Consider the following 72089-nt stretch of genomic DNA (forward strand, 5'->3'; position numbering starts at 1 on the left):
TCCTTATCCACTTTTTGCATTCGCTCTTGATTTTTTCAAATTTGGTTGGGACGATATTGTTGATCTCTCGCCATGCTTTTATTGCTTTCCTGTAAAATAACTCGATGGCTATGCCACATGTAATGTTTATGCTTATAACTGCATGCTCTTAATGATGCCTGAATGTGATGCGTCTTGCGACTCTAATTCCAGTGAGAACTTTCACAAATGAACTTTTGAGCAAATTAGAGCTTTCAGTGCAGAAAGGATATCATGATGTTTAACAACCTTTATTGAAAACACCATGGAAGATGTTATGTATTTTTAAGAATGGCTTTCATGTCTGTTTGGCTCATTTAAAATGCATAATCCAAAAGAGATCATCGCTACTCCTTGGGATTTTGGCTTCATCTGGTTAAGGCCTCGATTGCTTCAGGTTTTCTTTGACTTATTCTCGAGTTTGTTCCTCTGACTCCTTGTTGTCTTCGACGATGCTCTGGATCTATATGCTTTTGAAGATTATGGTTCCTTATAACATATGTGTATCAAACCATTTTATCTTTTTGTTCGTATCACGGGAAGGTATCCTGCCCCCAATGCTGTTTTTCAATTTAGGCACTACTGGTACCTTTGTGTGATGGATCTGTGTTGAGCGATTTCTGCAAGTGCACGGTATACGCTTGTAGTAATAAAAGATATCGATCCCACAGGGAACGTTTTTTTAACAAAACTTATTTACAATCGGTTAAATTTACTTTTAAGGTTTATAATATGGAAAATCGTTTAATCGGTTTTGGTTTTGAAATTGCTAGAATAAGAGTTAGATTAGAGTATGAAGATGTTAGAAAATATCTGATTTAAGAATGAATTTGCAAAACAGGAACGTTTTAGTACTTTAGAAAAGTAAACAAGTATATTTGTTTGCATTAAGCAAAGAAAACAACTTTAAACTTTGTACGAATTATAAAGATGAAATAAATGACGGAACCTCTAATTAATTGGCTTTGAACGCGACAAAACCCTTATCCGGGATAATTGCCCTTAATCAAATTAAAACTCTACCGAGATAATAATTTGCCTAAGTGTTCAACAAAGTTTCCTTGTAAAGATTTTGAATTAAACTACGTTTTAATGAAAACACCAGCAGTCACTTTAGTGGATTGGTTACCATAAGTGCTGCATAAAAATCTATCGAATAGAATGGACTTTATTAGATGAAATATAAATTGATACAAGTTTACAGAGAACATGGAGCATGGAAACATTCGACGACTTGCAAGTGAACGGGTTGTCAATCCTTTCCTTGGGTTTCGTTAGAGTTTGTCAGGCTCAGGGGCAGATCCTCTACTCAATCTTCTCGTTGAATCTTCGTAATAGAGACTGGGTCGGTCTACTACCAAAATGAAAACTAAACTGGAACAATGTCTAAATGCTACTGAATTTGTTATTATTTAGTAAACAATGTGTGTACATCATATTGCTTTTTACAGAATCGAAATCTAACTTCTGAATCACTTGACTCGGAATTTCTGCATAAATTCTATACTAATCTCTTTCTTCTACACATATCACACTATATGTTTTAACTCTCAAATCAATACTTTATTTATAGATGTTGAAGAGTCTTGATTAAAGTGTCGTGTCCGTTGTGAAGAGTCGTATCTGTTGCGAAAGGACGTCTTTATCCACCCGAACGATCGCGTTTCGTCAAAAACGAAAGTGTGTAACTAGGCTTCTAAAATCTTCTGCTCGTACCGAGAATCTTAAATTCTCTACCGAGAATGGGGGAGTAACAATTTGGTCTTCGGACGAAGGGAAAGAGGGTTGAGGAACGCGTGTCGCGACAGAGAATGTGGGGGCCGCGGTCGCGGCATGGAGCGTTTTTCACCTCTTCGGCTTCCGTTCGTGTCCTCGATTTGGCGTTATTAATTTCTGTCGTCTTCGACTCCTTTTGTAGGGTTTTTCTTCTGTTTTCGAGCTCTTTTCGTTCCTATTTGGATTTTACCAAATATTTATGTACCTTACAAGAAAGAAACATATTCGAGAGTAAAAGCTTCCTAACAGTTATAAATAGCATAAATTCGTAGCAATATTGATGTAATTAACGATGATATTTTAGGTATATTTTGGGCTTAACAAATCTCCACACTTAATCTTTTGCTAGTCCCGAGCAAAATTTCTCTGATTTTATTCTTTAACTAATCTCTTTATGAAAATAAAACATATATCTCTGTATTACTTTTTTGAATTAGTTAAGCCGAAAAGACTAACTTCGCATGACAAATTTATACGCAAAATATCAAACTAACTTAGTATAAATACAATATATCATTCGTCTTGTATTTCCAAATTTTTGTATTGAAGCATTCGGGACGATATAAGCACGCATGTTATTGAGTCTTTCGTCTCAAGGCATTTCAAAGCACAAAATTTCCTTTCCCGAACCTAAACTAATATATGAGATATATTAAATTAAAATAAGTACTTGGGTTAATTTATTTGCTTAGTTACGCCCGAGATAAAAGTGGTCTTGATCGTAACTTTATACGTATTTAATTGCTTTGTGTTTGCTTAAGAGGTACCGACCATGCCATGGGTGGACGCAATCGTTACTTTAAACTTATACACGCTTATTATTATTTTTTTAAAACGTTCCTTCCATACCTCGATTGTGATAAGGGTGGTCGCAACCGTGGCCAAAAGTAAACGGTACTTAATTTTCTTCCCTTTCATACCTCGATTGTGATAAGGTTGGTCTCAATCGTGGCCAAAAGTTAAGAATTCAACTAATCGATTAATTAACATGAATTATAAAATTGTAATTTGGGAAAAAGAAAGATAGCACATTCATCCTATATTGACTTAAAATTCAACATGTATTATGGCTAAAGTTTCCTTAAAAACTTCAATTGGTGTTAATATAAGACGAAATCAAACCGAGCTAAAATTGTTAGTTCAATTTAATGCCTATAAATCTAATTGAAATATAAAATAAGATTTATTATATCATGAATTTCATGATATAAAATAGAGATAGAATATAAAGAATTTTTGTTACTTAAATACATTCACTCGAGACAATTTTACTTAAAATCGTATCGGAGATTTGTGAAAAATTTGAAAAATATTACCCGTATACGTATAGAAATATTTTTTCTAACGATAATGATAACCTAAACAAATAATCATATTAACTTATGGTTAGTTTATGAACATATGAAAAATGTGTTGCAATATATTAGTGTTGCATTTGCATAAAAAAATTTATTCGTTGCACATGTTTTTTTCCGTTTTGCAAAATAATATCTTCGTTGCATTTATTCGTATTCGTATAGAAATTGGTATATGTATGTCTCCTCCCACACTTAAATTGGACCATGTCCTCAGTGGTGCAAAAATAAGGGAGAAAACATAAAAAAAATACGAAATAAGGCATACGAAACAAAGATTGAAATAGTAGGAAATTAAACATTCAACATAAAATTAAAAAGAGAAAATGTACCAAACATATGAAAAATAAAATTGTACTAAATTATAACAAGATAAAAATAAAATGAAAGAAAACAACCTATGCTTGAGGTGGGGAATCGGGAGGTGTTGGGGAAGTCTCCACATTGCGGCGTCGGAAAAAGGAAAGCATCCGATGCCGAGTCGATCTATGCTCACGCCTCAAAAGGTTGAGGTTGTCATTCATCACCATATTGTTTTCGACCAAATCATCAATTCTTAAGTTCATTTGACGATTGTTGGAATTGATTTGGTTCAAAATTCACCGCAAATCCACCGGATCATCCTCTGCGTGAGGTGCTTGGGGTTGTGCTTGAGCCGGTGGTTCATCCTCCTCGCCTTCCGCCTCGCCGCCGCCTTCGGTACCTACAAATTGAGAACTTGAAGCGCCACCACCCATAGTGCCACGAAGGTGGGCAATACGGGTAGCATAGGAAATACAGACGGGAGGTCCTTGTGGAAGCAATAAATGAGCTCGCTCAAGAGCCGAGATGTCCAATAGTGGAACATACCCACGGTAGGTGGACATGTCATAATCGGCCAACTCACCCCGAGCTCCCAACACAATAGCGGTGATAAAATTACAAAGAGGGATTTGAATGGTACTAGCTCTCGAAGCACGGAACAAATTATCAAACAAAATACCAATGCTATCAATCCGCAAGCCTTTAAGCAAACTATCCAAAACATACAAATCCCGAACCTGAATCTTGGAACTCTCAACATGACCAAACAAGGAGAAACTCAAAAATTTGTGAAAGAAGAACACACAATTGTCCTTAATCAACTTGCTTAAAGTGTTTTTCGAATTAAAATAATCTTGATCCGAGAGAGTTTGCCAAACAACATCATTATCAAAATCCCTAGGCTTATCATAAAAATCAGAGGTATGGAAACCAAACATATTTCCCATTGCTTCATAATCAATGGTGTATGTGATACCATTATTCCTAAAAGAGATGGAAGTTTTCTTCTTGTTCATGGTCAAAGTGACCAAAAATTCCACTACATATTCATTAATACGCGGGAAACACATACTAACGAATTCTTGCCAACCCAAAGCTTCAATAAAGGCATCAATTCGAGTAGAGAAATTTAATGCTCTTACCGAATGGAAGTCTAAGAAGTGCATATCTACAAATTGGTGGTCGGCTTGTGAAAAATGTTTGAAACGAGCGGCTTCTTCCTCCGAAGCGATGTCAAAATAAGCTCCACATTGAACCCGAAGGCGATTAGCTTCCGTAACAGCGGGCTTGTTACCAACACGCTTAGTCCTAACCATGGTGATGGTGTTTAGTGTTTTTAGGGTTTGAGAAGAAGAAGAAGAAGAAAAAGGAATTGAGAGAAAGAGTAAAGCTTGAAGATGAGTTTGGGGTTTGGAATATGGAAGTGATTGAAATAGAAAAGATGATAGAAATTGGAGCGAATAAATTGGGAAGAGTAAAAGTAGATTTTTGGGGCAGAGTTTGGAGTAAGGGATTGGGTAAAAATAGAGGTGATGTGAGGTTTGTGTAAGAGGTATGTTTATATAGGGTTGTATAGGTAGGTGTATAGGTAGAATAGGAATAGGAATAGGCAAAAATATTGGCAAAATCGGAATCAATGGGGCATAAATTACGCGTGTCGCGACCGCGAATAGCAAAGCCGCGGCCGCGGCACGCGATTTTCAGGGAATTTTGCCCCTGAAATTCGTCCATTGTTTGTTGCTCATACCGAGAATTATTAATTCTCGGTAGAGAATTGGTAAAAATGGCCTATTTTGGTGCCTTTTGACATGGTTTGTGAAATTTTGTTGATGATTTGGTTCCTGAACTTAATATAAAGTGTCCCTGCACTTAAAAACTAAAATAAATGACATTAATTGCAAGGAAAACCAAAGGTTTAACCTTAATAAATTGAATTAAAGTGGAATAAATTGGTTTATGAATAATTAATGAAACTTAAATTGTCATTTATTCATATAAGTTAAAAGAACCATATTAAATGCATAATAAGTGCATATAAATATATATTAATGATAGGAACTTAGTCACTTGAATGACTTAATGTTTTAAACTTAATGAATGAAGTTTGTGAAAATTGGATTAAGTGCGAATATATGTTTTAATTAAGAAAACCATGATTTAGTCAATATTATAGATTTTATATAGATTTAACCATGATTATATAAGAAATGTAATAAAACATATATCTAACCTTGTAAATAAATGAACTAAAATGAAATAGAACTTTATTGAATAAAACAAACTATAAAAACAAAGAATGAAATGAAATAATACAAAAACACACAAAATATTTACAAAAAGAAAACCTATAAACCTAAACTATTCTATATACTCATCCCTATCAAGTGGGATATTTCTGGCCTTAATACGATCAATTTGAAACTGCACAAAAGTTTCACGTTCCGGTGCAGACAGAAAGTGAGGCCCTGCTCGAAAGACACGTTTTACAAGTCCTTCGTGCTCGAGAAACTCATAGTCAATTGTCGGGAAGAATTCATCATCACTCCAGGGAACATCAATGGTACCCTTTGTACCGAGAATTATTCCACAGATTATATTGCTGAACCCAATCTTCTTATCCTTGGATCGAGAAGCGGCGACAAGACCCTCCATCAGAATTTTTGAAGAATCTACTGCATTTCCCTGGAATATATCTCAAAGGACATAAAGATCTGTGTCACGGACCACACTACTGAATGTGCGACCGAATAAACTGTGACACAGGAATTTGTGTAGATACAACATGGAGTTGGAGCGAAAAGAGTGATTATAGGCGAGTTTTGAATTGAAACGCCAGAATCCAGTGAGCATTCTCCAAACATCCGTGGATGTCATGTCTCTTCCAGGATGACGTTTGATTGTATCCTTCGGGGGAAAACCAAACCAAGCATGCAACTCGGGATAGCCGAAAGTGAAGATTTCGCCTTCTCGATGAAAACTGAGACGTACTCGTCGTTTATTAGTGAAACGCACGGTACAAAAGAATTCGAGTATCCAGTCGCCTATTATTGGAAATCGCATTTTGGCGAATTTTGTCCACCCTAAACGTTCCATATAGCGGCTCATGTCATCACTAATTCCAAGTTGGTTGTTAAGGAATTCATCCATATACAACATTCCGGTGAAGAATTTGTAACGGAGATTCCAATAACGCCTACCTTCATCGTGGTTGAAGATAGGAAAAGGCGCCCTATATCGCTTGGATAAGTCTGGGCGTTTGTTGCTTGAGGTAGCCTTGTGCCTTGAAGTTTTGTATTTGGTAAGCATGGTGCAAAGTTTGTGTTACTTTAGCAAAGAACGATGTTGGCGAAGAAGAAGAAAAAAAAAAACAGAGTTCTGACAAAGATGAAAATAAATCGTAACAGAATTTGAATCCTCTAGGATTAATTTATAAGAGTTTAAGATGAAAAGAGGTATTGTTTTAATTATGAAAAGGTATAAATTACACCTTTCAGGAATGAAGAAACTTAAGGTTTCGATTGTCAAGAGGTACGTTGAAGGGGTTAGAATGTTTCAGACCTGATAGCGTAGGAAACACGCGTGTCGCGACCGAGAATGGCTAAGCCGCGGTCGCGACACGCTGATTTCCTTGCGGAAATCAGGCATCGAAGCTACCTCCCGATTCACGGTAGAGAATTTAAAATTCTCGGTATGAACAGAGAAATCCGAACCTGTTTGGACTATTCTTAAAAAGGGGATTCTCGGTAGGGAATTCTAAATTCTCGGCAGAGAATTTCCTGAAACTTCAAATTCATCTTAATTTCTAAAAATTAAATCTAAAATCATGAAATAAAAGTATTTTATGTTTTTAAAGCATAACATAAAGTCATCTAATCATAAAATTTGCATTTTGAAAAATAAAATAAAAAATAAAATAAAATAAACAAAAATATAAAAAGCAATAAAACAAAATAAACTGTGTAAGAAAAACTGAGTAATTTATACGTCAGACAATCTTGTTCCGAACTCAATTCCTAGTTGGAAAATATTTTCGTAATAGATTTTACATCGATTACCATTAACTTTGAATCGAACTCCGGTAGGACCTTCCAGTTCTAAAGAACCATAATCGAATGTTTTGACGACTAAATATGGTCCTATCCATCTGGACTTAAGTTTTCCTGGAAATAAACGAAGTCGTGAATTAAATAACAACACTTTATCCCCAATATTAAAGTGTTTAACTTTAATTTTGGCATCGTGCCATTTTTTCACTTTTTCTTTATAAATCTTTGCATTTTCGTAAGATAGATGACGTAACTCATCTAACTCATTCAAATTGAGCAGACGTTTCTTACCTGCTTGTTGTAAATCAAAGTTAAGTTCCCTAATAGCCCAATAGGCTTTATGTTCTAATTCGACAGGCAAATGACATGCCTTTCCATACACTAAGCGGTATGGGGTCATTCCTATTGGTGTTTTAAATGCAGTACGGTATGCCCATAATGCATTATTGAGTTTACGAGACCAATCTTTTCTAGAAGATGAAACTGTTTTCTCTAGAATCCATTTGAGTTCTCTATTTGATATCTCCGCCTGACCATTTGACTGAGGATGGTATGGCGTTGATACGCGGTGGCGTACTCCATATTTTTTCATAAGCGTTTCAAAACTCTTGTTTATCAAATGAGTACCACCATCACTAACGATGACTCTTGGACAACCAAATCTACAAAATATATCGTCAAGAAAACTAATGACAACTTTAGAATCGTTCGGCGGGGTTGCAATTGCTTCAACCCACTTTGAAACATAATCAACGGCAACTAATATGTAATTTTTACCAAAAGAAGGGGGAAAAGGTCCCATGAAATCTATTCCCCACATATCGAAGACTTCAACTTCTAATATGGTTGTGAGGGGCATCTCATCTTTCCTTCCTAGATTTCCTGTTCTTTGGCATTTATCACAACGAGTAATAAATGAACGGACGTCCTTAAACATCGTAGGCCAAAAGAAACCACTTTCAAATATTCTAGCTGCTGTCTTGTTAGCTCCATTATGTCCTCCATAAGAGCTAGAATGGCATTCCGACATTATGGATTCATACTCATTTTCACCAACGCATCTCCTAATTATCCCGTCACCACAAGTCTTGAACAAAAAAGGATCTTCCCAAAAATATTGTTTAATATCGAAGAAAAATTTCTTCTTTTGTTGGAAATCTAATCCTTCTGGATCAATATTGGCTGCAAGATAATTAGCAATATCTGCATACCATGGTGACATGACACTTTTTATTTGATAGAGGTGTTCATCAGGGAAATCATCTCGTATACCGATAGTTTCACCTATAGGACCGTTTTCATCTTCAAGTCTCGATAGATGATCGGCGACAAGGTTTTCTACTCCCTTTTTGTCTTTTATTTCTATATCAAATTCTTGTAACAATAAAACCCATCTAATTAGACGTGGTTTTGCATCCTTCTTAGCAAATAAATATCTTAATGCTGCATGATCAGTATAAATAATAACTTTTGAACCTAATAAATATGACCTAAACTTGTCATATGCAAAAACTACAGCTAACATTTCTTTTTCTGTTGTGGTGTAGTTTAATTGTGCACCAGACAATGTGTGACTTGCATAATAAATGACATAAAGTTTTTTATCCTTCCTTTGACCTAGAACACATCCGACAGCTAAATCACTTGCATCACACATAATTTCAAAGGGTAAATCCCAATCGGGTTTAGCAATAATAGGTGCACTGACTAAAGCCGTTTTCAATGTTTCGAAAGCTTTAACGCATTCTACATTAAAATCAAAGGTTGAATCTTTCATGAGTAAATTTGTAAGTGGTTTGGAAATTACAGAAAAATTCTTAATGAATCTTCTGTAAAAACCAGCATGTCCTAAAAATGATCTTACTCCCTTAACAGTAGTTGGAGGGGGTAATTTCTCTATTACTGAGGTTTTTGCTCTATCTACTTCTAATCCTTTTTCAGATATTTTGTGACCTAAAACAATTCCTTCGTCAACCATGAAATGACATTTTTCCCAGTTTAATACCAAATTTGTTTCTTCACACCTAGACGAAACTTTATCCAAGTTTTCTAGGCACGAATCAAAAGAATCTCCATAAACTGAAAAATCGTCCATAAAAACTTCCATGATATCTTCAATGAAATCATTATAAATCGCAGTCATACAACGTTGAAATGTTGCAGGTGCGTTACACAGACCAAAGGGCATTCTTCTATATGCAAATGTTCCGTAAGGACATGTGAAGGTTGTTTTATCTTGGTCATCCAGGTAAATGTATATTTGAAAGAATCCGGAGTAACCATCTAGAAAACAATAGAAAGCATGACCAGCTATCCTTTCGATCATTTGATCAATGAAAGGAAGAGGAAAATGATCTTTCCTAGTTGCTTTATTTAGATTTCTATAATCTATACAAACTCTCCAACCAGTGGTGGTTCGTGTGGGTATTAATTCACCTTCTTCATTCCTTACAACTGTTATGCCTCCTTTTTTAGGTACACAATGGATTGGACTAACCCATTCACTATCCGAGATAGGGTAGATGATTCCATTGTCCAGAAGTTTAGTAATCTCATTTTTTACTACTTCTTTCATATTCGGATTTAGGCGTCTTTGCCTATCCGCTTTAGGTGGCTTATCTTCTTCTAAGTGAATTATGTGCATTACAATGCTCGGAATAATACCTTTTAAGTCTGAAATTTGCCAACCCATACTTCCTATCCTATTTCTAACAACTTCTTTCAATTTCTCTTCTTGGACTTGTGTTAATTTGTTAGAGATAATAATAGGTAGAGAATCGCCTTCGCCTAAGAAAGCGTACCTCAAATGACTTGGTAATTCTTTAAGTTCTAATTTAGGTGGAACTATAATTGAAGGCGGAATTGGTCCATCTTCTCGAATCAAAGGTTCTGGGTCCTTATCTTCTAATTCCTCACTCATTATAGGTTCTATTATTTCTTCTTTCTGAACAATGTCATTTACACATTCTTCAATTAAATCAAGTTTCATACAAGCGAAATCCTCCATAGGATATTTCATCGCTTGATTCATATCAAACTCAATCTTATCATCGCCTATTCTTAAAACTACTTTCCCTTCCGACATATCAACTAGAGCACGTCCCGTGTTCATGAACGGTCTACCAAAGATTAGCGGACAGTTTACGTCATAAGCAAAATCTAAAATAACGAAATCGGTAGGAAAAATAAATTTGTCAACTTTAACTAAAACATCCTCAATTATACCGTATGGTCTTTTAGTGGTTTGATCCGCTAATTGCAAAACCATATTGGTACGTTTGATATCTTCTTCTAAGCCTAACTTATTAAAAATAGATAATGGCATCAAGTTAATGCTTGCTCCTAAATCACAGAGACAACTGGGAAATTCAATATCTCCCAATTTACACGGAATGGTAAAACATCCGGGATCCTTGAGTTTTGTGGGCAAATTACTTGACACAATTGAACTACAATCTTCAGTTAGTGAAATGGATGAAATTCCTTCCCAACTGATTTTCTTTGAAATTAAATCTTTGAGGAATTTACCATAGTTGAGAATTTGTGTAATCGCATCCATAAACGTTAAATTAATATGCAAATTCTTAAGTTTGTCTAAAAATGTTAAAAGTTGTTTGTCATAGTCCTTATTGCGGACTTTGTGTGGAAAAGGTGGTTTGGGTACAAAAGTTTTTGTACTAGAGTCAATTGGTGCATCTTTTTGTTTTAATGTATCTTCTTTGGGCGTCGGTAAATCAGTTCCAGGTAAGGTCGAATTTCCGGGCATTTCCGGGCCTAAGTAGTTTTTCCCTGAATGAAGAGTGATAGCCTTAACATGCTCTTTCGGATTTTCTTCCGTATGGCTTGGAAGACTTCCCTCTTTGCGGGATGGAATTGATTTAGCGAGTTATCCAATTTGAATCTCCAAATTATGGATGCTAGATGATTGGTTTTTAATAAGCTGATCGAATTTATTCTCGATCCGTTTAAAACCATCGTCGTGATTACTTATTTTTCCGCTCATAGCATCAATAAATTTGTCGATTTTAGAAGATAAAGTGCTAATCGTATCTCTGGATTGATTTTGATAATTAGTAGTACGATTTTGATTAGCATTAGCATTATTATTATCTCTCCAGTTAAAGTTAGGATGATTTCTCCATCCAGGATTATATGTATTGGAATAAGGGTTATTAGTTTGGTTTTGTCCTTGGACAAAATTTACCTATTCAATTTCACTCATACCTTCGTAATCCACATCCGTTTGGATTGGTTGACCATTAGGATCACACGGTGCCATAAACCTATCAATTTTGTGCGACAAGGCAGAAAATTGGGCTTGCAACATCGCTACTGGATCAAGATTCACTATACCTTTAACTGATGATGTTGTTGAGGATGATGGTTTCGCTAATGGTACGTGTCCACGTTCCGCGGGCCACATACTGCTGTTGATTGCCATTTCCTCCAAAAGTTCTCTTGCTTGGGCAGATGTTTTCTTCATGAATAACCCTCCACACATAGCGTCCAATGAACCTCTAGTTGTAGGATTTAGTCCATTATAAAATGTTTGCATTAAAAGTTCGGCGGGCAATTGGTGGTGTGGGCATAAACGTTTAAGTTCTTTAAAACGTTCCCAAGATTCATAAAGAGTTTCATTATCATTTTGAGAAAAAGATGTTAACTCTTTAATAACTCTTGCGGTTTTTGCTAAAGGAAAATTTTTTGATAAAAATGCTTGGGCTAATTGCTCCAAAGTCTCAATTGATGAGGCTGGCATAGAAGTTAACCATTCTTTGGCTCGATCCTTCAAAGTAAAAGGAAAAAGGCGAAGTTTGATTGCTTCTGCAGTTACATCAGTAATTTTAAAAGTGTCACAAATTTCTAAGAAATTTGTTAAATGGGTATTAGGATTTTCGTTAGGTAACCCGTAAAACGTTACATTATTTTGCAACATATTAAGCAACGCAGGCTTAATTTCAAAATGATGTGCATTAATTTGGGGTCTAACTATACTGTTTGTTACACCGACCACTCCTGGCCTAGCGTAATCCATAAGTGTGGCCATAACTTCTGGCTCGGTAATTTTAGTTTTTATTGGGGTTTGGTTTTTCTTTTTCTTTTCTTTCTTGTTCTTTTTAAGACTTCTTTCAATTTCTGGGTCAATAGGATCTGGTGACGTGCCTGAACTTCGAGAACTGCGCATGAACTTGAAATTTCGCACGAACCGAAACTACCTACAAAACAGAATTTGAAAAAAATAAATATGTTAGTAATTGAAAAATAAAGGCAAAAAGCATATTTAAGCCCCTGAACTTTATCTGTTTTAAGGATCAAGCCCCTGATCAATTATTTTTCCACATTGAGCCCCTGAACATTGATTTTGTTATGGTTTTGGCCCTTATTTCACTTTTTTGTCGAGTGTAGGAGATGAGAAAATCTATTTGGCGATTTTAATGTTGAAAATCACAAAATGGGAGAGAAAAAAATCGAGTTTGGAAAGAATATACTGAAAATTAATTACTATAATTTCGTTTTAATTTTTAATTTTTTATCTCTCCTAGTCAATGAATTCTTTTTTTTATTTGTCGATGTCAACAAGCCGAATCTCCCTAACGATGTATCCAGTCCAAACTGGACAGAAAAGTTAAATAAGGGCCAAATCCATAACAAAATTAATAATCAGGGGCTCAATGTGGAAAAATAATTGATCAAGGGCTTGATCCTTAAAATAGGTAAAGTTCAGGGGCTTAAATATGCTTTTTGCCAAAAATAAATAAAATGTAAAAGTTTGAATAAGTATGAATAAACCTAGATTCGTAATAAAACATGAAAAATTTAAAATTTTGTAAAAAAATTTGGCGTTCCCCGGCAACGGCGCCAAAAACTTGTTGAGCGATTTCCGCAAGTGCACGGTATACGCTTGTAGTAATAAAAGATATCGATCCCACAGGGAACGTTTTTTTTTAACAAAACTTATTTACAATCGGTTAAATTTACTTTTAAGGTTTATAATATGGAAAATCGTTTAATCGGTTTTGGTTTTGAAATTGCTAGAATAAGAGTTAGATTAGAGTATGAAGATGTTAGAAAATATCTGATTTAAGAATAAATTTGCAAAACAGGAACGTTTTAGTACTTTAGAAAAGTAAACAAGTATATTTGTTTGCATTAAGCAAAGAAAACAACTTTAAACTTTGTACGAATTATAAAGATGAAATAAATGACGGAACCTCTAATTAATTGGCTTTGAACGTGACAAAACCCTTATCCGGGATAATTGCCCTTAATCAAATTAAAACTCTACCGAGATAATAATTTGCCTAAGTGTTCAACAAAGTTTCCTTGTAAAGATTTTGAATTAAACTACGTTTTAATGAAAACACCAGCAGTCACTTTAGTGGATTGGTTACCATAAGTGCTGCATAAAAATCTATCGAATAGAACGGACTTTAGTAGATGAAATATAAATTGATACAAGTTTATAGAGAACATGGAGCATGTAAACATTCGACGACTTGCAAGTGAACGGGTTGTCAATCCTTTCCTTGGGTTTCGTTAGAGTTTGTCAGGCTCAGGAGCGGATCCTCTACTCAATCTTCTCGTTGAATCTTCGTAATAGAGACTGGGTCGGTCTACTACCAAAATGAAAACTAAACTGGAACAATGTCTAAACGCTACTGAATTTGTTATTATTTAGTAAACAATGTGTGTACATCATATTGCTTTTTACAGAATCGAAATCTAACTTCTGAATCACTTGACTCGGAATTTCTGCATAAATTCTATACTAATCTCTTTCTTCTACACATATCACACTATATGTTTTAACTCTCAAATCAATACTTTATTTATAGATGTTGAAGAGTCTTGATTGAAGTGTCGTGTCCGTTGTGAAGAGTCGTATCTGTTGTGAAAGGACGTCTTTATCCACCCGAACGATCGCGTTTCGTCGAAAACGAAAGTGTGTAACTAGGCTTCTAAAATCTCCTGCTCGTACCGAGAATCTTAAATTCTCTACCGAGAATGGGGGAGTAACAATTTGGTCTTCGGACGAAGGGAAAGAGGGTTGAGGAACGCGTGTCGCGACAGAGAATGTGGGGGCCGCGGTCACGGCACGGAGCGTTTTTCACCTCTTCGGCTTCCGTTCGTGTCCTCGATTTGGCGTTATTAATTTCTGTCGTCTTCGACTCCTTTTGTAGGGTTTTTCTTATGTTTTCGAGCTCTTTTCGTTCCTATTTGGATTTTACCAAATATTTATGTACCTTACAAGAAAGAAACATATTCGAGAGTAAAAGCTTCCTAACAGTTATAAATAGCATAAATTCGTAGCAATATTGATGTAATTAACGATGATATTTTAGGTATATTTTGGGCTTAACAATCTGGTTGACTTTTACGGGCATCCTCCGTTGCATATGAATGACTTTTACGGGCATCCTCCGTTGCTTGTGAATGATTTGCAGACTCTTTTGCCATTGATGCTAACATGATGTGAATAGGCGATTCTCCAAATGGACATTCCTTATCCACTTTTTGCATTCGCTCTTGATTTTTTCAAATTTGGTTGGGACGATATTGTTGATCTCTTTCCATGCTTTTATTGCTTTCCTGCAAAATAACTCGATGGCTATGCAGGGCATAAGGAAGTGTAAAAAAGCAATATAAAAAGTAAACACATAGCACAAGCAATTAGAAATACATACACAGCCGGGAAAGCAATGTCCCCAAGCAGCAGTGAACGGCGGGCCAAGGCGAAATGGAAACAAGACAGAGCAGAGCGGAATGGTCAATAGACAGAGCAGAATGGAGGTCGTGAATGGCGGTCGGCCAGGTGAGGAGGCTGTTGCGACAAACCTTGTGTGAGCAAAAGAAGATGCAGGAAAAGAAGCGTAAAATGGGGGCTGGTTTAGATTAGGTTTAAGACGCTTTTTATATGGAGGTTTAAAGCTAGGGTAAATGGCTTTTTATATGGAGCTTGTGAATGACTTTTACGGGCATCCTCCATTGCTTATGAATGACTTTTATGGGCATCCTCCGTTGCTTGTGAATGATTTGCAGACTCTTCTGCCATTGATGCTAACATGATGTGAATAGGCGATTCTCCAAATGGACATTCCTTATCCACTTTTTGCATTCGCTCATGATTTTTTCAAATTTGGTTGGGACGATATTGTTGATCTCTCGCCATGCTTTTATTGCTTTCCTGCAAAATAACTCGATGGCTATGCAGGGCATAAGGAAGTGTAAAAAAGCAATATAAAAAGTAAACACATAGTACAAGGAGTTAGAAATACATACACAACCGGGAAAGCAATGTCCCCAGGCAGCAGTGAACGACGAGCCAGGGCGAAATGGAAACAAGACAGAGCAGAGCGGAAGGGTCAATAGACAGAGCAGAATGGAGGTCGTGAACGGCGGTCGGCCAGGTGAGGAGGCTGTTGCGACAAACCTTGTGTGAGCAAAAGAAGATGCAGGAAAAGAAGCGTAAAATGGGGGCTGGTTTAGATTAGGTTTAAGATGCTTTTTATATGGATGTTTAAAGCTAGGGTAAATGGTGGTCATTCATTAATTTTGATATTCCTGAATTAGGATTGGGAAGGGCCTTGCTGTTTTTTACAAAATCAATTTTGGGACGAGCCTGATTAGAGATGGGTTAGTTAACTTAATCGAATTCTCATTAGTTTAACTTAATTTCTATTAACCTTTTGTTGTTAGACTAATTAGAGTTTCTTTTTAATAAATTTCTTTTATAATTAATAAATGCTTTTTAATGAATTAACTTAGGTCATATAAATTATTCATTGATTTATTTCTAATCCAATGTATAAGGTTATGTTATAATCGTATACACGGTTATCAAAGTCATTTTTACAATTTATAAATATTATAATACGACATTATGTTCTTGATATCTTTCGATTAATGAATCCGCTACACGTGATTATGTGATGATTACGTGAATGGTTCACGAGTATTATTCTCGCTGATGATATTCATAAAATATACCCTTGCGATAATTTCACTTTTAAGCTCTCTGTATAAGGTTATGTGATAACCGTGTATAAAGTTACGAAACTTAAAACGCGACGGAAATTGTTAAACGAACTCAAAGAGTCATCTCGGAATTAAAAGCGACGCGTAAGGTTATGTGATAATTCATACGCAATTAAAATTCGAGCGAGATAGCCAATGTTATCGTGCATTGAAACCTCCTCATACCAGTGGGTATGGTCATGTTATGATCCGTATTCATTCCCAAATCCATGATACTTCATAAACAACGATGAAAGGCTTGGAACCCAGTCAACAATCAAAGCAATATCAAACACGAACACGTAAAGCAAGCATACAGAAGTACAACAGTACCGATTTATTGGGCGGGGTAGGGTGAGATTATGTCTCTTCCCTACACGTAATCGGAAACCGAACTTAGAATCATCGCAGACCATTGCCTTATCCGAACTTACCCGAATGGGTCAATTCGGAATCAAATCGGTGTCCAATCAGACCGTCAAACTGATTGGTGGCGACCCAAAAACTCATTGGACCAGTCTCCTTGGAGGGACTATCTAGCACCGTTAACAAACCAGTAGAGCGGGAGCCACATACCGAAGCGATAACAGTTCGCGATCCACGGGCACGGGCGCGATAGCTGGCGACTCTGCTGGGGACATTGCTTTCCCGGTTGTGTATGTATTTCTAACTGCTTGTACTATGTGTTTACTTTTTATATTGCTTTTTTACCCACATGTAATGTTTATGCTTATGACTGCATGCTCTTAATGATGCCTGAATGTGATGCGTATTGCGACTCTAATTCCAGTGAGAACTTTCACAAATGAACTTTTGAGCAAATTAGAGCTTTCAGTGCAGAAAGGATATCATGATGTTTAACAACCTTTATTGAAAACACTATGGAAGATGTTATGTATTTTTAAGATTGGCTTTCATGTCTGTTTGGCTCATTTAAAATGCATAATCCAAAAGAGATCATCGCTACTCCTTGGGATTTTGGCTTCATCTGGTTAAGGCCTCGATTGCTTCAGGTTTTCTTTGACTTATTCTCGAGTTTGTTCCTCTGACTCCTTGTTGTCTTCGACGATGCTCTGGATCTACATGCTTTTGAAGATTATGGTTCCTTATAACATATGTGTATCGAACCATTTTATCTTTTTGTTCGTATCACGGGAAGGTATCCTGCCCCCAATGTTGTTTTTCAATTTAGGCACTACTGGTACCTTTGTTTGATGGATCAGGTTCCAACGAAATTAGTCATGTTGCCCCCTAGCAAGATTCCAGATGAAGAATGATTTGAAGTGGTGCATCAATGTCCCATTTTCTGGAAGGGACTGTGATTCCAGAAAAGTCAACCATTCGTTTCACATATTTTTCAGGATCATGACTCTTTAACAAATGCATAAAACCATTTTTAAAGCAAGGTTTATGAGGAAAAGATGAATGTTGGTATGAACTGTGTTTTTTCATTTTAGTTTTTTTTTGAACTTTTTTTGGGAATAATGGTTTAGACAATGAAACCATCAAAAAGCTTAAATGATCAAGAAGACTTTTAAATGATCAAGAAGATTCCATTGCTCCACGTGTCTCGACGTGATGTTCTTCTGACTCTCGTCTTTATTGGTGACATCGTCTCAATTGACCCGACTCATGTTTGATGAATTCACTAGTGTCACACCCGACCCTAGACGACCTCAATCGGCATCAGGCGTGAAATAGAAATTTCACAATCAACACCTAAGAGTCTCCAAATTATCCAAATGTCATAAATATCACACTTTTCAAAACTTCCTCTTAGATATATTATAAAATAAATTCATATTTCTACTACATTCAAGAACCTCAACGTATTTACCAACTCCATTATATTACAATTGAAATACTAAAGTTCTAACGATAATTCTAACAATAAGCATCAACTTCCAAATCTCGCCTAATCGGTCGGTAACCTTCTCTATATCCTGTACTTTCTCACCTATAAACATTAAAACATTTAAAAACGTGAGACAAAAATCTTAGTAAGAAACTATCAGCTATAAAAACCAACTTTACTTAACATAGCTACATATATACCTTTATAAAGAGATTTAATCAAAACCTTCTCAAATATACTCAAAACTTAACGTTTCATCAAACCATTTCATAATCAAATAAATCTTTTATCAAACCAACTTGTAATCAAATAAATATTTTATCAAACCAACTCGTAATCAATCAAACGTAAAACCTTATATCAAAATCAATCATAACCGAAAACATAATCCAAATGAACTTAAAACATTGTATCCATCCTCGAGTTTCTCCCCTTAAGTATCAATCCATAACCACATATATAGTCGAGACGTCTCTTAACATTGCCTATCCCATATGGTCTTACCCAACACTTCACTGCCATACCCAATAGGTCTTCAGACTGTGTACGCAGGCCATGTCCCTCACTGAACATGGTCTTCAAATATAAAACCACCGATCCGGATAACTCTCGATGGATATAAAATCATAAAATCATGACGTACTCAAATTTCCTTTCACAATCAAATTCCAAACTATTTCATAACCATAAATCATTTGGCTTCAATTAGCTCTTTTGTAAAAATAACCACAGTTATTCAAAATATCAATCCTTAATCAATAAAGATTCCAAAGTTAATCAATCAAATTAAGCCTTAAATCAACATAATCAAGTAAAATCTGAAATTCACATAGAAGCATAGTCAATAGCTTCATTTGAACCATAATTTCACAATAAAAAGCAAAACCATGAAAAACCCCAATTTTACAAAATTCCTGTATAACCTTAAAATATCAATTTCTGAAAATTCTTTGATTATATATATATCTATATACATAAAACTCAAAATATAGTTGATAGTTACTTACCTTAGCTATTAATTGAAGAAAACACACTCGTTCAATTCACCTATAAACTCTGTCTAAGACGTTTCCCTCCAAACACTTCTGAAATTCAAAAACTCTTCGGTTAGGATTTAGATCTATGCATAAGGATGCTATGGTTTCAATTTCGAGTGATTCGGACGGTCGAATCTCCGTAAATCAAAGAAACGGTGGAGAAATGGTTCAGAGAAAACTGATAAATTTAAAAAGGAATAGAAAAAAAGAAAGAAAAGAATATATATATATATGATGATGGAGTAATCGGATATACTCTGGAAGATTTGAGAATTTTTTTGGCAAATATCACATTTGATCCTTCATCTTTCTATAATCTTTTAAAAATTATTCTAAACTTTTAATATACACCTAAAACCATCAAATTAACTTCAAACTTTTCCTATAGCACCAAATTAACTTTACACATCCAATAATTATAATATATATTACTATCAAGATATAAATTCTATAAATTTAGACACGGATGTGACAACTAGCTTCTATTGGCGGCATTTCCGTGATTGCCCCCAGTTTCACTTTTTCTATAATTGTCTACTCATTCCAATTCGACATGAATGAGTTTTTGTTGGTGCTAAGGAGATCAACCTTGTTGCCCCCAATGCTTCTGATATTTTGCTTGTTGAAGTGCTATTGTTGAAGTTTTTGCACAAAGTCTTGAGGTTTTTTTCTATTTTTCTGTTTTTTTTTCATTTTTTCCAAACTCTTATTTGAATAAGGAGACAAACTACTTTTGACCGCCTAATGAGAAGATGTTGCTTGTCACAACTCCATATATATGCTTGAATCATAGCTTCGTATTCTAGGTAGATTATCAAGATCAAGTCAAATTTGAAATGCAAATTGTCATATGCATAATTTTCTTATTCCTCTCTGCTAATATAGACTAACATCATGATGAAGGATCAAAAGGTCTTTTCAGGTTTTCAAGGGTTGAAGGTAATAATGATGGAAATGGTTTAGAAGAATCACGTAAACCAATTGATTTTGAGAATTCCTTATTTGCCAACAGGAAAATATTATCTTGGACAATTCTTTTTTCTCAATCGACTTTCAATTTCATGTGATTGTTTTTTTGCTTGCATTTCTTTTTGCCTAGATTTCTTTTTGAGAATGTCAATCTAGCAGGCTTTTCCCTTTTTATTTGCCCTAACTTTTGCCTAGGTCGCCCTTACGGGTTTTCAACCTAGCGGGCTTTTTTTTAAAGATTTCAGCGACTTTGTTCATCTGTTGTAGTGTCTTCAAATGTTCTTTAAACAAATTGAACGAACATTGACGCTTTATTGAATTTTGACCATTCTTCAATCAATTGGTTTCCTTTTTTGGAAAACGGGGAAATTGGCGATATGAAAAAAAATGTCTATGGCTCAAAGGGGTGAACAAAGGAGTATATTGAAAAAGGTAGGTTAAAGGTTGAATGCACGATCCAAAGAAGGCTTTAATCATTTCCTTAATCATGAGCAGTCTGATATTTCGCTTCGAGGAATAATCAAATGAGTTTTAAATTTTGACTTAATCAAGATAATTTTCCTAGAAAATGATAGATTGATTGTAAGACATCTAACATGCAGTCTTCATTGATCTCTTTGATGATAGGATCAAACTTCTATTTCTTTTTTCTTTTTTTCTCTTTTTTTTTCCTTTTTTACAAACCTCAACTCAAGCATCTCTCAAGTGCGCGAAGGTCAATGGAAATTCTACCTTGATCATTATCACTTTTCAAAATGATTTCATTACCTATTGATGAACTATATGTTTGAGAGTATACGAAAGGAAGAATTTAGTATGGGGTATGAATATAATGAAAATGATAACATGCATTTTATTAAATAATCATGATCCTAATGATATTTGAAATGAATGCGCCTTTCTTAAACCTTCGACAGGATTTAAGATGATGCTCCATGATACATCCTTTGTTCAATCAAAGTTAAACTTTCCTGAATGTCCAATGGCTCGTGAATGGTATGCGCATCTGGCATTTAGGATTATACCGCTTCGAGCTAGGTAGTCCTAGAGGTTCAGAATGTTCTGATAATTCTGAAGCAATTTATTGAATAATTTTGCGTGAGGCACCAAAGTAGGATCCCCCGACTTTTCTTTTTTTCCCTTTTTTATTTGATCTCTATTTTTTCTTTTTTCTTTTTTGTCGGATTATCTCTTGAATAAGCCAAACAGACAAAAAAAATCCCTTTTTTTAAATGTGCTTTTTTAATATTTGTTTTCGTTTTAGAAAAACAATGTAAATGCATGAGATGTTGAAAGCTCTTTTTCCTAAAGGGTCCCTATAATCTTATTCTCGTTAAAACGAAGAATGAAATATAACACGTGAAATGCATGTTGTGTGAAACTAGGCCACAGGTGACCATATCATGTACGAAAAATGTTATAGTTATGATATAAAATCATTATAAAAGCTTATGCATGATAATGAATGATACAAACTGACCTGTGAAAAAGGAGGTCGCACAACCATAGTGGTATACAGACTAAAAAAAACTATGGTAATGTTGAATGATTGTTTTCATGATAGGAAATGATTGACACGGGGGTGTTCACATATGTGTGGTGACACAAATCATGATATATGATGTCATGTAGCCTAGACGTACATTGACATAATGATATGACATGCGACAAGAATGTACAACCTGGAAGAATGGCATAGAAAGAGAAGACGTATCTTGCGACATTGAGCGTGCGAGAATACATGATGCTACAAGATGCATGATAAACACATATGGTGGACACACACGTAATGATGTCATGATACAATGTATGTAATGACGTGATGTGATGCTATCAAAATACAATCTCACTAGGCAAGAAATGCTTTCTTAGACACTCTTCGTACACAATATCGAAACAAAATATAAATATAAGCATTCGATAATTATCTCTTTCTTCAAGCATATTCGTCGCATTATTTTATCCTATTGATGAGTTAACTAACCTATTTTTTCGAGATCAACTTTTCATTGCTGTTTTTTTATTCAAGATTTCTATTATGCTTGAAGAAGATGCCATGAGAAAATATCGAATATCCATATTTATATATTTATTCGATAATGGGTATAAGAGAGAAATCAAAGCATTAGTGCCAAGAAATCATATTTCATTTTAAAGCTTTTTATTTTTATTTTTTAGTCGCGAATAAATGACAAAATCTTCACATTTAAATTATGATTATAACAACTGAGTTATCCTTAGAAGGTCCATTCCATTTCTCATAATATCTTTGGACAAAAGAGGAATCACTTCTGACATCTGAAAGGTGATTCATTTCATGCTCAAACCAAAGTCTTCAACAAAATAGATATTCTTTAACGTCCTAGACTTTTCAAGGATAACCCATTTATTATTTTCATAATCTTTCATGAGAAAATCATATTATGTTACAAGTATAAACAGTTAGATGTAATCACATATACGTTAATCAGATCACAAAGCAACTTTTTATTATAATGCATGCCCTAAAGGGTTAACCTGCACAAAAAGGGCTAGCTTCTATTGGGTAGCTCTTGGATCTATTTCTAAGGGTAGGAAAGTCATGGTTCGGGTCACAAATCCTTAACCCCATCATTGCTGAATAGGGAAGTCCAATTTGAGTTGAGTGCGTTTCAGGACCCCAACCTCGGCAACACTGAGAGGCGGACCATACTTTGCCTCTACCTAGATCCTAGAAAGGGTAGATCATAACATGACCTTTGGGTGCGAGTGTGATAGTGTAGCTCACATGATATGTGAGGAATAAGGAAGTGTAAAAAAGCAATATAAAAAGTAAACACATAGTACAAGCAGTTAGAAATACATACACAGCCGGGAAAGCAATGTCCCCAGCAGAGTTGCCAACTGTCGCGCCCGTGCCCGCAGATCGCGAACTGTTATCGCTTCGGTATGTGGCTCCCGCTCTACTGGTTTGTTAACGGTGCTGGATAGTCCCTCCAAGGAGACTGGTCCAATGAGTTTTGGGTCACCACCAATCAGTTTGACGGTCTGATTGGACACCGATTTGATTCCGAATTGACCCATTCGGGTAAGTTCGGATAAGGCAATGGTCTGTGATGATTCTAAGTTCGGTTTCCGATTACGTGTAGGGAAGAGACATAATCTCACCCTACCCCGCCCAATAAATCGGTACTGTTGTACTTCTGCATGCTTGCTTTACGTGTTCGTGTTTGATATTGCTTTGATTGTTGACTAGGTTCCAAGCCTTTCATCGTTGTTTATGAAGTATCATGGATTTGGGAATGAATATGGATCATAACATGACCATACCCACAAGTATGAGGAGGTTTCAATGCACGATAACATTGGCTATCTCGCTCGAATTTTAATTGCGTATGAATTATCACATAACCTTACGCGTCGCTTTTAATTCCGAGATGACTCTTTGAGTTCGTTTAACAATTTTCGTCGCGTTTTAAGTTTCGTAACTTTATACACGGTTATCACATAACCTTATACAGAGAGCTTAAAAGTGAAATTATCGCAAGGGTATATTTTGTGAATATCATCAGCGAGAATAATACTCGTGAACCATTCATGTAATCATCACATAATCACGTGTAGCGGATTCATTAATCGAAAGATATCAAGAACATAATGTCGTATTATAATATTTATAAATTGTAAAAATGACTTTGATAACCGTGTATACGATTATAACATAACCTTATACATTGGATTAGAAATAAATCAATGAATAATTTATATGACCTAAGTTAATTCATTAAAAAGCATTTATTAATTATAAAAGAAATTTATTAAAAAGGAACTCTAATTAGTCTAACAACAAAAGGTTAATAGAAATTAAGTTAAACTAATGAGAATTCGATTAAGTTAACTAACCCATCTCTAATCAGGTTCGTCCCAAAATTGATTTTGAAAAAAACAGCAAGGCCCTTCCCAATCCTAATTCAGGAATATCAAAATTAATGAATGACCACCATTTACCCTAGCTTTAAACCTCCATATAAAAAGCATCTTAAACCTAATCTAAACCAGCCCCCATTTTACGCTTCTTTTCCTGCATCTTCTTTTGCTCACACAAGGTTTGCCGCAACAGCCTCCTCACCTGGCCGACTGCCGTTCACGACCTCCATTCTGCTCTGTCTATTGACCATTCCGCTCTGCTCTGTCTTGTTTCCATTTCACCTTGGCCCGCCGTTCACTGCTGCCTGAATTCCAGTCGAGTCCGCTGTTCGTAATCGTTTGCTCCGCCTCGTCCAGAAAGACTACCATCTTCGTCGCGGCTCCATCATTCACTGTCACGATTCCTTCACCATCGTTCGTCTGTCTTGGCATCATCTGTCGTAGCCGCTCCGACCTGCATTGAGGTAAGACCTGTCTTATTTCTATTTGGTCTGTTTCGTTTTCTTTTTGGATAGGAAGATTGAAAATCCGAAGTAATGAGATTGGTGATTATTTTCTTGCTCTTTTTGTTTTCCGTTTAGATCTAGAATCTCAGATGAACGACGGTGATGATTCGGATCCGGTGAGGTAGAGAAGGGAAACAAAGAGCTCTGTTTGATATTTGATTAAGTTGATTATCTTTATTTATGATCTTTTTATCCTATATTAGTGAGTTTTTTTATTTCTTAACATTCTGTAACAGCCAAATAAAATAGTGGAAATCTACTCTATGCTGGCCGTGAGAGCTGAGAGGAGAATACCAGTGGGATTCAGATTGAAAATGGATTAGATCTATTCCAAGGATAATAATGAAATAATTTACAGATAAATTAGTTTAAAGCTCTAATCAGCATTTACAAAAATGTAAACTTGCATTATTTAGGAGATGGAAGTAGGTTAGCACAAATAATAAATAGTTAACATAAATGTATAATATAATGTTAGTTTATTAGAATGGTATAAATATGAATAATATATTCATAGTAAGTTAAAGTTGATAATGTACAGAGTTAGCAAGAATGATAAACTGTTAGTAAAGAATGGGTATAAACATTGTATATACAAAAATAAAACTGTAAGAGGTTGTAGTTAAATATGTAAAGTTAGATTAGTAAATGGTTAGTAGTTGGAGTTTAAATTGCATTAAATAAATAACATGTATTTAAATGAGCTGAGAACTAATAGATTTTTATTCAAATTTTACAAAATTAGCTCATTTCAAAAGCAAAATATATGCTTTTCATCGCTGTTTTTATAAACTAAGAATAAAAACCCTTAACTCAAAGCCTTGGAGATCAAATGGAGAAACATTTGATTTATATTGAACTTTGATGAATACAAGATTTTCACTCAGTGGATTTTCACTCAAATTTGAAACAATTACAAGAATTTCTGCCTAAAAACAACTCTGAAAAATGGCTCTCCAAATTGGCCTCCTCTCTTTCTAAAACCGTCACCCGCTTTTGAGCAAAAGAAAGCTCTATTTATAACTTGATTTGAGCATGGGCTTCTCTTTCTGCATGACTCCTTTTCAATGAATATTTTTGTTTCTTCTGCCTTGAAAATGAGATTTTTGCATGGTTTTTGTCTTTAGTTTTCAGATTTCCCATGTCAATTTGTCTCTTTAGTCTTGAGAGTGGGTTTTTCTGAGCACCAATGGTGCTGCCCATTTTGAATTTTGGCTGGAAAGTTGAAATTTGAGTTTTGGACTCTTGCCTTGAAGCTTGATTTAGGAATCTTGAGAGAAAATGTTTAGCTGCAAAATAAAGAATTGTAAATGGATTAATTTTGTTAATACAAATTTTAATTCCTTCACAACAACACTCTATTTTATTTATGTTTTATTATTTTTTAATAGTAGAATTTATTTTCTGAATGTTAATTCATTCCCAACTAATTAGTTCTAAGAATAAATTATGCTTTAAATATGACTTAGTGTAAATTTTTATCTTTAATAGACAATCTCTTACAAAAATCATATCTAAAACTATATCTATTTTTGAACATAATTATAAAATGAATGAGCTAAGCTTATGATATTAACTTAACTACTTAAATAAAAATTGAGCTTAACTAACAATTATAATTTGAAATACAACAATTTCAAAATTATATTTAGAAAACAACACATTAACTCTCATATATATATATATATATATATATTATAGCAAGATTTGAGATACATTTGTTCCAAAGAATTATATCTTGAAAGTGACCTGGTAATTATATTTAGATATAACAATTTGGTATACAAATGCCTCATTTCTCGGGTAAATCGTACGTGAGAATACAATATTGTGTTTCTGATATAATTCATAAATTTGTTGAAATTTCAAATATTGTTAATTAAAGTATAAAAATGTCCCGGACAAAAATGGGTATCTACAGCTTTCAAGCTGATAAAACCGATAAAAGAAAATCCATTGTCTAAAACTAATCATAGTATCACCATTACCTGTATTTACATCAGAAATTAATCTTTTAACCTAAACTCAAATTAATCTTTGAAATCTCTCCCCTCCTAATAGCCTTACTTTCCAAGCATTGTTAGATAATTCCCCTCCTAATAAGCATACTTCCCAAGCATGGTTTAGATGATTTTCCTCCTAATAACCTTACTTCTAAAGCATGGTTATTATTTAAAGCTTAAAAAACCTCCATCCAAAGCAGAATTTCTATCGATAGGGTGCGATTATGAGGTATTGGCTTCTAAGATTACAAAGATGCAATTCAACTAATTAAAAAAATTAATCAGAATTAAAACAAATTGCCTCATTGTCTTTGTTACCATAACTAATGGAAATCTCTTTCTCAATTTGGAAGGGAGTTTGTTCAGCTTTCCATTTGGTACAAACAAAAAGTCACGAAGAAAACGTAATCAATATGAGCAGTAACTGTTAAAACTAAATGAAGTTAAGAGTTAAGACTATCCAAAACTCATATTTAATACATGTCTGTAAGGTTTGAACATATAGAGAAAACATATAAACATTCAAATCTGTTCTAATTTTGATCGATAGAATCGAATGAAGGATATAGAGACCCAGAAAGACAGATAGTAAGGGTAAAAAATTCATTAAAAGAAACAAATGAAATCAAACTTTCATCAGAGAAATTAGAAAAGAAATTAGAGGATAACAGTTACCATCGGAACAGCGGATAGGCGATTCCGGTTCAGAAATAGAAATAGCAAATGATTTCAATCGATTTTAGGCGAACCCAGTTCAGAAAGAGCAAACAATACAAAAAAAAGAGAAAGAAAGGGTAATAGCAGTTACCATAGACATAGCGTAAATGAGAAATCATTGAATGGCGGAAAGAGCAAACCGATCCCGGTTAGAAAATACAGATCATTAACAATTGAAAAGAAATTTACCAAGAGAGCAGAAGAAATGAAGACTACAACATGAACAATGAAGAAAGAGAGATGAGCAGTTACCATAACAGTTGGTTCTGGTATAGAGAAGCAACCGTGGAAGATGATCCTAGTTCAGAAAGAACGTGGGTTTGGAAACGATTGAGAAAGCAGGGGCAGAATTAGAACGTGGGTTTGGAAAAAGCAAGGAAAAAGCTTTAAAAAGAGTTAAAATAATAAAAAAATTGACACCTCAACTCAAGGCAATTCTAAAATATGACACCTCAGCACTACTAACTACAGTTTTAGTATATTGTATAGATTAGGATTTAAGCCAATAATTAATTAGTTTTCTCAATTTATTATTTCATATTTTTATGCTTTGACTATTAAGAACGTTACTTTACTGTTTGGATAGATTTAATTAATGATTTTGAGAGGTTAGAGATTCAATTGAGTCTTAAAATAAAAGTTAGGATGTAAATTAGGATTTAAGCCAATAATTAATTAGATAATGTTATTATTTTAATGAGTTTTTTAAAAACAGATAAATTCAATAAAACTTCAGTTGGAATCTATATATGTTAGTAAGAACATAAGCCCAAAGAAAATCTAGGCAAAGTTCCCAATAACAAAACTTTGTTCGTCTGTCTTCGAACGAAGGAGTAAGCACTACAAAAATCTAACTTATGGGCACAAATGATTAAAGACAATTTATGATTTTTGTCCTTAATTGTAGTTTTAAAATTAATACAGGGATGACTATATTAATTGTCCCCAATTGTTTATTTAATTTATAAAAAGGGACAAAATTCAATTCATCGAAATTGGCTATATTTTTATATGTAAATATATTAATTAAAGGGGACAAATTCTAAAAAAACGTTTAATATCTTCTCTCTCACACGCTTCCTTCTCTTCCCTCTCCCAAAGCAGCTTTCCATTGGCTCTCCTTATTCTTCATATGAGGCCGCTTAAAAAAGTGATTGGAGATATATATTTCAATCGGAGGTCTTGAATCTATACATGTAATGTAACTAAGATCACTGTATTGGTTTTTTATTTTTATTTAGGGATGAAAGTTAGGGTTTTGAGAATGCTTGAATTTGAGGTCTTAAGAATCTTTTTGTGCTTTTCTGTCACGCTATAACAGTATAAGTAAGAGTTTCTCATGTTGATCGTAGAAAGAAGAGTTTGTTTTAGATAGTCTCCGAGTGTGGTTTGCTACCGGAATCGACTCTAATTCCAAGTAGCTTTTCCACTCTAATTTGGGGAACGAATGCCTTATACAAGTTGAGGAAAGAAGATTTGCTTCAATTTGTTCATCTTCTTTCTGAAAGAAAGACCTAATTTCAGAATTAGGCAACCACCATTCCTCTGTCTTGCAGTCTTCAAGCACATGTCTCGACAAATTCCATATTTTTCGGTGCGTCATGACGTGTCAATTTCCATCATCATCATTGCTGGTGCGTCCTTAAATTGTTGTTCTCTATTACATATTTGGTTTCATTTCCCTAATTTGGTTAGATATTTCTGGTGATTTTATTATTTTCCTCTACTATGTGTTTTCAATTTGAATTTGTGAGATTTTCCTGTGACTACAATGTCTGCATAAACGGTAAGATTTTGGGTGCTAGAACTTGGTTAGTGATACCACCTATATAGTGATTGCTAAGTTCGATGTTATTCCTCTCAATCAAATTTTGCTCCATTCAATTTATTTGGTATTATGATCTCTCTATTTACTGAAATATTACCAAATGAGGTTATTTGAATGAATTGTTACTTCAGCCAACCCTCTATTAACTTTGTGAATTGCATTTTGACTATAACTTTGAAGTAATTTGGTTTATTTAAATTGAATTATTCCTCCTGCTGAACCTATTCAAGGTCATTTTATGTTCTTCCTTTTTGTAATGATTGTGGGGTTCAGTGAAGTCTTTGCATGACATATATTACTTCTGTAGAATTTAATAAAAATGGTTTTGGTCCCTATTTAGTGATTTCTAGGTAAATAATTTATTTAACTATATCATCACTCATTCTATCATATGCCGTGTATCTATTAGTTGAAGTTTTTTCTAATGCTTCTAAGTAATGCAACTACATTAATGACTTGGTAATATTTTGATATGTGTTATTAATTGTTAATTCTAACTGTAACACTGCAAATTTGGTAAAATTTCTGAAGTTAGTTATTTGGCTTCACTCTGTTAGTATATTTTGAAACTAAACTGCTTTTCTAAACTTAGATACAACAATCCGTTTTTTACGTTGTTCATATGTGTGATTGACTAGCACTTGCTTGATACTTTGTTCGAGCACAACCACTCTGCATGTTCGACTAAAATGCATGATATCATTTCTGGAAATTGATGTAGCTATATTAGCAATAAGAAAGACATGCCAGAAATCACCACCTGCAGACACAGAGCAAATTATAGTGAGCTCTTCTATCTGCTATTAAATTTTAACTTCTGAGTTGCTTTCATGTTACCTTTTAGCCGAAAAAATCAAGAAGCATTCATTTTCTTTACTAACAAACACAGATGAAAAGCAAACAAAAAATTACTTCAAAACATAGTATAGTTTCTCATTCTCTTAATTGACATGTGATGGAATTAGATGTTCTCATTAGATGGTTATGAGAATTTGTGAGCACTATACTTTATCCAAGTATTAGAAAATCAATCCATTAATGTGAAATGGTGAGTTTCAGTATAGTCTAGTCAATAAGCAGGCTTGTTGAATAGAAACAAGTCTTACCTTACAAAATGCAAACATTGATGTAGTCTTCAAGTTATTACAATTGCAAGGACTGATAACTTATTACTATAGATAGCATTGTAACTTTGTGTCCTAATAACACGCCAGGATTTATTGTAACTGAAGTTCCTAGTAACTTAGCCTTTTCTGATATTTAAGATAGAAAAATTCGCTCACATCTATGATAATTTGATGAATCTTTTATTGTGTATTTTGCATATTAGTTCCTCTTGCATCCTTGTCATGGTCACTTGAAAATGTTAATTGGTAGTGATTTGCACTAATTCTCTGCCTCATTGTACGAGAACTTTGGGGTGGAATGTTATGTTAGAGCCGAATGGAAGGGTTTTTCATTTCTTATTTTGGTACAATTGATGAATAATTTGTTAAAACCATTGGATTTCAGATTATCTTGTAAGTTGATAACATTGAGATATTATCCCGATGACTAAGAGGGATATTCACCTAAGGAAACGCCGCGTATTGATGAGATCCGACTGGCGGATCATCGGATCTCCTAGGGCCCATCAAAGGGGACCCGCCGACGAACCTATGAGGCGAATCTCCTTGAAATACTCATTCGCCATTATAACGGCTGGGCCGACCTAGCCATAAAGACCATTAATGAGCTATCAATTAGCTAACCGCCAGCTTAAGGATAACTTGTAACCGCCATTAATGGAACATTAATGGAGACTTTCTAGTTACTGAAGGTTACAACTTTCTAGCTATATATAGCCTACGTCTCAGGCTATCCAGGTACACACTCCCTTACCCTTTGTCAATTCAGTTTGCTCTCTTGTTCCTCAATACTGACTTTGGCATCGGAGCTTCCCCCCGTCGAACCCAACGACGCCCCCACAGGGACGGAAGTTGATCAGAATTTCTCTACTTGTCATCAATTGGTGCGGTGATCGTGGAACCCTTAAACAAATAAAGGGTTTTCATTCACGGTTAGAAGAAATATGACGAATGGAGATCATAACCCCTCCTCAGGGGTTGAAACACCACTAATAACTAGTGCTGGTCGCACTGATTCTAATGCTCCCCCAATGCAAGCTGAAAGTAGTATGCCCTCGGATGCATTCATCAACATGTGTGCAGAAGCTATATGGGAAAAGTTTGGCCCTGAAACAGGTGACCGCCTGCGGTCGTTCATGACCATTCCCCCATTTTGGAGTTTGCCGTCTTCATCTACAATATCTTCTTGGCCCCAGATGACTCTAGGACCAAACGCCCACAATTCTTCATTTCTCCAAGCCCACAATACGGAATCCATGGTAACTACCACGACGGCGTTAGGAGAACGACCAATCAATCGAGAGTTATTCCCTACTGGCGCAGGAGGGAGCCAAAGAAACAATCAAACTGTCGCTGGCGGATCCACTAGCCGTGGGATCAATTTGGGTGAATCGGATATCCCAAGGCGGCCACGGTCAAATCTTTCCTTGGGTGGATCGGAAGGGCGAAAACACAAAAAACGTAGAAAAGAGAAAAGTAGGCGGTCTGAATCGCCCTCGCCCCGAAGACCGAGATCCTCCCGCAAAGGCAGATCACCCCCACCTACTGGACGTAGACAGAGCAAAAGGCCAGTAGATACGCCACATCCAAGCGGGCCACCACCCCCACCACCACTGTCACACCCGACCCTAAATGACCTCAAGCGGCATCGGGCGTGAAATGGAAAGATAATAATCAATACTTAGGAGTCTCCAATTTATCCACATATCATTATATTACAATTGCAATACCAAAGTTCTAACCATAATGCTAACAATAAGCAGTCAACTTCCAAACCTCGCCTAATCGGTCGGGAACCTTCTCTATATCCTGTACTGTCTCACCTAAAAACATTAAAACATTTAAAAACGTGAGACAAAAATCTCAGTAAGAAACTATCAGCCATAAAAACCAACTTTATTTAACATAGCTACATATATACGTTTATAAAGGGATTTAATCAAAACCTTATAAAATATACTCAAAACTTAAGTTTATAATATAATCACCAAAACCTTATAAAATATACTCAAAACTTAAGTTCATAAAATCAAAGTTGTATATGTATCCATCCTCGAATTCCACCCGTGTAGATCATAACATCAATCATAACAATATCGAGATATCTCATTTATATCTCGTTCCTTGCCTAACAGTTAGGACTACCAGCCGTGCACTCTGGCCATACCGCCATTAGATATGGTCTTACAAATACAACTCCTACCCCGGGCAATCCTAGATGGACAAAACCATTAAATCTTTCGAAATATCACAACTCATAAAAATCATATATGGATTTCAATCCAAAATAATAACAATAACCGCAACAGATTTCTCAATCCAAAACCAATTCGTAAGAAATCATCAAATTCATTTTTTTCAATATATATATACATTGAAACCAAAAACATATATGTATATATGTAAATCAACCAAATTAAGCCTTAAATCAAAATAATCAAGTAAAATCTGAAATTCACATAGAAGCGTAGTCAATAGCTTCATTTGAACCGTAATTTCACAATAAAAAGCAAAATCATGAAAAACCCCAATTTTACAAAATTCCCGCATAACCCTAAAATATCAATTTCTGAAACTTTTTTGTTATATATATATCTATATACATAAAACTCAAAATATAGTTGATAGTTACTTACCTTGGCTACTAATTGAAAACCACAAACCCGTTCAATTCGCCTCTAAACTCTGTCTAAGCCATTTCCCTCCAAACACTACCGAAACTCAAAAACTCTTCGGCTAGGACTTAGATCTATGTATAAGGATACTATGGTTCCAATTTCAAATGATTTGGATGGTCGAATCTCCGTAAATAAAAAAAAACGGTGGAAAAACGGTTCAGGAACGGCAAAGAACACGAAGAGGCAGAGAATGAAAAAGAAAAAAGAAAAAGAAAATAAAGATGATGAGCATCATCTCTGAATCCGTTTTAACATATATCCAAATTTGGATAAAATCCCGTTTGATCCTCCATCTTTATATAATCTTTTAAAAATTATTCTAAACTTTTAATTTACACCTAAAATCCTCAAATTAACTCCAAACTTTTTCTATAGTACCAAATTAACTTCACACATCCAATAATTATAATATATATTAATATAAATTCTAGAAATTTAGTCACGGACGTGACAACCACACCACGGGGATGATGGGCATATTCCTTCAGGAGGCTCTGGAGGGGGTAACGGTCAGGCTCCCCCGGGCGGAGGAGGTGGAGATGGAGGAGGTGGCGGACGTGGAAATAGAGGCGGACGTGGTGGACAATCACCCTCAGATCCATCTTCGGGATCTAGTTCATCATCTTCTCCAAGCAGATCTCCAAGGAGGGGTCGCCCAAGGGCGGATCCGGAGAATTTTGACGACAGAGTTCGAGCTGCAGTGCTTCGCATGAATGAGGAGAATGCCAGGCATAATCCGTTCGCCAATCGAGATTCGCCCTTCACGGCTTGGATTGAAGCAGAGGAAACGGATAGGCATTTTAAAATACCAAATCTCGCCATATATACGGGTGTTGACAACCTAGAGGCCCATGTCAGAAAATACAGAATATTGCTTCGCCTCAATCGTGCAACTGAGCCAGTGCTATGCAAAATGTTTGTCACCACGTTAGGAGGTCCCGCTTATGGATGGTTCCAATCACTACCACCTGGATCGATAGATAGTTGGGACCAACTAAGCAGAGAGTTTTGTGCTAAATTCGCTGGCTGTATCCCTCCAGTGGTCAAATCCAGGAAGCTCTTTGAATTAAAACAGAAGGCGAATGAATCCCTTCGAGATTATATAAACTCCTTCAACAAATTGTGTATACAAATTGTGGATGTAGATATCTCCATGGCAGTGGAATCTCTGGTAAAAAAATACCACTTGTAAGAGTTTACATGAGGATCTAATTCACAAGAAGCCTACCAGCATGGCAGAACTAATAGAGCGCTGCAAGGACTTTATGGAGGTAGATGACATTCGCCGTGAATCAGCATCTCCGCCTAGGAGGGACAAAAGCGAATCTCGTCATCGAGATAGAGAAAAGAACAAATATCAAGATTCCTCCTCTAGAAGTAGGCGAAGAGGTTCTAAGAACAAATCGGCATTTGTCACCTCCTTCACACCTCTCAATGCTTCCAAAAGCAAAGTGCTTATGTGGATTGAGAACAGTCAACACAAGCGGAGCATTTCATACCCCGAACCAAAAGGGGGGGAGTATACCAATACTGGTAAAAATCCTAAAAATTATTGTAAGTATCACAGGAAAAACGGCCATGACACAGATGCATGCTGGGAGTTAGCTCGAGAAATAGAGCGTCTCATTGAGAGGGGAAAATTGGATCGGTTCATCCAACATGATGGCAAAAAGGGAGATGGTGATAGATCCAAGGATGACCCAAAGAAGAAAGGAAAGGGGACCATCAATGTCATAGCAGGCGGACCTGGATATCAACCAGTACTGAAAAAGGCAAAAACCACTGCTCTTGACAGGACATCACTGAATCGCCCATTTGCAGACGCAGGACCAAAGATCTCTCCTCATGCAGATGCCTTGGTCATTACTATGATGATGGAAGGCTGGGAGATGAAAAAGGTGATGATCGATACTGGGAGCTCATGCAATGTCATCACAAGAGGAGCCTTCGCCAAACTCATGGTCGATCCAGCCCAAGTAGAACCAACTGTAGTGGATATCCTGGGAGTGATAGGACATACCATTCAGACAAAAGACCAGGTAACGTTGGATTGTGAGTTAGCAGATGAAGATCAAGTCTGGAGGGGTGATCTGGAATTTTCTATCTTGGATGGTCAATTAGCCTATAATATTATACTCGGACGGCCCTTTATCTCCGAGGCAGCTTCCCTAATCTCCATACGCCACTTAACTCTTTACATCCCTACGACCAAGGGGGGTGTGATGATCAGAGGGAGCCAAAAGATGGCTCAGGAGACATATTCGGCATCACTAATGATCCGCCCCCAATCTAAGGACGAAGATGAGGAGGAACTCGTCACAATGGCCTTGGGTGAGACAGAAATGTACCTCATGGCGGATGAAAAGCAGGTCCGAATGGCTAAAGGGCTCAAAGGCGAAGTTAAAGAAGCAATCGCCAAAGTTCTCCATGAAGCGGAGGACGTCTTTGCATGGAAAGATGAGATCCTCCCAGGGATCAGTCCAGACGTGATCACTCACAAATTGAACATCGACAAAGATGCGGTTCCCGTAGCTCAGAAACGGAGAAACCATGGTCTTGAAAGGCAGAAGGTGATAGAGGAAGAGATCACCAAGCTCCAACGAGCGGACGCCATTGAAGAGGTCCTTTATACACAATGGTTGGCGAACGTCGTTTTGGTGAAGAAGGCAGGCGGATCCTACCGCATGTGCATCGACTTTACGGATCTCAACAAAGCTTGTCCCAAAGACAATTATCCTTTGCCGTGTATTGACATACTCGTAGATGGAACCGCTGGACATGCTATGTATTCCTTCACATACGTGAAGTCGAGTTATCATCAAATCCCCATGGAGCCTTCAGATAGAATCAAGACCTCGTTCGTGACTCACCAAGCCACTTATTGCTTCAAGGTCATGCCCTTTGGGCTTAAGAACGCAGGCGCCACCTATCAGCGGATGATGAACAAAATATTCGCAGAAAGCAAAGGTGATAACTACTCTGTCTATGTAGATGACATGATCATCAAAAGCACCACTGTGGAGAAGCACGCAGATGATGTAAGAGAGGTACTGGCCGTACTCCGACGCCACAATATTAAGCTAAACCTGGAAAAATGTACTTTTGGTGCAACATATGGAAAGTTCCTGGTATTCATGATTAGTGAAAAAGGCGTGAGCCCAAATCCCGATAAAGTTAAGGCTGTTCTGGAAATGCAGGCACCACGGAACATCAGGGAAGTGCAACGCCTCAACGGGCGGATCGTGGCCTTGGGCATGTTTATTTCCTGTTCAGCTCGTAGGTGTCAGCCCTTTTATGAAGTCATCAAGAAGCAAAAGGCATTCGAGTGGAATGAGGACTGTGAAAAGGCTTTCGAGGGGATCAAACGGTTTCTCACGGAACCGCCCATGATGAGTCGGCCCCTAAAAGGTGAAAATCTCTATATGTATGTCTCAGTTACAGAGAAAGCTGTGTGCACAGTCATGATAAGAGAAGAGGATGGCCAGCAGTATCCTATCTATTATGTAAGCAAAGTATTGAAGGATGCTGAAACCAGGTATTCTAAACTTGATAAAATGGCTCTGGCCGTCGTCACCACGGCAATTCGCCTTAGGCCATACTTCCAGGCCCACACTGTCATAGTTCGTACGAATATACCCATGAAAAAGGTATTGCAAAAGCCTGATACTTCATGGAGATTAATGGAATGGGCAATTCGCCTCGGAGAATTTGATGTGCGATATGAGAGCCGAACCGCCTTGAAAAGTCAGGTCTTGGCAGACTTTGTGAATGAATTCACAGAGGAAGGGGTGAATCTCCCCAAATCTCAAGTAGAGGAGTGGACGATGTACATGGATGGGGCTTCCTCTGCAGATGGAGCTGGCATAGGTATCGTGATCAAGGGCCCCCAGTACATAAAATTACGGTATGCAACAAAGTTGGATTTCCATGCCACCAACAATGCCGCGGAATATGAGGCTCTAATATTGGGGTTACGCCTGCTTAAGGAAATCACTCCCGAGCGGATCGTGATCTATAGTGACTCCAAGTTGATGGTCAATCAAGTGATAAAAAATTATGAGGTGAAGGATGACGTTCTAGCCAAATATGTTACCGAAGTAAAAAAGTTGCTGGACCACCTCGAAGCTAAAGAAACGAAATGGGAACTGGTCCATGTGCCCCGAGAATCAAACACTGAAGCCGATCACCTAGCAAAAATGGCTTCCAGTGAAGAAAGTTGGACAGATCCGCAATGTCTCTTCGAGGTTAAAGCAGCTCCGGCATTCGCCTCCAAAGAAGTATCCCTACTCACAACAACAGAGGATGATTGGCGGACAGCCCTACGCCAATATTTGTCAGATGAAGCTCTACCCATCGATAAGGAGGAGGCTCGGCGGATCGTCAGAAAAGCGGCCTATTTCTCCATGATCAACGATTGCCTCTATAGAAAGTCATTTAGCCATCCATGGTTAAAATGCATTCTGCCAGAAGAGGGACAACAGGTTCTTAAGGAGCTACACGAGGGATCATATGGGGCCCATGAGGCATCCGCCACTATCTTAAAGAAGTCCAGGTTAGCAGGATTTTATTGGCCCACTGCCGAGCTTGATGCACAAAAATTGGTGGAATCATGCCATAGTTGTCAGATTCATGCGAATGAATCACACACGGCCAAACATCTCTAGAGGCCTGTTATTGAAGGACGACCCTTTGCCGTCTGGGGAATTGACATCGTTGGACCATTTCCTCCAACTCGTAGACAGAGGAAATATGTGGTAGTGGCAGTAGATCACTTCACCAAGTGGGTAGAAGCCGAAGCTGTCTCCTCCATCACAGCCGAACGAATGGTGGAATTTGTCAAAGACAATATCGTGGGAAGATATGGCGTACCCCACACCATCATCACTGATAACGGAACACAGTTCAACTGTGACGAATTCAAAACTTTTTGTGAGAAATTGGGCATTTTGAACAGATTCGCCTCCGTTTATTATCCTCAATCCAACGGTATGACTGAAGTTACAAATCAGACGATCGTAAAAGGAATAAAGAAAAGATTGGGGGAACATGATAAAAAGTGGGCGGATCAGTTGACAAGCGTCTTATAGGCGTATCGCACCACTCCTAGAACGGCCACAGGAGAAACACCATTTGCCCGTTCTCATGGCGTGGAAGCTGTAATCCCGGTTGAAATACTAGTCCCAAGTGATAGAGTTGCATTCTATTGCGAGGAGGCCAACAACCACAGACTAACAGAGAGTCTTGATCAAGTGGAGGAGCGAAGAGACAAAGCTTATATACGTATGGTGGCATACAAGCAGCGGATCGCCGCTCACCATGACAAAAATGCCAAACCTGTAGACCTGAATGTGGGAGACCTCGTGCTCCGCAAGGCGGACAAAATCCAGTCTCGAGAAGGGAAGGGCAAGCTAGGGCTCACCTGGACGGGACCATATCAAATAGTGGACAAGATTGGGTTCGCCACATTTAAGATTCAAGACATGGAGGGGAACATATTACCACGCACGTGGAACCTCCAAAATCTCCGCAAATACTTTGTCAGAAAATGAGATGTACATACGGTCTTGAGTACTCTTTTTCCTTTAGTAAGCTTTTTTCCCATGTGGTTTTTCTTATTAAAGGTTTTAACGAGGCTCACATGTAAGACCTGCTTGCTGTAATAAGGCATTTTTCCTATCAATAAACATCAATTGTTCTATTGCCTATGTTCTTTTTAAAATTTTTATTGCAGCAATATAAATATTCCAGTCTTAAAAAGAAGGGGGGCATCCAACGCTCTCCACATTGAGAAAGTACTGCTATCTTATAGCTACTTTTTCTCCTCAAAGATAAGAGGACAAGTCTCATGGGCGGATCCATCTTTAGAGGATCCCCATTCGAGATAGAGTTAAAACGATCCTTAGACGCAAGGTCTTTACACTCTCTTACTCCCTTTCCAAAGAAGGGTCTACAAAGTCCTCTAGGCGAATCACTTCACCTCAAAGATAGGTCGCAAGATGATCCCTGAAGGCAGCTTTACTTCCTCTAAAGGAATAAAACAGCTTCAAACCTTCACAAAGGTTCACACAATGGAGTATGGCTGGCCACCTACTCCAAAATAAATCCTACACGCTTATATATATTTACTTACGCAAATGTAAAGGTAAAATAAATAGCTACCATGAGGATTAAACAAATTGTACTTAACAAGTTTTACAAAACAAAAAAGGACATCAAGAAATCACAGGAGCATCCTCCTTAAGATTCTTCTCGCCAGAAGCACCCGCTTGAGAAGCACCTATTTGAGAGGCTTCCTTCTCGACAGCCACGGATACACTCGCCAAGGGGACTTCCTTTTCCACGGAAAGTGTTTCCCTAGGAAGAACGGTGCCATCGATTATCAGCTCCTCGCCAGACTTCGGAGGTACTTCCTCAAGATCCACTAGCTGGACGGTGGTGGCAGGTTTGCTTTCTTCAACGGGTCCCTTCATCCATTTCCGAACATAGTCTCGGAGATATTCTTTGATGTCAGGGATTTTGTTAAATTTAAGAACATCTTCTGGCTCTGGAACGGCGAACTGCGGATCTGTGAAATCGATCTCAGGATGCGCCAGCGAGACATACGCCATGATTAGTTCGCCGTAAAAGAAAGCCTGCTCACCAGCCATGTACTCAGCTTCTCCTACAGCATTCTCGAGCTCCTTGGCATTCGCCTCGATCTTCTCCTTCAGCTTCTTTATCTCGGCATCCTTAAGGGCCATGGCAGTAGTGGCGGATGCTATATTCGCCCTGGCATCGGCTATTTCCTTCTCCAGCCTATCTATGGTAGCCTTATCCGCCACACCTTGAAGGAGCTCCGCCTCTATAGCACGTATGCGAGTGTACATCTGTCAAAAGCAAACCCTTTTGTCAAGAATGAAAGAACAAAGGTATAACTTTTTCTGAAAAAGTTTCTTTCAAATAAGAGGACCAACCGTAAGAAGCTCAGTCTTCCCCCTTTGTGCATGAATTGATCCGGGAATCTGATTCTGATTCCTCTGCACTTCGCCCAATTGGCCCAGAGCCTCATCCAAGTCGTTGATAACCGACTCATTTTCTAGGGCTCCCTTGGCCCCATACTTAGCGGACCAGTATTTGCCTAGGTCAGGCTTCGCCGTCTGCATAAAGAAGCAAGGATCAAACCTTAAATTCTAAACATAACGAACGGGCAAAAGATAAAAGCGACCTACTTGTTCCATCTCCCCCGCAGGCATGGCGGATCTCATGGCATCCGCCATAAACTTGGGACCATCAGAAGCTGCAGGCTTCCTCCTTTTCAGAGGCGGATCGACCATTGCATCCGCCAGACGTTTCCCTGTGTCCTTCTGAGGATTCACCACTTGAGCTTTCTTGCGGGCCTTATCCTCCAACAACTTCCTACGCTTCTCTGCAAGAGCATGATTGGCCTTAGATAAACCCCTGCCAAAGAAAACAATAAAGTAATCAAGGTTCAAGAAGGAAACAAAGTTACATTGATCAAACTGTGTAATCTTCGAGTAAATGAACTTGTCCCCCTCTTTGTGAATTAGGGGAATATCGCTCATCATAAAGGCTAAAGCATCCACATATGTCCAGGCATCCGCCTTGACACTCTTCATGAGGTCCGCCACTACCTCATCACTCGCCGTCAATATTCGCATATCACCCGCCATATGCAGAGGTTTGGGATTCCAGAATGTTGGAAAACCCAGTGATTCGCCCTCGTTTATCTTCACGTAGAAGAATTTCTCATCCCAACGGTGGACATTGGACATTTTGCCACTGAATGGCGAATACACTCCAAATTTTGCAAAAGTAAGAAACGACTCTGACTTTCGCTTTGATTGTTTGTGAAAAGCTCTAAAGATCCGCCCAGTGTATACTACCCCTAAGTTTGAAGCTAGATAGCAATCTAAGGCAATATCCAACCAGCCATTGGGGTGTAGTTGGCTGGCGGTGATATCAAAATAGGAGAGGATGTCCGCCATCATCTTGGGAAGAGGAAGTCGGAACCCTCTCTCCACGTGACTACAATACACGGTTAAAAAGCCACTTGGCGGACAGGATGGACGTTGATGAGCCGCCGCTAATTGAGTCTCATAATTATTGATCCAGGGGAAGCGAATCGCTAGATCCGCCAGATCCGCGTCACTCATGCGAGACGAAGTGGACTCCGCTCGGGGATTCTTTTTTCTAGGTTGGGAAGAGGAAGAGGCCATTGTTCCTAAAAAACGCCTAAAATCTACGACCGGCGTGGCACCGGTGGCCGAAGTAGAAAGAGTTTGACTCCTAGTGGAACGAGTTTGGTAGCGATTACACGCCGAGTTACGTAACTCAACTAAATCGGAACAAGCTGTGTCCTCGGAGGAAGATGAATTTTCCGATGACGATGTAGTCCAACTAAAACTAACCACAATTTCGGGAGGAGGGGTCAAATTAAAAAGCTCAGAGGTTGATCTAGAAGAGGACGAAGAACTCCTAAACATTCAGAGAAAATAGAAGGAGAAAAGATGAACTTACATGTAAGAAAGCTTTGAAGGAACTCTGAAACTCCCAGGGAAAGCTTCGAGCAGTGAAAAGGCAAATGAAAACGAAATTGGGAAGAAAGAGAAAGAGAAAGAAGAAGAAGGCGTCTTCTCTCTCTTTGGACAGGGCGCTTGTTACACGTGTCACTCCGTAATTGGCATCGAACAGAGTGCTCATTAATGCAGGTAGTCATGACGGCGCATAGAAGTTCAAAAGCCCTAAAAGACTTTAAAGGAATTTAGGGGGGGCTTCTGATAACATTGAGATATTATCCCGAGGACTAAGAGGGATATTCACCTAAGGAAACTCCGCGTATTGATGAGATCCGACTGGCGGATCACCGGATCTCCTAGGGCCCATCAAAGGGGAACCGCCGGCGAACCTATGAGGCGAATCTCCTTGAAATACTCATTCGCCATTATAACGGCTGGGCCGACCTAGCCATAAAGACCATTAATGAGCTATCAATTAGCTAACCGCCAGCTTAAGGATAACTTGTAACCGCCATTAATGGAACATTAATGGAGACTTTCTAGTTACTGAAGGTTACAACTTTCTAGCTATATATAGCCTACGTCTCAGGCTATCCAGGTACACACTCCCTTACCCTTTGTCAATTCAGTTTGCTCTCTTGTTCCTCAATACTGACTTTGGCATCGGAGCTTCCCCCCGTCGAACCCAACGACGCCCCCACAGGGACGGAAGTTGATTAGAATTTCTCTACTTGTCATCATAAGTATATGTGCTGAGTAACCTAGATTTTGTTCACTGTAACACTCGATACTCAATATCAATATTTAGGAGGGTTTTCCATTACATATATATAAAGTAGTGATTTGATTTTCATTTCAAATAGCACTAGCTTAATTGCTTTTCCTTTTTCTAGATCCTTCATCTATGTCTAATATTAATTGTAATTTTTGTTAATTTCAGTTTATAAATAGATTCATGAACCAAACAGAAAGACATCACTACAATAAATCACCACTTGTGCCATGAATTATGCCACATGAATCACAAATTCGTGGCATATTTCTAGTTAGCCATGGGAAAAATAGATTCCAGTAAAAACTGATGATCACATAATATATTTATGCCACGAGTAATTATTTTCGTGGCAAACATACATTTTTGCCACGAATTTTGCCACGATTTATTTTATTCCCGTGGCTAAATTTGTTTATGCCACGGAAAAATTACGCGTAGCATAAAAATGCTACGGCCATGGATAATCTATTTTGTGGCAAGATAATTACAATCCAAAAACTGAATAAACAATTAAAGTTTTAGTCCTTAATTTAGTTTTCAAACTAATATAAGGGTCAATTAATATATTTTGTCTAGTTTTAATTTAGAATAGGAAACAACATCTATTAATAGAAATTATATTTTAATTTATTAATATTAAAGAGCAAAATTTAATTCTTTTCTTTAAACACGTTCCTTTAACCTTTCTGCTTCCTTCGTACTCTCTCTCCTTATCAATACCAGATCCCCTTTCCCCAATAACCCTAGATTAATTCTTCCTCTCTTCTTTGTCGTGTTAAACCTTCTTATCTCTTGCTCCACTAGAACATGTGATTCTTCTCTCTTCTTCGCCGCTACCGCTTAGTGTTCATATGTATGTTGTTCCTGAGAGAATTGAGATTGGTTCTGACTGAGTTCCATTTTTTATTCCTCTCACCATTAGAAAGCTTGTGATTCTCTAGCGGCCGCAGCAACTAGTGCAGGTATTGCTCCATTAAGTTTTGCCTTCATGCTAAATGTATCACTGACCAAACCCTAGTTGTCCTAATTTATTATTTGATTAGCTCCAACGCTATTGTTCCTGTTAATTTTACTGATTCTATATAGAAAGGGATATGCTTTTACTGAATGGAGGCGATTTCAAATTTCTATCACTTTATTACTCTAGTGTTGATTTGATAATTATTTAAGGGGTGATTTTAGGGTTTTTTTTTTAATATATATTCACAGCTATTATGATTTGATGGATACTTTGCCAGTGGAGGATAAACAAAGTTGGGTTGATAGTAGTCATATGAAAGTGCTTGCCAGATGAGCGCACTCAATAGGTTAGTTTGTTTGTCCATTTTGACTCTTGCTTAGTGGCTTTTGTATGGATGTTTCTCCTGGAATTTTACCTTGTATGTCTTATTCATGAGTTTAAATTATTTCTTTGCAAAGATGATTCCCCCATTTAAGCCTAATAATGAAAACCCCTTCATATATTTAATTTCTAGAGATAATATGGTAATTTGAATTCTTGTATCCTCTATAATAGCATCCAATATATGTGGAAGAATTGAATGGTCATACTAATTGGTAGCTCATTGATATATGTGGAATTCTTATTTTTTAGTAGACTACTTTTGAACTATTTATGATGGCAACTTGGGAACTCTTGATAAGCTTTTTGTTGAGATGTTGGAGAGCTAGATTATCCTGAAGTATTTGAAAGTAGGATCCTACTGTTCTACATGACTAAAATGAGTGCTAGAAAATGGTATTGGTAATTTATTCCATTATTCTTTTTTATTATCATACGTAATCCAAATTTCATATCTCATCACTTTGGCAACTTGTTATATTCTATAATTATGTTTTAATTGATTTAAACTTGTATTAAACTCTTCTCAATCTATTATAAGAACCAATTTAATAAAATTAAAATTAATCTACACACTTCAAAAGGTCTCAATTAAAGTCTGATAGCAAATAATGCTTAACTGAGTCAAGTTGAGCTTTAGAAAATAGAAAGGGACATTAATACTACATTCAATGTACATATTCTCAATAACATGCCATTTTATAAATTAATTCATAACCTTGAAACTTAGAAACACAACCCAGTATTATTACCTTGGAAATTAGGCTCCTGCAAAGTGAATTTCATGCTCCTCAACACCACACCTTGTTTCCAGAACTGAACTTGATTCTGCTATTTTTCCTGGGTTTTCTGCAATCCGTTTCTTGAGATTTTTCCATCTCATAATGAAAGAAGATAGGAGAATAACATCCACAGTTCATGATGTTATCTTCTCCTTAACTTCCATCTTTTCGGAACAAATAACCATCTTTTTCGAAACACTAAATTTCTTTTATGAAGCAAAAAAAAAAAAAAACGTGGTTGACAAAGAAAAATTAAATTGTACCATTTTAGCTTAGTATCACATACTATATAGCGTCTACTTTATTTACTATAGTCGTTGCAAAAAAGTATCGCAAAGAATTCATTAATTAGTATATTTTCTCATAACACTGCTCCATCATTTCATTTTGAGTTATGTCCTTGCAATTGAAATATTATTGCTACATTTAAGATTCAAGCTAAAGTTGGGCTTTTCCAAGTGTATGTAAATAGATTAAAAAAATGAAGTTATATTGAAATTAAATAGGAGAAATGACTTTGATACATGGAAAATTGATGCATTTGATTTTTTTTATCTGATTATTTATCCTTTGGCCATTTTATATTGATTTTGAATTATTTTTAATATTTTGATAATTAATCTTTCCCTCGATTAAGGTATTATCACAAGGTTTATACATGCTTGCTCATAGTATTGCATTTTGTAGACACTAATTCAATTTATTCAGGTTGTTGCAGAAGTTAGGAACTCTGAAGCTTTCATTGCTCTGTGTCTGGTGTGTCGGCTGATTGTTAATGGGACTTGTTTGCGACACATATGTTGGGCTTTAGTAACAGATTTCAATTACTCTTCCTAGTGATAGAACATGTTTAGTTTTGATATTCAAATTATGATATTATCTCTGTTTCGTTTTCATTGTAATAAGATAATATTAGTTGTTTTTCTTAGAGTTGATCAATTTATGGTCTTTCTTTTCAAACTAAGCAAAGTAATTTCTACGTATTATATTATATTTTATAGTAGCTCCCTTCAATCCGAAAATTTATATTATGTCCTTAATGTTGCTGCGAGTTTCTTTATTGGATGATAGAACGATTGTTGTTTATTTAATAACTATTTATTCTCGTTAAGAATGGTTAAAATTTTGAACTTTGTTTATTTATGTATTCTTTTGTTCTTATTCATTTTAACGTAGCTCCGTTCAATCCAAAAGCTCATACATAATAATATAATAATAATAATAATAAAAGAACTTAAAAATTAATTAAAAATAAACTAAACATAAATTACCAAAATTTGATCAAGTTTTCCAAGATTATGCTCGTGGCTAAGTAAGGTTTCTAGCCACGAATGTTCTATTTTTGCCATGGTTAAAATCGTGGCTAAGCAAGGTTTCCCACCATGAGTGTTCTATTTTTGCCACGATTATGATTGCGGCTAACTAGAGTTGATTGCCACGGGCTACTATGTCTTGCCATGGGTATTTTACTTTTGCCACAATTTTACCCGTGGCAAATGGATATAATTAGCCACAGATTTTCTCGTGGCATAAAAACCAATTTATGCCATGACCATTATTTTCCCATGGCAACTACCTAGCTACGTTCACTTGCGCCACGGGAGCACCCACCTTGAATTTCCGTGGCCAAATAGCATAGCCATGGAAATATTACATTTGGGTCACGATTTTAACTGTGGTGCAAGTGATGATTTGTTGTAGTGAGGGGCTGTATTAGAGTTGCGATTTTGAGTTGGTTAGGGACCACTCTCAAGATGGCTTGCTGATTTTAGGTACTCCTCTCGGTTTGATAAAGTTTCTATTCAATCTTTATTTATGCTCACTAAATTGTACAATCTTTTAATTAATTTTTTAAATGTATGAATTGATTAATCTGGGAACATTTCACCCCTTATTTGTTTGCTTTAAAAAATGGCAACAAGATGATAATTGAACAGTGATAATTTATTTTAGGCTTGTGATCTATATTGGTATGTGTTGCTTGTTAATTGAACACTACAAAAAAAAAGTGACTTTTGAGGACAAATGGTTAAGAACAAAATATAATTTTTGTTTTAATTGTAGTTTTGAAATTAATATAGAAGACAACTATATTTATTGTCTCCAATTATTTTTTAATCTAGTAAAGGGGACAAATTTAATTAACAAAAATTAGATTATATTTTTATATATAAATTTATTATTATTTGGGGACAAAATCTTGATTTTGTCTAACCCTCAACGTTTCTCTCCCACTCCCCCCCTCTATCTCTCCCACTCGTTATTGGCTCTCCCTCATTGCTAGCCGACATACCATCTCCATCCATAACCAGTGCCGCCACTCGTCCATTCTCTATCTTCTCTACCATTTGTTTTCCCTCTCCATTTTCCTTCCTCTCTCTCTTTTGTTTCCCCAAATTTCATCGATGGATTCAATATCAAGGGTAGGTTTGCAACATTGAGCAGCGAATTTGGAGACTGGATCACATCAGCCCTGATGAATTTTCAAGGTTAGGTTTTCTATTTTTTCTCCATGAAAATCTCAATGTTTGATATATCTACCTTCAATTTAACGAAATCTATAGTTATAATTGAATACTTGATTTATTCCTCTGTTATAGTAGCTTCAACTTGGATGTTAGATGTCTTAATCTCACTATGAAATTCTAAATGCAACCATTAGTTAACAAAAAAAAAAAGGAACAAAGAACAAATTGCAATCGAGCCTTTCTCCTTCTGCCTTGGTTTTCTATTGATTATTTGCACATGTCTCTGTTTTATTGTTGTTGTGTTATAATGACAGACATGAAAAATGATACAGAGAAGGAAATCTCGTTTTATACCATTAAACATGATTATAAACTGATCAAAAATCTTCTTAACATTTTGCAAAGAGAAGTTAGAGGCCAAATCATGGAGATAAGATCCTTGATCAGGTTCTATTAATTCATTTATGGTTTACTTTCTTTCACATTTAATAGTGGGGTGTTCTTATTTGTGGGATATTTGAAGTCATTTTTATATATTTTTTTTTTGTCTGATGGGTATTTTCACAATCTGTCATTTTTTGTTTGGGTACTCTCTGTACTGTCATGCAACCAATTGAACTAAAAGCAAAACTAATAGTTAACGCCCAATCATATATCTTATACTAATTTCTGACAATTACTGCTATTTGGTTCTCATTCGTGTTCCTTAATTAAAGCAAATATAGGATTATATTGGTATGCCCAAAATTGATTAAAGAAACTATTTTTTAGGTTTGATAGGTTATTGGCTTCATATTGTTGACAGATTCTACTCTTATACTTTTGCTCGTAAGTTGTATTCATATTTCTCAAGTTATTTTAATGATAATGCAATTTTTTTATTCCTTTTTGCTTATACTCCTATAGATAGTTCATAACAGAAAATTTGAGTTTTATGCTAGTTTTCAGACATTTTCATAAAGTATGCCAGTTATATAGTTATATTATTCTAAAAAGAAAAAGAATAAGTTAGCACACTTGTATATTCCGTATAGCCTGCCTTCTTTATAACCATAAGATCATAATCCAGTAAAAGGCTTGAGAATACCTATGACTATCTTCTTGGATAGGTGATGTTTTTTTGCTGTCTGCTACGCTTATCTGATTTGTTTATTTACCAAAATGAGCAAATACTAGTTGATGTTGTTGTCCATGATGTCAATGGGTATGTTGAGATGGAAAATGGTTTCACCAGGCTTGGATATTGGGCTAGTGGTACTAAATACTAACGTCTCTACTATTTTTGGAAGCAATTTGGTAGAATTCAGCTGGGAAGGGACTTTTTGGTTTTAACTTCAGAAGCATTATATTTATAGGTAATTCATAGTCTGTATACTTTAGTTTTGTTTTCTACTGTCTGCTTCTAATTACATTAGCTTCTAGTTCTATTATAAAATACCCCTTCTTGTGCAATTTCTACTTTGTGCTTTTCCTTTTGATTCAATCTCTCCCTCTCACTCTTTTAATTCCATTGTGATCCCTATAGTGAAAATATGTGTTGTTTTGGACTTAAACATGTAAATTGGTTGTTTCGTGTGTGATTGAGAAAAATAAATAATGACAGCCCAATTTATTTGATTCAACATGTTTAAAGGTCCATAGAATGACTTTTATGCATTTTTAGTTTATCAAAATAGTAACATATAGTCTGATTAGAAATCAAATGCACATTGCAGAATCGAAGGTTTTAACTTTTATTTAGTTTCCCTTCCTTTTTCATTTCATCTTAGGTTGATTTTTTTTCTGTGTTATCTTCTTTAAATAATACTATGCATCAATTCTTTTTCAAGTCGAACAGCATAATGAGAAGATAGAGGAGGATGAGCTTTTACTTTTAGTGAAGGTTCTCAGAAGTGCTTATTCTGCAGGAAAGGACATTGATCCTAAGAGCAAAGACTTGAACAATATCTCAAGTGCTGAATAATGTTCATAAATATAGTGAAGGAGCTTCAATATTGGATTATCCCTCATATGTGTTGTACAAAAATGGAAACAATTTTTTTTTGTTTAGGTTTTGTAAGCTAATCCTGAGGTCTAAATTTGATGTTTACAGGTGTGATTTTGCATAATTTGTTGCCACATAAAGTGGAGTTCAACCAACTAGTTTATGCCTAAGAAGCACAAAGTGATGATGAAGATGTTAACATGATGAATGCTTACAAATGCTTATAAAGAAGCTAATGAATGAAGGTAATTTTTGTTATTTGATCATTGTTATGTTTACATCTGTTAGGATATGTCACGACCCGACCTCGTTATGACCGGCGCATAAATTAAGACTACCTTAATCTATGCTAGCCTCAAATTCAAAGTACAAATTAATATTTGTTTAACTAATAAAGGCTTCTAACATGATGATACAACTTAAACTGTAAAGAAGTATATACCATAAATTTATCCAAACGTCTCTAAAACAGTACAATAGCAATATATCTAACTAACAATATCCTCCTTCAATATTGAACCTCAAATGTCTGTCCAGCTATAGAGATCTTAATCTGAAAAAAAATAAAATCAACGTGGTATGAGATTTCCGTCTATACGAGCGAAAATCCCAGTGAGTGATAATCAAAGCACAACAGACGGGGAACAGGCAGATATGCAGATAAGTTTCAAATTTGTTTTCAGAATTTATCAAATATGATGGTGCAAAGAAATCAAAAATAATATTGAATAATAATAAATTACAGAAATTCTCAAAACCACGGTATAGTAACATCAGAGTGATGATATTCCACATCACCAAAGGCCAGATAACAGACACAGATGGTAGCGCTACCAGATTCAGATACAGAATGTCTTCACCGACCCTATGCATGATTCTAATACAACTGACACAAAGACAAACATGTACACAGATAAAACAATAACAAATAATGCAAGCCTAATATGAAGGCCAGTGAGACATGAAAACAGATACAGATAATACTGAGCACATGTACTGGTTTCAAAGCGTATAATTTATATATCATAATATTTTTCAAATAACTTAAATATCCAGACGACGGAATTCGAATAAAATTTCAGATTTTCAATACAAACGGTAATAGATAAATCAATCGATTAACAGAATTAAGTATAATCTCAAAGAATTTTTACTTCCAAATAAGATAAATGATATCAGACAAACTAATGTACCAAGGGCCTGTTCCCAGAAGCCTAGGCTCTAATGCAGAGAATATTTGACAAATAAAATTAAGCTCAATAAAATATTTTATCATCTAACTAGAACAAGGACTATTTTGAACAAATAACATTTTTAGAAAAGTTCATCAGAAATGTCTTAAAGGAACGAAAATAGGAGATAAATCTAAAAATCGGATCGAACTATTTTTATCAAACTTTTCAATATTAATTACCAAAGGATCGAAAGATAGTTTAAACAAAATACTTTTATCAAACAGATTTCATGTCAGAAATTTCAAAATCAAACAAATAGTGTCATGAACCATAATTACCACTCACCCCGAACTCCAAATAATAACCAGATCCAAATCTTAGTTATCAATTTTCTCAATCCATCTGAACACCGTCAAATTTTCTATTCAATCAACATATCCAACTAAAATTACTCCAAAATTTTCTATCATACTTAATAAAATCTACAACCCAAATAAAATTGAGTCAAACTAAATTATTGGGGGATCGAAGTAAGTGAATTTATATTATATAATGAATATATGGTTTTACAAAAGAACAAACAACTAATGTCAATTACCTTTTGTTGTTTGAAGAGTTAGATCAATTGCTTCCCAACTTACTCAAAATCAATGAAAACGGTTAAAATAAAATGTTTCGGTGAAAAGGAGAAGAACCCGATTTTTTGTAGAAAACGTGAAGCTTTAAAACTGTTTTTATTTGATTATTTATTTGTTAAGAGTTTAGACTAAAATAGATAACTTAAATATATAAGAATAAAAAGGTATTATACTAATATAAGAGTTATTGTTGACAAAATATAGTAATGAACCCAAACCATGATTTTATAAAAAAAAAAATTGTACCACTGTTCTGTTTTTTCTTCCTTTGTTTTTTTTATTATTTAGAAAGTACATAGAAAAAAATATTAATATTATGAAAGCCATAAATTCCATAGTTTATACATTACTATAATATGAAAAACCCAAAATTACTAATTAACACATTATTTTCAAAGGCAAATAATTAAAATTATACATCTAATTAGATTTATTTTTAAAGAATCATTTCGAAAATTCGGGATATTACAGGATACATTTTATTTATTTATGTACAACATAATGTGAATAGAAATAAGAGATCAACAGTACAAAATGTCTGGTCAAGCTGGCCACTTTCTGCATAAGTACTCATAAGACCAGTGTAAACATCAACAATGTAAAACATAAATTTTAGCGGTGTTAAGAATACATTAATTCTCTTCTTAAAAAATAATACACTAACTATGCTACCTATGGTTTTGGGAGTGATGGTGATAGTAATTACTTGATTTAGGAAGACATTTGTTGTGTGCATTTGCAGATGAAGGATTTGAGAAGAATGAAACGATTTAAAGCTAAAGGGGGATATGGTTTGATGGATCTTAGGAATTATGGTAGAACAGATCAGAACTGATGTTATTTAGGAAGAACGAGCTCAATAAGCTTTTACTTTTAGTTCCTTTTTTCTAATTATTTTTTGTTGAATATTACTGTTACATAATAAATCATTTTATGTTGATTTTTTTTCTGATTTATGTCTATAAATGAGATTATGGTTTGTTGTTAAAAATGAACCAGTAAATTACCGATTATGGTTGCTGTTGAAAAATGAACTTGTAAATTACTCTGGTTGAAAATCAATAATTTACCGGTTTCAATTAATAATTAGCATATTATTTTTTTAGGGCGTGTGTCATCCTTCATTGTAGGGAAAAAAATATGTCACTATTACATGGGGACGATAATTGTCCCTAAGAACGGGGATGAGATGTTGTCCCTAAGACCGGGGACGATGGTCGTCCCTAAGATGGGGATAACGGTAGTCCCTAAGAATGGAGACGAGAATTTGTCCCTAAGCATGGGGACGACAGTCGTCTTTAAGAATGTGGACGATAGTCGTCCCTAAGAATGGGGACGACATCATATTTTTCGTCTCCTATAGAATCAAGGACGGAGGAAACAAGAACGAAAAATAGGGACGAAACAATTGTCCCCGAAAGTATAGGGGACAAATTTTTATGCTTTTGGGGACGATTTTTGTTGTCTCTGAAAGTGGTGTTTTTGTAGTGTTTGTTTGCTTTAAAAAATGGCAACAAGATGATAATTGAATAGTGATAATTTATTTTAGGCTTGTGATCTATATTGGTATGTGTTGCTTGTTTTTCAAAATTTATCCCTTGTTTTTACAATAGAATGAATGTTAATTAGTCACAAGATTAGATAAAAGAAAAGACTGAGAATTAAAATAAGTTCTAGTTAGTTTGTCTGTTAGTTGTTTACTCATGTAATTTCTTGTGTTTTTGTATATGATATATTACAGTACTCAAAATGAATAGATGGATAAATAATAGTTACAGAGATCTAAGAAGAACATTGTAGTTAAAAGTAAAACCAGAACATTTTATGCTTGATAAATTTCAGTTTTAAACATTGCTTATTTATCTCTATTTGCGATTTTAAAAAAGATGAATTTCATGGATTAAAAAGAACATATAGACCTCCAATCATCAATCTTTGTCTTTGTGTGCTCTTTGAAATTTGTATTAGACCGTAAAACAAAAGCCGAAGAATCTATTGTAAAGTTTGTTTTGTTCAAAGAAACGTAGCATATGACAAGAGATAAAGTAGAATGTAAAGATGAATAAGCATGAAGTCAAGACTTAGCAAAAGAAGTAGAGGAAAGAAGATTCTAGTAGTTATGAGGACTCTTCGGTTGGGGAACCTCATGCAAAAGCTGCTGCTCGATCAAAGAAGCGGCCAGTAGTTCTAAAAAATGGCTTTGCTATAAACCCTACTAAGAAAAGGAAAAGCAGCAGTTCGGATTCTTCGGATCATGAATCTGATGTGATTAAGGTAAAATTTCTAATACTTTGTGAATTGATCATGAACATAAATGATAAATAATGTTTGAAATGTTTGTTATCCAATTATGCATGGAAACACCTATTTAGCGGCGTGTCTGTGTTTCTTACTAGTTTATGGGGTGGAAATACCCGGAAACTAGTATGAGGCAGTATTTTAACTTTGGGTGATTCCATCTAATTTGAGGAAGTGAGTTAGAGGTCAGTTTTCAATTAATGCACTCAGTCTAACATATGTTCTGTATGAAAATAGGCGAGTGGTTTTAAATCTGCTAAAATAGTTGTATGCCTAACTTTGTTTGCTTTATTTAATGTGCAACAATTCGTTTTAGTTTATCATTGGGTTTCTTGGCAATCTATATTGTGCTTTGGTTCTTCTACATTATTTTGCGGTAATTGTGAAGTATTTTTTCCAGTATTATGAAACAATTGTTGCGTGTAATATTGTTGCACTTTCATCTCTAAGAGAAGTACTCTCAAGCATCTCATTGATATTGATGGACTATACTTGATCCGAATTGTACATTTTCTTTTCTTCATATTTTTATTGTAAGGTCATTCACATTTAAGGGCTATCTTTTACCGAATAAGTTTGTTTGACAAGGATATAGTAGCACTCTCAAGGGAGCAATGTCGTCCCTATGAATGGGGATGAACGGGGATAGAATTTCGTCGAAAAGAATGGGGACGACAGTCGTCCCTAGGGAACATGGATGACAGTCGTCCCAAGGAATGGGAATGAAATGTCATCCCTAGAAACAGGCACGACAGTCGTCCCTAGAAACAGGCGCGATAGTCGTCCATAGGGAACAGGGATGACATTTTGTCACAAGGAACGAGGACGATAGTCATCCCTAGGAATGAGGATGAAATGTTGTCCCTAGTGATGGGGACGATAGTCGTCCTTAAGACTGGGGATGAAATGTCGTCCCTAGTAATGGGGACAACAGTTGTCCCTAGTAAACGACAATCGTCCTTAAGAATGGGGACGACAATCGTCCCTTTAAATGGGGGACATCAATTTTTTCGTCCGCTATAGAATCAAGGACGGAGGAAACAAGGGCAAAACATAGGGACGAAAAAGTTGTCCCCTAAACTATAGGGGACAATTTTTTTTGGGACGACGCTTTTTTTGTAGTGAAGTTAACCTCGGAATATCACTGATAAGATAAGCGAATGACATGTTGAGAAATCCAACCTGTCTTCGTGAGTGGATCAGGGGCATGCTTAAGAGCATCAATTGGCAACCAGTTGTTTTAATATCGATCGATTCTCATATGGTGGATGCAATGTGTATCTGTGAGGTCCTCTTTTGGCTAAACCATTATGCTTATGTGAATGTCATTCCTGAGTATGACTCTCAAGTTGCAAATTTCAATAGTGTTCACGTGGACCCTAATGACCAAATGAATTTGGTCATTCAATGTTAGATCTAGGGCCATTTAAATCCATTTATCGAGATTCAAAGCATCCCAAGTCTTAGATCAAATGAGCTTAGATCTAACGGTAAATGACCAAATTCATTTGATCATTAGGGTTCATGTGAACACTACTGATATTTAATATTTAACCGGGATGTCCACTGTTTCATGTTTAAAATAGAGTAATAGACTATTCATTTCCTAGTAAACGTGCAAGATTTTTGGATTTCTTGTTCTCAATTAATTCCAATTTAACACCTACAAACTCACTCCTTTTTTAATTTCTCATTTATGATTCTTACTTAATCTCGATTTCTCATTCAAAGTGCCATGTCATGAAATACAAAGGAAAGAAAACCAATGAAATTGGAATTAATGAACTAAAATAAAATATAATTGAAGTTTAAAAAAACAAATTTAATGAACTGCAATAAAAAATTGTATTAAAAAAACTATTATAGAAAAAGCTAGGCGATAAACCTAGGCGATAAACACGTCTCTCCTGGTGATAAACCTAGGCGATACCCTGCCGCCGTTTGGTTTAATCTCCGGTGAGAAGTCTCTCCGTCAGCCTGGTGAGAGTTGTCTCAGGCGATTCGCGTTGCTCTGAGGAAGTATTTAATCGGTGTCGTTTGTTGTGAGGAAGGGGATGGAAAGTAGTTTGTCGCGTTTGTCGATCGAAGAGGAGAATGAAAAACTCGAACTGGACCTGCCGCCAACGATAGAAACAGAGGAGGAGGAGGGGCTGTGTTGGGTTGGGAGATTTGTAGCAGATAAACCTCTCAACTATCAGGTCATGAAGAACAGGTTAGCCACCCTTTGGCGTCCCGGTAGAGGAGTGAATATATAGGAATTGAGCCCAAACCTATATTCGATTGAATTCTTCCACCGTGTTGATCGGGACAGAGTTATTGCTGGGGGGGTCGTGGACATTCGACAATTATTCTTTGCTGATGAATGAATGGCCTGAGGATTCAAAACCAAAATTGCTAGAGTTGGTGCAAATGCCAATTTGGGTACAGATTCACGACCTTCCATTAGGGGCAATGTCAGAAGCAATTGGGAAGCAATTGGGAGGTTTCTTAGGAACTTTCTTGGAGTATGATACAAAAAATAACACAGGGGCCAGTAAAGCTTATATGAGGATAAGAGTGGCCATCGATGTGTGCAAACCGTTGAAACGGTTCAAGAAGATTGCAAGAGGTAAGGACGTGTGTTCCATTATTGTGTTTAAATATGAACGTCTTGGGATGTTTTGTTACTTGTGTGGATTACTGGGGCATTCAGATAAGTATTGTGAGCTGTTATTTGAGGGAACTAGAGATGATGGGGAAAGGGAATGGAGGGAGTGGCTCAAAGCACCAATAAAGAGGGGAGGGGATCAGAGCGGGGCTAGGTGGTTACGGGAGGGACGAGAGGGAGAATGGGAAAGCAAACCTATGTACGGGATAATAAAACAGGGGGGGCGTGAGGGGGCCAGTGTTAAGGGATATATCAAATGTTCAAGGTAAAGGGTGTTGGTCCCTTATAACGTAACAAGTTAGTTCCAAGGGGGGGGGGATAGGAACTATTTAAAATTTTAGTACGTTGAGGCTGACTTCTTTTTCTTTGAAAGAGAATTACATAGCGCGCTGAGTGAAGTAAGACACTAGCTTAGTCAACTGGTGACTAAGTCAACTTCTTTCTTTGAGTCAGGAGATAGCACTTGAGTCTATTCCTGAACTCAGATACTCAATGCACACAACTCAGCGTGACCTCTTTACTTGGTCGGTTTTGTTTAAGCAAGCAATATATATATTAAAGGAGTTTAAGGTTAGAACGATGTTACTCAGTAGATTTATCCAGGTTCGGCCTCTACGCCTACGTCCTGTCCCCGAAACACGTTCCGAGCTTTCGAATTCTCTACTGAGCTCTTTAACGGTAGAGCATCAAACCTTTTACAACAAGAAGCTGAGTATAACAAGAGTACCTTCCTCTATACCTCTACTCACTCCTATTCTATTGCTGAGTACTATAACCGAGTACTCAGTCTCTCCTTTCTAATTCTAGAAATGATAATAAGTTTGTCCTAAATAACAATTGCTAAGACACTTTAGATGCTTGGATAATCACTCTAGACTTTTACACAGTAATATGGAAATTGGTGTAAGTATTTGCTTTGCTTTTTCACACAGATTCTTCGAGTAGAAATTTGAAGATCTGCATTGAATGAAGCAACTGAAAGGCCTATTTATAGTGACACTTGAGGTATCGGTTATTTCAAATTTTGAAATAACCGTTGGAGGGAAACGACTTGATGTCGTTGTCACTCAGTACACACTCAGTGCCGTTGGCCAATCAGATTATTGTATCTTCTGTCTTCGGTCAGTGCTGAGCAGCTTTTAGACAGACAGGCAGAATGTTTCGCCTTTTTTGGCAAAGTCTTCCAGACAGCTTTCTGTGTCTTCTGAACTTTACCCAAAGTAGAAATACTTTGTCTTGAAGTTGTTCCTTGCTCAGCTGCTGTCTTGTACTCTTTGTCGTCCAACTCAGCAGCTTCGTTCCGAAGTAGATAAAGAAAGTCTTCCAGATCCTTCTTCATGCTGAGCTGCGTTTTGTCCACAACGACAACGTTTTGTTTACACGGGCCGAGTTGTCTTGGGCCTTTGACTTTCCTTTGGGCCTTTAGCCTTTTAGTCTTTATGTCTTATAAATAATTTAACTCAACATTGAACAAACACATTAGTGTAATAAATCAAAGCATTTAAACTTAGTGTGTTTTAGAATATTTTTAAACATATACTCAAATAATTTTGTCAAATCAAAATCATGTGGAAATGTGTTTCAACAAACTCCCCCATTTTGATGTTGGCAAAACTATTCAGTGAAGAACTCAGTTTTGAGCTCCCCCATGATAGTTGACATTTTATAACTTAATAAACTCCCCCGTAAGGGTTGAGCTACTGACACAGTTTTACTCTAAACATTTTAAGGTTTAATCGAGTAAGTCCTAGGTCAGTTTTCAAATAAAGGTCAGCTCATGAAACATATTCTATTAACTCAGTTTTAAGCGGAAGATTTAACTATCAGAGAGCGCTGAGTATTTTGTTGTTCAATGAGTCTTATAAGACAATGTTTTAATCATACAAGACAGTGTTAACAGCATACAATCAGAAGATATTAAGAATGATAAACACAGTTGATGTATGCAAAACATAATAGCTCAGCATCACATAAGATTTTAATCAAGTTGAAAAATTTGATGCAAGCATAGTATTAATAAGTAGTCAGCATTATACATAACAGGGATACTTAAGACTTAGAAACTAGCTATCCTAACTAAGCTATTTCTTCTTATATATCAGTTTTCCCTTTCCCTTAAGCTGACTACTTCCAGCAGCCTCATGTTGAGTTTTTCCTGTTTGTTCTTTCTCCCCCGTTTTGGCAGCATCGGGAGGAGGAGGAGGCCTGAAGGTGCTATTTTGATCAGCTTTAGATATGCAAGCTGAGAAGTCCTTCAGCTTGCCGATGCTTTCATTTATGCCATCAAAGATAGCAACACCATCGTCTAATACCTCTTGAGGCACACCAATTTCAGCAGCGCTGAGGATGCTCAGTACGTAGGCTTGAGATTTACCCATCCAAGTGAGTGTATCAGTCAGCGCAGCATAAGCTTGATGAAACATCTTGAGCAGAGATGAGTCATAGAACTGACGCTGAATGTTGGAATGACGGACATGGGTAAAGATTTGATGTGTATACTGGAGAATCTCATTCTGCTTGATCTGGTCAGTGTCCATCTCTGCCTTGTTTAGATTCAGAAGACGAACAGATTCGCCGATCTGTTCTACTGAGCATTGGGAGTAAGAGGAAAGCTCAGCATCACATAAGACAATGTTTTAATCATACAAGACAGTGTTAACAGCATACAATCAGAAGATATTAAGAATGATAAACACAGTTGATGTATGCAAAACATAATAGCTCAGCATCACATAAGATTTTAATCAAGTTGAAAAATTTGATGCAAGCATAGTATTAATAAGTAGTCAGCATTATACATAACAGGGATACTTAAGACTTAGAAACTAGCTATCCTAACTAAGCTATTTCTTCTTATATATCAGTTTTCCCTTTCCCTTAAGCTGACTACTTCCAGCAGCCTCATGTTGAGTTTTTCCTGTTTGTTCTTTCTCCCCCGTTTTGGCAGCATCGGGAGGAGGAGGAGGCCTGAAGGTGCTATTTTGATCAGCTTTAGATATGCGAGCTGAGAAGTCCTTCAGCTTGCCGATGCTTTCATTTATGCCATCAAAGACAGCAACACCATCGTCTAATACCTCTTGAGGCACACCAATTTCAGCAGCGCTGAGGATGCTCAGTACGTAGGCTTGAGATTTACCCATCCAAGTGAGTGTATCAGTCAGCGCAGCATAAGCTTGATGAAACATCTTGAGCAGAGATGAGTCATAGAACTGACGCTGAATGTTGGAATGACGGACATGGGTAAAGATTTGATGTGTATACTGGAGAATCTCATTCTGCTTGATCTGGTCAGTGTCCATCTCTGCCTTGTTTAGATTCAGAAGACGAACAGCTTCGCCGATCTGTTCTACTGAGCATTGGGAGTAAGAGGAAAGCTGATGGTTTGTCTTCTCTTGCTCAGTTTGAAGCTGAGTGAATAACTGATGAACTTCGGCAGAAGTTGCATACCCTGAGTTCGCAGCTGACAAGGCTTGAAATTGTCCCTATAGGGAGTTGATATGTTGAACCATGGTCAGCTGGAGTTCAACCAGCTTTGTTATGGACTCCTGCTTTGGTTGTTGGGCTTGGATATTGATCATTACACTCAGCAAGTCTTTTAGACCTCGAACCTCATTGAGAAGTTGAGTGACTTGTGGAAGCTGAGTAGACTCATTATCGGAAGACCCAGCAGCAGTGTCTGAAGTTTGATGAAGGTCTTGGATCAAGGCCTGAGCCGAGTTAATTATCCTTCTACCAGACTTAGTGGCAGTGAGGTAGTTGTATGAGTCTTCATTAGTTTGACCAGCTGGTGGAGGAGTGAGATTCAATGCATCATTTGTAGTGCCAGTGGGGTCAGTGACTGGTCTTAGTGTTTCAACTTGCACTTGTTCTGTAGAATGGAGAGGTGATTGAACAGCAGCATTGGATGCAGGTTCAGAGTCAGGCTGAAGCTGACTTTCTATTGAAGGTGGGATAGGTTCAGTGTTGACTGGAGCAGGAATTTCCTTAGCCGGCAGAGGGCTAGGTTCAGCATCTGCATTGAGAATTGGCTCGGTGTTGGTCGGGTTCTCAGAAGCATCTAAGTCGGCTTGTTCCTGTGGAAGAGAAACAGAGGCATGCTTTTCAGTTTGCTCTGGCAGAGTCGTAGAAGGTTTTCTGAAGAATTTAAGCTTGATATTCGATGGATCAGTGGTTGGTCTTTTCTGCGTTAAATCATCCATGAAGTCAAGCACTGTTGTTGTATGTGCCTTGACAAGTCTTCTTCTTTTTCCCTGAGTCCTTGGAGGAGTGGGATCAGCGTGAATTGAATGAAATGGAGAGTTTTCTCCTTCATCAGCATCCTGCTGTTCTGTTTGCTCAGCACCTTCTTCTGTAGTCAACTCAGTGTGAGTTGGCTCAGCATCTTCTCCACTTGCTGTCTCCTCAGTGTCATCCTGACCACTCTCTTCTCCTTCTTCTTCTTGCTCATCATCCCGATCTTCCTCATCTAATTCTTCTTCCAACTGTTCAATGAACTGATCATCCAGTTCAACTTCATCGTTCTGTTGCTCAGCGGCAATACCTTGACTCTGAGCATAGTGAGAGTCGTCGGGAACAAAGAAGCCAGCAGGAATGGCATCGATTGGACTTAACTCCGAAGAGTTCTTCTGCTTCTTACTCAGAGGTTCTTCATCAACGTTTTCCCTTTCATCTGCCTTAGGCTCATCTTGCCTAGGTCTTTTCTCAGCTGACTTGGGCTCAGCTTGTGCAGTCGTTCCTTTGGACACAATCTTTATCTTCTTAGGAGCGGGGACAACTTCCTTAGAGGTGCTTTGCACAGCTTTCCTCTTCCTGTTAGCAGGGGCCTTAGTTCTTTTGCCCTTTTTGATTACCGTCCCCTCAGCGTTTGGGTCAGCAGCACCTTTTGCTTTCTTGATTGGCTGATTAAACTTTAAAGCAAATAGGGCAGCGGCAGTAATCTCTGATCCTTGGCCCTTAGTTTCTCCCGTGAGGTCTACTCGGTGGTCAAAGAGGATTTTGGTAATGAGTGAGCCCAGCCTTAGAGTTCCAGTGCTCCTTTGAAAACCGGCTATCAAGAATACTGGCATGTTGATGGGCGTGTAGGTCAGCATATGCCATATGAAGCATTGCTCAAAGTTTGTCGCTGAGCTGGTGCAATTTATCTTTGGAAAGATGTAATTGGTCAGCAGGTAGTGCGCCATCTTTTGGTGTTGTCCCATTGAAGTGTTGGAGATTTCGCCAGCATGGCCAGTCGGTTTACAGAACGTAGTGGAGTACCCAGTATCGTCCTGATCTCCAGACTTTCCAAGAATGGCTCCTTCATTCTTAAGCTTCAAAAGGTTGGCTAAGTAGTTGGGATTTATGAAGATGGTTTTGTCCTTCACCTTGGTGACTAAATAGTCCTGGTTATCATCAGCAACACGAAGGTTGTGGTAGAATTCCCTTACCAAGTCAGGGTAGGTATTGTAGTTGATCGAAAACAGCTCGGTCCACCCATTCTTTGAGATCCACTCACAGAATGGTTGTTCAGTTTCCACAAACTCTTTCGAGAACCACCTTGAGTAGTCCATCTTGTACTCCCTGACGTTCTCATAGACCTTGGTGTAGGTTCGTTGCTTAGGTTTCTTCGCCTTGGAAGAGTTACCTTGGTCAGTCTGGGTTTTCTTGCTCGGTGTGGTAGCTTTGGTTTGATCATGCTGGGTAGAAGGCTTAGGGTTTCCAGCAGATAGGTGACCGACATCAGAGATGTTTACAGAATCATTCGTCATTTTCGCAGAGAAGATATGAATGATTTGAAGTTTTTGAGAGAGAAAATATTTATGCCAGAGAATTCTGTAAGCGTAAAGAGATAAAAATGGGGATTTGCCCATTATTTATAGAGGTGAGAGGTGGATCTTATCGAATCCATGTGTCAGTTTGTCCTTGGGATTGTCAACCGATAAGGATCCTGGCATTTATGACACATTCGGCGCATACGTCATCCTAGGTGGCTATTCGCGTGCTTTAGCATTAAGTGCAACGGGTCTTTTACTCAGTGTTAGAATTCTAATTGTTCTATATTCTGAGCGGTCAGTTTTACATAAATGGATGGTTTAAGTAATTGGTTTCTCAGTTTGAGATAACTACTCAGTGCGCATATTTGCTCAGTATGTGATATTCATTCATTTAGCATTAAACACTCAGCATACATCTATCCACTCAGCAAGTAATAGCATTCAGCATGGTAATTCACTCAGCATGAATATATATTAAGAACTGGAATTTACTGAAGAGGATTAAACATACCAATGGCTTCTCTCAGTATGCTGAACTGCTCACGAGCCAGTGGCTTCGTGAAGATATCCGCAAGCTGCTCATCCGTTGGGACATAGATCAGCTTGATCTCACCTTTGAGTACATGGTCTCTAATGAAGTGATGTCTGATGCTGACATGCTTTATCCTGCTGTGCTGAATTGGGTTCTTTGATAGATCAATTGCACTTTTGTTGTCACATTTGACCTCAATTGTCTTTGTTTGAACACCATAGTCTTCAAGCTGTTGCTTAATCCATAGGACTTGAGCAACACAGCTTCCAGCAGCAATGTACTCAGCTTCAGTGGTAGACAAGGCTACTGACGCCTGCTTCTTGCTGAACCAGGATACAAGACAGCTCCCTAGGAAGTGGCATCCTCCAGAGGTGCTTTTTCGTTCAAGCTTGTCTCGTCCATAGTCAGCGTCAGTGTATCCAACGAGTGTAAAATCAAGAACTGAATGTTGGGATACCATAAACCTGCGTTCACTGAGCTTTGCAAATATCTAAGGATTCTTTTTACAGCTATGTAATGACATTCCTTAGGGTTAGATTGATATCTAGCACAGTAGCATACTGAGAACTGAATGTCCGGTCTACTTGCTGTTAAGTAAAGTAGAGAGCCTATCACACCTCGATACAATTTGCTGTCTACCGACTTACCATTCTCGTCAGCACATAGGACAGTGTCAGTGCCCATAGGAGTAGGGCTTGCAGTTTTCAAGATCATATTTCTTCAATATCTCCTTGGCATATTTAGCTTGACTTATGAAGATTCCATTCTTTCCTTGTTTGATTTGAAGTCCAAGGAAGAAGTTGAGTTCTCCCATCATTGACATTTCAAACTCAGTCTGCATTTGCTTGCTAAATTCCTTGCACATTGACTCGTTAGTGGCACCAAAAATGATATCATCCACATAGATCTGAGCCAACAGGGTATCTTTACCCTTTCTCTTAATGAATAAGGTTGTATCAGCTTTGCCTCTGACGTAATTTCTAGTCAGCAGGAAACTGGTCAGCCTCTCATACCAAGCACGTGGTGTTTGCTTGAGGCCGTACAGAGCCTTTTTGAGTTTATAAACGTGGTTTGGGAACTTAGGGTCCTCAAACCCAGGAGGTTGATTAACATAGACTTCCTCGTTTACAACTCCATTAAGAAATGCACTCTTAACATCCATTTAAAATAATTTAAAGTTCATATAAGATGCATATGCACATAAAATTCTAATAGCCTCTAGCCTTGCCACTGGGGCAAAGGTCTCACCGTAGTCAATACCTTCTTGCTGACTGTAGCCCTGAGCTACAAGTCTTGCTTTGTTTCTGACCACGTTCCCTTGTTCATCCAGCTTGTTGCGGAAGACCCATCTTGTTCCTATGGTCTTCTGGCTTCTTGGTTTTGGCACTAGATCCCATACTTCATTTCGTCTGAACTGATCAAGTTCTTCTTGCATTGCATTCATCCAGAATTCATCATACTCAGCTTCAGCGAAATACTTTGGTTCCTGGATTGAGACGAATGCTACGTTGCTGAGGTATCTCCTGAGTTGATTTTTTGTCATCAGGGTATTCTCAGCTGTATCAAGAATAACACTTTCTGAGTGGCCTCTTGGTATTCTAATCTCCTTTGGTAGATTGATGTCTTGCGCTGGCTCTGTTTCAACAATCTCTGCAGATGTAGATTGGTCAGTGAAGGTAATTTGAGTTTCACCTTTACCTTTGGTCAGCCCTTGAGGAAACAACTCAGTGGCTGTTTTTTGGTCAGCGGGTGCTGAGTGTGGATCATCCTCGGTCAGTGGCTGGTATCTACCTGCAGGGTTAGTTTCATCGAACTCTACATGTACTGACTCTTCTAAAACTTGAGTTCGTTTATTGAAAACTCTGTATGCTTTGCTGTTTGTTGAGTAGCCTAAAAAGATAGCTTCATCAGCTTTTGAGTCAAACTTAGCTAGGCTATCTTTGGTGTTTAATATAAAACATTTACAGCCAAAGGCACGAAAGTATCCAATGTTGGGCTTTCATCCTTTCCAAAGTTCGTAGGGGGTTTTCTTTAATATAGGTCTAACAAGAACCCTATTAAGAATATAACACGCTGTGTTGACAGCTTCTCCCCAAAAGTACTTTGGAAGCCTATGCTCACTCAGCATTGTCCTGACTATTTCAACCAAGGTTCTGTTCTTCCTTTCAACAACCCCATTTTGTTGAGGCATTCTAGGAGCAGAAAAATTATGGTCAATGCCGTTGGTTTCACAGAATTCAACAAACTGTTGGTTCTTGAATTCTCCACCATTATCACTTCGGATGTGAGCCAATTTTAGGTCTTTGTCATTTTCAAGTTTTCTTACCAAATTTGAAAATGTCTCAAAGGTCTCATCCTTGCTACTCAGCAAGATGATCTAAGTGTACCGAGAAAAGTCATCTACAATGACCAAGGAAAATCTTCTTCCACCCAAGCTCAGCGGCTGGACTGGACCGAAGAGATCCAAGTGTAGTAACTCTAATGGACGCTTAGTTGAGACAATGTTTTTACTATGAAAAGATTGTTTGGTTTGTTTTCCAGCATGGCAAGCGTGGCATAATTGATCTTTTTCAAATTTAAGTTCTGGCAGTCCCTCAACCAATTTCTTTCTTGCTAATTTGGCCAGGAGGTCCATGCTTACATGACCAAGTCTCCTGTGCCATAGCCAGGAATTTTCTTCCTTTGATACTAAGCATATAGTTTTTGAAAACTTTTTCTCTAAGTTCAGCATGAAGACATTATCAATACGAGGGGCAGTTAATATTAACTCATTTGTTTTACCCTCGAATATTTTACATCCAGTGTCATCAAATATAACTTTTCTCCCATTGTCACATAGCTGAGCTACGCTGAGTAAGTTATATTTGAGTCCGCTGACTAGGGAGATAGACTCAATAGTAGGATTACCTCCAACGGTTCCTGACCCTACTATCTTACCCTTCTTGTTGTCTCCAAAACTTACGCTTCCTCCTCGTTTACGCTCAAATGTGATGAACTGTATTTCATCACCAGTCATACCTCGAGCATGCGCTGTCAATATACCACATTTTTTACTTCTCAGCACACCTCAGGCTTACATGCAATGTAACTAGTTACTTTTAGGTACCCAATTCTTTTTGGGTCCTGGCTTGTTAGGTTCAACAGGTAAAGCATCATATTTTATTTTATGGCGACATACTTGGATAGTATGGCCATTCTTTCCACAGAAGTCACAGCTGACCTTCCGTTTAGGATGTCTCACTGACTGGTCAGCACCCCAGTGCTGAGCGTGCCAGCACACCTTTGTGGTGTGTCCTTTCTTCCCACAGAAGTCACACTGGACATTCCGTTGAGGATTCCATCTCTGCTGACCAGTACTTCGGTACTAAGTATTCAGAGGAATATTTCTTTTATTCGGAACCTTAAGTTGGTTTTGAATTGATGTGACGTCCTTCCTCAGTTTCTTAGAATCTGATTGGACCTCAGAGACAAACTTTTGCATAATTCCTATGTTACTATGCAAATCTGAGTTGTCCTGAAGAAGATATCGAAGGTCACTCAGTTTGACCTCCTCAACCTCGTCACATCGCCTGCTGAGTGCTCTAACCTTTTTATTACACTTTTTGACAAATGTGTAAAGGTCACTCAGAGCATTAACCATTTCATTTCTGAGCAAGGGTAGTGATATTACCTCAGTTGAATGTTCCTCATCATCAGATTCAATGGAGGGGTCAGCATGCTCAGAAACACATGGCTCAGCAAGTTCGTCAGCCATGAAACAAATCTTTGCTGACTTAGTGGCATCAGCTTCAGATGATGATGAATCATCACTATCACTCCAGGTTGCCACCATTGCCTTCTTGTCGTTCTTTCTTTCTTTCCTCAGCGAGGGACAGCTTGACTTGATATGTCCAGTTTGATGACATTCAAAGCATGTAATGGGCTTTGAGCTGTCCTTCTTGTACTTGCTGTCGCTGGAGTCAGCTTTGTACTTATCAAGCTTTTTATAAGGCTTCTTAGAATATTTGTCATTCTTTTTGAACAACCTTTTCATCTTCCTGGTAAACATAGCCATCTCTTCATCGTCTGTTGAGCTTCCATCAGTGGAGTCAGCTTTCATGACAAGAGACTTTTGCTTCTTGTCTTCAGACTTTTCCTTCACCTCAAAATTCTTCATCGAGATCTCATGGGTCAGAAGTGAGCCGATGAGTTCATCATACTTATAGGTGGTTAAGTCTTGAGCTTCCTCAACAGCGGTCTTCTTTGCTTGCCAGTTTTTAGGAAGACTCCTAAGAATCTTCTTGACTTGTTCTTCCTCAGTGAAGATCTTCCCAAGTCTCTTGAGCTCGTTGATGATGTTTGTAAACCTTGCATTCATGTCAGAGATTCCTTCATCATCGTTCATTTCGAATAGCTCGTATAGTCTCATCTGATGGTTCACCTTGGACTCCTTCACTTTGTTGGTTCCTTCGTAGGTGACCTCCAGCTTCTTCCAGATCTCTTGCGCTGACTCACAACCTGAAATCTTGTTATATTCTGCAGCATCAAGCGCACAGTGAAGCATGTTTATAACCGAAGCGTGGTTTTGAAGCTTCTTGAGATCATCTTCTTTCCATTTGGCCTCAGCTTTGACAACTGTTTGGCCAGCCATAACTTCAACAGGAACAAATGGGCCTTGGACTATTGAAAGCCATGCACTCATATTTGTTGCCTGAATAAAGTTTTTCATCCTATTCTTCCAGAAGGTGTAGTTAGACCCGAAGAATAGGGGAGGCCGAGTAATGGACAGCCCCTCAGGTAGGAAGGAGGAAAGCTTTAAGGAGCCGGAGGTGATAATCTCAGCCGCTACGGGTCCATAGTTGAAAATTCCGTGTGGGGTGGAAGTGGCAAATGCTAGTAAGGGGAGAGAAGGAGAAGTGGAAGAGCAAATGCAGGATGAAGAGGAGGACGAAATTGAACTATTAGAAGCAAAGAAGCGTAGAAGGGAGGAGAGTGGCAATAAGGGTAAAGGAAAAGATATACAAATGGCGGAGAACAACTCTGTTTCCCAAGGGGATGAGAATTGTTCTTTTTTTTCTGAATCGGCGAGCCCCAAGGATGAGGGCCGCCGGGTGTTATGAATCTATTAGTTTGGAACTGTCGTGGCCTGGGAAACCACTGGGCAGTTCGTGTACTGAAAGAAACAATAAAATCCCAAAGGTCGGATTTGGTTTTCCTCATGGAAACGTTGGTGGAGGAAAGCAGGATAACAAGTATTAGACAAATGTTACAGTTTGAAGGTAGTTTAGCAGTGAACAGACGAGGTAGAAGTGGAGGGCTTGCATTGTTTTGGAGGTCAGGGTTGACTGTAACTCTCCAAAGTTACTCTGATCATCACATTGATGTGTTGATTATTAACATTGATGCGACACAATGGAAGTTTGTAGGTTTCTATGGCTATGCAGAGCAGAATAGACAAGGAGAATCTTGGGCTCTATTACGGACTTTGGCAACATCATTGACAGTGCCGCGTTTGGTGATGGGCGACTTTAATTGTATTCTGCAGGACGAGGAAAAGGAAGGTGGGGCTGTATATCCTCCTTATTTAATGAGAGAATTTTCATCTGCAATCAGAGATTGTGAGTTACATGAGCTCAGAATGGAGAGCAATAGGTATACTTGGGAAAGAGGTAGAGGAACTGACAGCTGGGTCAGAGAGAAGCTAGACAGGGGTTTCGCATCAGAAAGCTGGTTAGAGTTGTATTCAGATTACAGTTTACAGAATAGAGCCATGGTGTATTCTGATCACAATACCCTGTGTCTGCAGTTAATCCGAAAGGAGAGAGTTAGTAGGCGGAGAAGGTTTAGATTCGAGACGATGTGGACGAAAGAACATGAATTCCTCAAAAAGGTTCAAGACCATTGGAAGCAAAGCAGGGAAGCAACCATAATTAGTAAACTTGATAGTTGCACACGCATAATGGATAGCTGGGGCAGAAATTTCAATACAAAATTCAAACAACGGATTGAGAAGTGGAAAAGAATGATGGAGCAAGCATATGACAGAACTGACCCAAATTCTATAGCACAGTACTATCTAGCAAAGCGAAAGTTGAACGAAGTGCTTGAACAGGAAGACACATACTGGAGACAAAGATAAAAAATGTACTGGGTTAAAGATGGGGACAGAAATACAAAGTTCTTTCATGCAAGTGTGAAGAGTCGAAAAAAGCAGAACCTCATAGCCGGCATAGTTACAGAATCAGGTCAATATATTGATAACAATGCTGATCTATTGATTCATGTGAGTGACTATTTTACTACTGTTTTCTCTCCATCTTCTTCTATTTCTTCTCAAACTCTGGAAGTTGTTCCTGTGTTAGTAGAGGCGGATATGAATGAGGTCTTAACAGCCCCATTCACAATGGAGGAATTTACAGCTGCTGTATTTTCTATGCATCCTGACAAATCACTAGGACCAGATGGGCTTAAGTTTTTTCAGGAATTTTGGGAAGTGATTGGGAAGGAGGTGACGATAGGGTGTATTGAGTGATTGGAGAGGAACGAGTTCCCGAAAAGACTGAACGAGATGGTAATTGTATTAATTCCAAAATGCAATTCATCGGGATCCCTCAAGGACTTCAGACCAATCTCCTTATGTAATGTTTTGTACAAAATAATTGCTAAGGTTCTCGCCAACAGGCTTAAGGGTGTACTGCCAAAGATAATCAGTGATACCCAGTCAGCTTTTGTGCCAGGCAGATCCATCATTGATAGCGTTCAGGTGGCCTTTGAAACAATACACTATATGAAGAGGCATAACAGGGGAGATGTAGGCGAAGTGGCCTTGAAGATTGATATTAGTAAGGCTTATGACAGGGTTGACTGTAGCTTCCTGGAGAAAGTGATGAGTAGAATGGGTTTCGAGGAGAAGTGGATAAATTGGATAATGTGGTGTGTCACAAGGGTAAAATATAAGGTTTCCGTGAATAATGAGTTAACCGAGACAACTATCCCTGGTAGAGGATTACGACAGGGAGACCCCCTATCTCCCTACTTATTCATTATCTGTGCTGAAGTTCTATCCAGGCTAATATCACAGGCTGAGCGTGACAATATTATAACAGGATGTAAAGTGTGCAAAAGAGCACCGACAATCACTCATTTATTTTTCGCTGATGACAGCTTCTTATTCTTTGGTGCTACGGACTCCCAAACTAGGAAAATGCTGGATCTATTGAACGAATATGAGCAGGCATCAGGCCAGGCAGTGAATTTAAGTAAATCTGGGATCTTCTTTAGTTCGAATGTTAAAGAAGAAGTCAGACGAAGCATAAGGGACATCTTGAAGGTAAGCAACCTGCTTGATACTGGACGGTATTTAGGACTGCCTTCGTTGATTGGGAGATCCAAAAGGCGTATATTCACATTTCTGATTGACCGGTTAAGGAGAAAATTTGGAGCTTGGGGACACAGGTTCTTATCTAGTGCTGGTAAGGAAGTATTAATCAAATCGGTTGCTCAAGCATTGCCAACATTTTGTATGAGTACTTTCCTTCTCCCTATTTCAGTTTGTGAGGACCTACAAAAAATAATGAACTCGTTCTGGTGGGGTTCAAAACCGGATGGCAAAAGAGGTTTGCATTGGTTCGATTGGGCGAAGTTGTGCTATAGCAAGGAACAGGGAGGCCTCGGGTTTCGGGATCTCCGTATGTTTAACCTCGCACTTTTAGCAAAACAGGGATGGAAATTAATTCGCTCGCCGGATACATTGGTGGGTAAAGTATTTAAAGCTAAATATTTCCCTGACGAATCTATAGTGACGGCTAAGCTTGGAAAAAATACAAGTGCAATCTGGCGCAGTATCTGGAATGGTATAGATATTTTGAAGAGGGGGGATGCGCTGGAAAGTGGGGACGGGCAGCAAGATAAGGGTCTGGGATGATCCCTGGGTCCCTAATTTATTGAATTTCCGCATCAACTCCTATTGCGTCCCAGGTACGGAAGACATGAGAGTGTCAGATTTGATCAGAGAGGACGCACGGGACTGGGACATTGAAAAAGTGAGGGGCTGTTTCTGTGAAGAGGAAGCAGCGGCTATTTTGGCAGTCATTCTCCTGTACAGAGAGATTGAGGATGAGTGGGTATGGAGCTGGTCGAAGGAAGCAATTTACACCGTTAAGTCGGGATACAAAGTGGCCATGGAAGGTAGACGTGGGGAAGTGGAGTCGAAGGGATGGAGGAAATTGTGGAATTTACCGATACCTCCTAAGATGAAAAATTTCCTATGGCGTATAAATCGCTGATGCCTTCCAACGCGTAACCGACTCGGAAGAAGGGGGGTCAATATTACTGACGTTTGTCCATTTTGCAGGTCTGAACCAGAAACGGAGGAGCACCTATTCTTTCAATGTACTTCAGCAAAAGAAACGTGGCGAGAGATGGGAAGCAATACCCCGAATCTACGTAATGCGGATACAGCGGACTGGTTACTCGCACAGCTAGCGAATTTGACAGTCGACAGTGTGGTGCGTGTTATTATCAGCTTACAAGTTATATGGAAGAGGCGGAACCAACAGATATGGACGGACAATGTTCAGACAATACAACAGTGCTGCAGAATTGTGCGGGAAAGCATCAATGATTGGCGAGCTTTCCGGACGGGCTGTTCGAACATCCTCGCCAGCAACGCTAGAAACAACAGCAGCAGCGGTACCCCTTGGCAGCGACCACAGCAAGGCTTCGTCAAGTGTAATGTAGACGGAGCGATATTTAAAGACGAAGGAACAAGCGGAATGGGTGCGGTGGTACGAGATGATCAAGGGAATTTTATTTGTTGCAGCAGCAGCATTATAGCGGTTGTAAAAGAACCAAAAATCATCGAGGCCCTCGCAATCAGAACAAGTATATTATGGATGGCGGGAATGGGATACACTCAGGTTCAGATTGAATCGGATGCCAAAATCGTGGTCGATTATATCAAATCATCCAGGTTTGATCTATCCGAGTTTGGGTTATTAATACAAGATTGTGTTTCTATTCTTAGTTGCTATCCGGGTTTTAAAATTTCTTTTAGTCATCGTATAGCGAATGGTGCTGCTCATGCTACGGCTAGGCAAGCCCGTTCCAATGCTAGCGATTTTTGTTCTTCATCTGTGCCACATTGACTCATAGATGCTATTGTTAAGAACGGTATTATGCCGATTTCATAAATAAAGTCATCTTTCTGTTAAAAAAAAAAAACTATTATAAAAGTTCATGATATAACAGTAGTAGTTAAACAAAAACTATCTTTAAGCTTGAAATAAAATTATAGTTTTTTTTATAATACAATCTTTAAAGTGTTTTTTAGTTTTTTTCTTATAAAATTTATTAAGCTTTGGTTATATTTTATTTTAGTTAATTAAGAAAATATATGTAAAACCGAAAACCGAACCGAATTATTCGGTTCGATTCTTTATTATTATTCGGTTCAGTTTGGTCCTTGTTTTTATTATTATTCGGTTTCGATTAATTCGGTTCGATTCAGTTTTCAAACCGAACCGACCATGGAACACCCCTAATTATACTAAATTGAATAAAAATAACTAAATTGCGTGAAATTCTTTAACAACCATTTATACTCACTTTCAAAAGTATATGTTTTATTGTTTTTCAGTGTGTTTTATACCTTTAATGACTTTTTATACTCTTTGTAGTCGTTTTCGTCCCATTATAGATATTGTAAAGTTTTTTACCTTTTCCGTTTCTTAGTGTACTTGTTCTTTTCGTATCTAATGAAGCTATAGCCATTTTCATAAAAAAAAAAAAAAAAAAAAGCAAATGATAGTTGAATTGAAATTACAAAGTGTTAAGTAAATGAATGTGAAATTTTACAGTAAATGACATAATAAAGTCTCTTGTACATAGAGAAATATAAAACTAATTAATAAAATACTTTGCAGTTATTATTTTATTGCATATGCAGTTTGTGCTTGCACTTCTTGACATTTATGCCTTTCCCTGTTCTTAAAGCAGGAGGAGTTTCACTTAAAGATTTCTTCAATATCTTTGGTTCAGAATTACATTTCCTCACAACTGAA

General features: G+C 37.3%; 1 protein-coding gene, 2 long non-coding RNA genes and 1 other non-coding gene across 4 annotated transcripts in view; 3 read left to right on the forward strand and 1 right to left on the reverse strand.

Moving 5' to 3' along the window:
* The first annotated feature begins 12069 nt into the window (after positions 1-12069).
* LOC136231504 (small nucleolar RNA R71) lies at positions 12070-12176 on the forward strand. Its single transcript, XR_010689881.1, has one exon. It is a non-coding gene; the product is annotated as a small nucleolar RNA R71 (small nucleolar RNA).
* Positions 12177-43089: 30913 nt separating this feature from the next.
* LOC136228959 (uncharacterized) lies at positions 43090-45564 on the forward strand. Its single transcript, XR_010688930.1, has 3 exons — positions 43090-43392; positions 43640-43737; positions 45263-45564. It is a non-coding gene; the product is annotated as an uncharacterized lncRNA (long non-coding RNA).
* Positions 45565-46755: 1191 nt separating this feature from the next.
* LOC136231206 (uncharacterized) lies at positions 46756-51763 on the forward strand. Its single transcript, XR_010689726.1, has 3 exons — positions 46756-47043; positions 49115-49251; positions 51562-51763. It is a non-coding gene; the product is annotated as an uncharacterized lncRNA (long non-coding RNA).
* A 20097-nt stretch (positions 51764-71860) lies between these two features.
* Positions 71861-72089, reverse strand: part of LOC136230974 (uncharacterized) — a 2190-nt gene continuing 1961 nt past the window's right edge. Inside the window, exon 5 of the mRNA XM_066020198.1 lies at positions 71861-72089. This exon is cut by the window's right edge and continues 49 nt beyond it. Coding sequence (XP_065876270.1) covers positions 71960-72089 — 130 coding nt within the window. The 3' untranslated portion in view covers positions 71861-71959.

This window comes from Euphorbia lathyris, chromosome 5 (genome assembly GCF_963576675.1).
Source record: "Euphorbia lathyris chromosome 5, ddEupLath1.1, whole genome shotgun sequence".
Classification (NCBI taxonomy): Eukaryota; Viridiplantae; Streptophyta; class Magnoliopsida; order Malpighiales; family Euphorbiaceae; genus Euphorbia; species Euphorbia lathyris.